General features: G+C 34.5%; 7 protein-coding genes across 7 annotated transcripts in view; 1 reads left to right on the top strand and 6 right to left on the bottom strand.

The window, feature by feature from the left end:
* LOC131596074 (nuclear pore complex protein NUP85-like) overlaps positions 1–7072 on the bottom strand; it is a 9574-nt gene extending 2502 nt beyond the window's left edge. Inside the window, exons 1-16 of the mRNA XM_058868634.1 lie at positions 6643–7072; positions 5947–6049; positions 5728–5838; positions 5537–5620; positions 3980–4051; positions 3836–3892; positions 3524–3643; positions 3226–3426; positions 2971–3081; positions 2787–2824; positions 2380–2536; positions 1929–2030; positions 1766–1822; positions 1495–1641; positions 1300–1370; positions 1123–1210 (exon numbers count right to left, since the gene is read on the bottom strand). Of these exons, the coding sequence (XP_058724617.1) occupies positions 1123–1210; positions 1300–1370; positions 1495–1641; positions 1766–1822; positions 1929–2030; positions 2380–2536; positions 2787–2824; positions 2971–3081; positions 3226–3426; positions 3524–3643; positions 3836–3892; positions 3980–4051; positions 5537–5620; positions 5728–5838; positions 5947–6049; positions 6643–7001 (1878 nt within the window). The 5' untranslated portion in view covers positions 7002–7072. The remainder of the gene's footprint in view (positions 1–1122; positions 1211–1299; positions 1371–1494; positions 1642–1765; positions 1823–1928; positions 2031–2379; positions 2537–2786; positions 2825–2970; positions 3082–3225; positions 3427–3523; positions 3644–3835; positions 3893–3979; positions 4052–5536; positions 5621–5727; positions 5839–5946; positions 6050–6642) is intronic.
* Positions 7073–7685: 613 nt separating this feature from the next.
* Positions 7686–10329, bottom strand: LOC131600388 (ultraviolet-B receptor UVR8-like). The gene is made up of 5 exons (XM_058872554.1): positions 9892–10329; positions 9621–9782; positions 9465–9500; positions 9040–9203; positions 7686–8877 (listed from the first exon to the last, which is right to left on the bottom strand). The coding sequence occupies exons 1-5, from the start codon at positions 9974–9976 to the stop codon at positions 7933–7935; spliced, it is 1392 nt and encodes a 463-aa protein (XP_058728537.1). The 5' UTR covers positions 9977–10329; the 3' UTR covers positions 7686–7932.
* Positions 10330–20884: 10555 nt separating this feature from the next.
* LOC131596073 (LEAF RUST 10 DISEASE-RESISTANCE LOCUS RECEPTOR-LIKE PROTEIN KINASE-like 2.4) lies at positions 20885–31081 on the bottom strand. The gene is made up of 5 exons (XM_058868633.1): positions 30081–31081; positions 29866–30018; positions 29704–29736; positions 24247–24270; positions 20885–22653 (listed from the first exon to the last, which is right to left on the bottom strand). Exons 1-5 carry the CDS (start codon positions 30877–30879, stop codon positions 21404–21406), a joined length of 2259 nt encoding a protein of 752 aa, XP_058724616.1. The 5' UTR covers positions 30880–31081; the 3' UTR covers positions 20885–21403.
* Positions 31082–31378: 297 nt separating this feature from the next.
* Positions 31379–37050, bottom strand: LOC131596072 (rust resistance kinase Lr10-like). The gene is made up of 2 exons (XM_058868632.1): positions 36212–37050; positions 31379–36050 (listed from the first exon to the last, which is right to left on the bottom strand). Exons 1-2 carry the CDS (start codon positions 36927–36929, stop codon positions 34948–34950), a joined length of 1821 nt encoding a protein of 606 aa, XP_058724615.1. The 5' UTR covers positions 36930–37050; the 3' UTR covers positions 31379–34947.
* Positions 37051–40406: 3356 nt separating this feature from the next.
* Positions 40407–46317, bottom strand: LOC131596070 (LEAF RUST 10 DISEASE-RESISTANCE LOCUS RECEPTOR-LIKE PROTEIN KINASE-like 2.3). The gene is made up of 5 exons (XM_058868630.1): positions 45598–46317; positions 45369–45521; positions 45210–45242; positions 42879–42902; positions 40407–42187 (listed from the first exon to the last, which is right to left on the bottom strand). The coding sequence occupies exons 1-5, from the start codon at positions 46226–46228 to the stop codon at positions 40938–40940; spliced, it is 2091 nt and encodes a 696-aa protein (XP_058724613.1). The 5' UTR covers positions 46229–46317; the 3' UTR covers positions 40407–40937.
* A 6731-nt stretch (positions 46318–53048) lies between these two features.
* Positions 53049–55423, bottom strand: LOC131596071 (rust resistance kinase Lr10-like). The gene is made up of 2 exons (XM_058868631.1): positions 54582–55423; positions 53049–54477 (listed from the first exon to the last, which is right to left on the bottom strand). The coding sequence occupies exons 1-2, from the start codon at positions 55270–55272 to the stop codon at positions 53387–53389; spliced, it is 1782 nt and encodes a 593-aa protein (XP_058724614.1). The 5' UTR covers positions 55273–55423; the 3' UTR covers positions 53049–53386.
* A 7520-nt stretch (positions 55424–62943) lies between these two features.
* Positions 62944–63996, top strand: LOC131598369 (uncharacterized). Its single transcript, XM_058870980.1, has one exon. The coding sequence runs from the start codon at positions 62944–62946 to the stop codon at positions 63994–63996; it is 1053 nt and encodes a 350-aa protein (XP_058726963.1).
* Positions 63997–71658: the final 7662 nt, after the last annotated feature.

Here is a 71658-nt window from a genome sequence, read left to right as displayed (position 1 = left end):
ATCGAATGTCCTTCAGTCATTGTTGACCATACAGGTAACTATCTAGTTTGCCTTTCTCAATTTCTCATTCTACTCTTGTAGAGATACTGAATTTTTGGATCTTGATGCATCTGGTCACCTAATTGGTAATGTCTCTCTTTTCTCTAAGTTATCGCAGTCCAAAACTCCCCCGTTTCACTCTATGATATGAATTCAAGCTACAAGCAACTGCTATTGACCAAGCTTCACCACTTTTCTACTACTATAGAATTCAGTTCAAATGGTAACTGTTGCCCCTAAAATCTAAATTCTGTAAGCAAACTGTCTCTCACACATTAAAGTGTGCCCTAACCTTCACTTCTTCTGAAACCTTGGAGCCCCATATCTAAATCATACAGGCATTAATATATTCAGCGATTTACTTCCACCCGGTCTTGTGAATCTCAGTCATTAGTGCATTATAAAGACATTCTGTAATGCTACCAAGTTTCCTGCTCTACAACATCATAATCTAGATCATCCGAGCTTACATACATTGAAGAAAATGATTACATCATCTATCAAAGTTAGAGTCTTCAGAATGTTAGTCAGGCCAGCTTTGGAAACATGCTAGAGTCTCTCAAGCTGTCTCTTTTTGAAGCCATTCATTCTAATGTTCGGGGTCACAAACATGTTCTTTCGAATTTAGAGTATAACTAATAAGTATCATGCTACCCTTACTGACAATTTATATGATTGTATCAATGTAGTTTAGATATTTTCGATGCAAAATCATTTTAATTATTCCAATATCTTTCAAAAGTCCTGCTCAGTAATCACAACTCAATTTGGAAAAATAGCATACATTTTGTACAATGACAGCGGTTAAGAATATCTTTCAGATTGTTTTAATTTGTTCATGACTCTTCAAGCCATTATACACCAATTTAGTTTTCCACATGCACTCCAAAATTGAACAGCCGAAAGAAAACAGATTGTTTGCACTGATTGTGTCTTTGGTTGTACTTGTTCTGTTCATGATTTATTGTTTTATTTAATTCAGTATAGAAGGAACCCAAGCAGGTAACATGACTGGTTTGTACAATCAGCACACTACTCTATTGGGGACAACATAACTGTAGAAGTGTGTATATAAATTAATACCAGTATGAGGGAGCCTACAGCTTGTCGAGCAGCATCAGCTGATTTTCCACTAAATACCATCTGAAGGGATTTTTTGAAATCCCTATATCTGAATGTAATATTTAACAAATGTTAGAGCAAAATAATTAGATAAAGATGTGAAAACAAGGTAAAAATGTCACCGCAGGATGCTCATACTTGTGTAAAAATTCAAGACCCCCAGCAGGCTTAGATTCAGAACCCAATAATTCAATTATGCCTTCCCATTGCTGTAAAAAATTGGATTGTAAAATGAAAGAATTAAATAATTATAAAAGAAATTCATATCCACATAAACCAATAGATAATAAAAAAATTTGCACAGGTGTTTTATTGTAGGAGTATAAGTATTACTTTGAAGCTTTCATCAGAGATTGACTTTCCAACTGAATCAAATAACTGTTGTGCAATCCTATTAAGACAGTTTGTATCTTGGGATTGTTGAAGCCAATATACTCCAGCACCTTTACGACCATGCTTCCAGTGATAGACTCCAGCAACCTATATATTAAACATGCATGTTTAATTGTGCTAAACCACATTACGCAAAGATGAAGATTTTTAATTTCCAAACTTTTTACCCATTGTATTTGCGATAGTTAACCAAATCAAGAATGCATGTTACCTTCATGATATTTGAACTGACATGATCAAGCCCGTACAAACGGCATATCTCAATGTTCTGCATTAATCAGAATAATTTTTCTGTCACTCACAAGCATATTAAAAAAATTAACAAGGATCAGACTTTTGAATTGAAAATGAAAAAATTAAGATGAAACAATTACCTTAAGCAACAAGTTGTTATGTTGAACAGATTGCCTGTACAATAAATTCTCTAGCAAGCCCATTCCTTGCTTCATGCATGATGTTAAATATATTGGAGCTATCTGCAAATATGTGAACATGAGCGCCAAATTATATTACTTATATAAAATATTGTTGTTATGAATTGATAAAACTGCAATCTTCATTATAAAAATAAAAAAATAAAAAGAGTTTCACTTGGCCTTGATTATTTAGGTTTCCTGGAGTTTCTTAATCATATCTATGTAAATTCAGTTTCATCCTTACTCTTTCAAGTTTTCAGATTCATCAACCTCGTGTAAAAAACCAAGACATGTATGTGCAACAGTAAATTTTGGTGTTCATCAATAATAAATATAGTTCATTCAAGATAATTTACTAATCAAGATTAATTTAATAGGATACTTTTTTACTGGATTGTCTTGCACTTACTTGCCAGGTCAATGCATGTGATGATAGAACTTGAGCATATGCAAGCCGATGCAGTTCCATCATACTGATTCCTCCCAAGTTATAACGTTCATCCTGTAGAAGAATCTCTGCTTGCTCACTCCCTGCAGTTAACAATTCCACGGCATGTGCGACCATCCTGTTTTGTTGACATAATGACATGTACAAAAGTCACATTTTTATCAAAACCCAATTAAAGAAGGGAGTAATACAGCACATGATCAGTACTAATCAATCATTTTACTCCAAAAATAAGATTTTCAGTCTAAAACTAAATTTTGAAGTTTGAACATTTTGATTGTGAGCTTCTTGAGAGCAGAATAATCTAGTTCAAACACGTACATAATAACAATCAAAAATAAATTAACAATAGAAGAGAAACAACTCACCAAGGACCAAATTCTCTGGAAATTTCAGCTAAAACAACCTAAAGACATTTCAACACGGTCATTCAAGTTTAAAATGGGAAAGTAAGGGTTGAATAAAAAACAAAATCATTAAACAAGCAGAAGCAAACCCAAAATACTTGAAAAGAATAAACAATGAAGCATGGAAAATAAATTTTATTATTACCTCTGTATTTTCTGAAAGAATTCCAATCATAAGTCCAGTCAACCTATGGGTACCAGTCGGTGGTTTCAATTGGATGCATTTCTGGGCCAAATTATACATGCTTTCTATTCCCTGTTTAGAAAAGGCGGCACCGAAATTGTTTAGAGATTCCATTAATTAACAAAGATATATGAAGAAGATTATTTAAAAACAATATATTATATATGTAAGGAACATTTTTTAAGTTATTATTGCAAAATAATAGATAAAACTTACGGTCGTAAATGGCCTGATGTATAAAAAATGTGAAACATACAACTCAATCCAGTAACATGAAGCTGTGCAGAGACTCTCAGTATTACCCAGCATAACTTGTAGCAAATTTCTTAAGCCCTCACGAGTTTGTTGATTATCACACTGAATCCAGAATGGACTGCAGTCCAGTTTAGTAATTTGTGACCTCCACTTTTCCCAGGCCTATAAAATAGAAATACACGCCATCTTATAACAGGAGAGTAAATTTGTTGAACAGATGTAATAATGCATGTTAAAGTATTGCGGGATTTGGATATACTTTGATAAAGTCGGGTTTGGATTTAAAACAATCTCCTAAATTTCCAGAAGCTGATTCATGACGTAATCGGGGCATTTTGGAAATAAGAACAGCAACTGCCTCCACCAGTCCATTTTCTAACTGTACAACAAAAAGGAGACGGAAAAAAAGATGAGAAAAATATAAATAAATAAATAAATATAATAGTAGCAGTAAGAACAACAACAATTAAGAATGCTGAATTGCTGATTATAACAACAACATCATCATCTCTGTCATTATGTGTGAATTCATTGCGTCGTGAAATAAAACTTTCATGATTTTCATGCCAACCTCACGGTAGCTGAGCTGATCTAATTGGTAAGACCCGTGTAACCGCAGCATTTTCACCTGCAAGTGAAAGCCAACTTAAATGAAATTATTCATTTACAAAGGAACATAAGATGCTGCAGTTAAAATGTAGGATCCTTTACTGACCACTATATCTAGCCAACCAACTGACAATGCAGATGACATCACTTCCCAATATCTAGGATCATCTTCAATCACCTGCATGGACAAAACTTCCTATGTTTATGCCCCCAACCTTGGAGAAATTAATCAAGCATAACTATTATACACATTAGTAACATGTCAAAAAGAACTATGTAGTGAGCAATGCTCTACATACATTTGTAGACTACTTTAGAGACAGTTGTTTGTTTGCATATAACTTGTAGGGTGTAGAACAGAATACTCCTGGTGAACATTGGGCATATATTGTGTGCTTCCTCCTTAATGTGTTCACTAATATCATATGTTTCTAGGAAGTTTTGGCTAGAATAAAGAGGCCGGTGTTTTGTGGCAATAGCAGTAGTAATGTGGGGTTTAAGCAGACAATAGAGTATATAAGATGGTATCCAGAATTGCATTTAAGTTCATATGGGACTAAGCTTTTTAAGAAAGTTATAGATTTTAGCTCCATCATATCAATGAATTCCGGAATAAAATTTAACATTCAGAATTGCCCATTTCAGTTTTGAAGTAAGCTTCAGATTTACTGAATATCTATGAATTCCAGAATAAAATTTAACATTCAGAATTGCCCATTTCAGTTTTGACGTAAGCTTCAGATTTACTGAATATATATGTAAGGAAAAACCACAGTTTATAGATCCCATGTAACAGCTAGTTGCCAAAGCAAAATATAATAGAATAACTTCTCAAATTATAAATCTTGAAAGAAAAGAAAAACAAGGAAAAACCTTGACAAAACATCAAACATATTTGTTAATGAGCAATAGTGACATCATAATTTTCAAAGATTTATATAATAAACAATGAAAACTATAAAAAATTAAAGGGAGAGGCACGAGCTGGTGCAGCCCAGAAATATAGCCTTAGGAAGCTAAGAACCCTCTGTTTAAGTTTAGGATTCATGATTCAAGGCTTCCTATACCTACCTTACAATTGTGAGGACTCTCACTGCAAATAGTTTAAAATTTTACTTGTTTTCACATTCTTTCCACAATTTTTAAGAAAGGTTTGTAAATAAAATTTCCCGCATCCACTTTTTCATTCCCCTTTTTATTTTCTTGATTGTGATTCATTCAACATTTGAGGGGAAAATTCATCTAAAAATAGTTGCGGGAGGCTAGGTAGCTACTCTTACCCTTTCTCTCGTCTTGGTCAAGATGGACATTCATGGATCTTGGAAAATTGGTGGTTCTGTTTAATGCTGAAATGCCACGAATTGGATGCATGTGCACTATTGGGTTGCCTAAAATATGATATTCTCAAACATATGCTGTTGGTTTTTTTCGTTCCTTTATTAAATTCTGCATTTTTGGGGGCATATTTTTGTTTATATATTATATTTTTATAATAGATATACCATATGCTACAACACCATCCGTTACATATGCTGCAAAAATCCTTAATGTAAACTCAAATACACCCAACATCTACAATTCCTAAAAGCCTGATAATAGGTATTGATCATTGTCATATTCATCAGTAGTCATAATCATCAATCACATGCACATGTGGCCAAACCTGTATATTGACAAGATCATTCTGAAAATCCACAAGCTTGCCATGAATTGTTTCCTGTGTACTGGTAAAGAGGCTATCATAGTCCTGTCATAAAATGCCACCATGAACTTAAAATAAGCAAATGTGAACAGTTAAAATAATATACAACCATCTACAAACCTACGAAAAAACAAATAAAAAGAGATTATTACAGCTAACCAATCAACAAGCCTTTCAGGAAGCCATGCTTGAGATTGCTTGTCCACATAAAATATTTCCATCAACTCCCAGGCAGCTTTCAAACATGTTGGCTCCTCATTATTCTACGGCAGGTATTAAAAAGTAAGTGACTAACTTCTCTCTACTATAAGTCCCGCAAAGAAGGTCTCAACACAACTCCACACAGTCACAAAAGGATCTAGAAATAGTACCTGAACAATTTCATTCGGATCTTCAATTATTGGATTAAGGGCCAACTTTGGTTCTGTGAGTAGTGATGTTATATCCTTACTATACTGAAGGACATGCTCCCACCTGATTTGTAAAATAAATAGAAACCTATTGTCAAGAAACGCATTTATATGAAACCGCATATGATTGTCAATCCACAAAAACCGCTTAACTTTAAACAAAAACAAAAACCGAGTCAGTTATAAATGCAATTATTTCAGGAGGCACCCCATGAAATGAAGTGAAGCTAAAGCCAAACTTAGATGAATTATAAAAACTAAAAATCAAAGCTCAAGACAGAACTTCAACATTCAGTTTCGATATTGGATTCCCTTACAGGGAAGCATGAAAATGCCAGCGAGAAAAACATAACACAATTTTAATTATCAAATCTTAGTAATAAAAAATAACCAAAATCAAATTAGCAGGTGAATCCAACAAAAGTAACTGCATATTAAAATTGAAATGCTTACAAGCTATGAAGCACCGACGGACACTGACATGGATACACCAATAATAATTTGAAAAAAAAAAATGAATAAATTAACGTAATCACTCACAAGCGTGTAGGTGTCTGATTTCAGTGGTGTCGGTGGTACAGAGCTTACAAGAAACAAATCAACATTCACCGTAAGATTTTCAAAAACTATAATACAAATCTTACAGAGGTCCATTACCAATCCGAATGATATGCTGAAGGAGACTTCGACAATGCAGAAATTGAGCTCCGGCGACTTTGAAGCAGTGCAAATGGGGCAACAGAGCCGTAGGCAATTCGGCGCCAGTCGGCATCATCAATTTCCGGATCTCCACCGCCGAGCTTAACTTCGACGACTTTTGCGCCATCTCCAGCATCGGGGCTTCCAGAAGGTTCGGCGAAAAGGGAGACGCGGAGGGAGTTTCCGCGGGACCAGGAAATGGCAACGCGAGAAATTGGACGGGAGAGACCATGGTTGAGAGTATACACCGCGAGCGAGTCGTTGGTCTCACCGGAAAACGGGACCAGAGCTCCGTTGCCGGTAGAGTTGGGAGACATTTTTGAATTGGGAGTGTGTTTTAGGGTTTTGGGGTTTTAGAGAAATAATTTTTGAATAAATTTCCTTTAATATGAAATCAGCAACAAAAAAAAAAGAACACGATGATTTTTATATAAATTTAAAATTTATTAATATTCTTATTAAAAGTACCTCCGATTAACTTAGATCATTGTATTATTTTTACACTCTTAGCATATTTTCATTAAAAAAAACTGTTCAAAGATTTTTATTAATGTTTAGATTACATGATTTGACTAATACATTATACATGTATATAAAAAATATTTTATATTGTAAATATAAAAATTAAATTTTCAAAAATTTAGCATTTACTTTTATTTTTATAAAATTATATTATAAGTTATATTGAATTTTGCTTGTCTCAGGAATGCGGAAGACTAACAATGCTCAGATATCTATATTCTAAGTCACGTTTAGGATATTGTAGAATGGTTGGACTGGACATTTTTTATTTTAGAATGTTGTTGGACTGCCGATCCGGTCTTTCTATGTTAAAAAAAATGTTGAGAGAAGAGAATTCTTGTATCTTGTAAAAGATTTAGTCATAGTTAAACAATCTCCAAAAGATATTAGCCATTAAACAATTGTTAATCAAAAAATAAAGGAGCAAGTGATTAAACAACCAAAGGATGAACACAGCAGCATAATATATCAAACCAGAATTTACATAATAGCAGCATAATATATCAAACCAGAATTTACATAATACTATTTGTTAACAAGTTGTATTCAATATTTGTGCATAACTCAATCACCTAAAAGAACTCAATCACCCAGTAGAGACTAGATACAACAAATAATTAGGCCATAATCAGCTTATTTGTCTTCAATGTGCTATACTTTGATAGCAATGGTGTTACTTTTACTTTTATATACACTATTGATATGTAATTGTTCATATGTTTTCTGTTACTCCTTTTCTTGCTTGCGCGAACTCGATGGTTCCTCTTGTTTAAAATTAAAATCTTCCACTAATGGAGGCCATAGCACTAAGGTAGAAGTGTAACAATCCATTACCTTACCATTTCCAAGAACTCCACTTCTTCCTCTTCCCAAAGACCAAACTTTATACCCCTCTTGTGCAACAATAACAGTATGAGCTGCACCACACGCAACTTGAACCGGTTCTACAAATTTATCCTCACAAGGATTTTGTACAGCAAGCGGAGAAAGAGCGTCACTTGAATATTCACCTACAACTCGCGCATCAGGGTATAATCCAAGCCCCTTCTCCATTCCCCACGACCAAACATCCCCGCCCGACGAAACAACACAAGTATGAAACAAACCACAGTCAACAGAAACAAGGTTCACAAATTGTGGCAATTCTTGAACAGGTTCAGGAATTGATGTACTTTGTATTGTTCCATGACCAAGTTGTCCATTATCACCAAGACCACATGTCCAACACACACTTTCTAATTCTAACGCGTCATTCGGCCTTTTTTTTCTACGAGTTAACAAAGCAGTGTGAAAAGCACCACATGCTATTTCATAAATTGACCAATGAGAATTTTGATCAAATGTTTTCACCATTTCAGGATTTGGTCTATTCTCTTCATCACCCAAGCCTAATTGACCATGATTGTTGTTACCCCAAGAGTAACAAATGAGATCATCTTGTTCACCATTGTATGATTCTCCAACACTAACCAGTGCTATAATGTGTTCATTTCCACATGCAACTTTTACTACTATGTGACCATGGAAATCCCAAACCGGCGTTGGAGTGAAATTGCTTACTATTGAGAATATACCTTCTTTACTTTGATTAGGACAGTTTCCCCACATCCATAGGGCACCAAGATTATCAATAGATAGTGACATCATTCCTCCTGCTTTGACCGAAATTATCTAGCGCGGAGAAGAGTGAAAAGATGAGAACACATTAGTCAGATACATAATGTTGCACAGTTACATATCTCGATCGTTCGATCTAAATTGATATCATGTTGTCGTACTCTAACCTAAACACTAAACAAAAACAAAATTTGCTTTAAACATAGTATAGTATACCTTTAGTGGTGGTTTCGCTTCTGCTTCTTCTAACACTAAGGTTGAAGAATCTGGGGGATGCAACTCAAGAAACTTGTTCAACAAGCAAGGAACAACAGAATAATATCCATCTGTGTATTTTGGATTGTGGGAATCCTCTTCATTGATGATACCAAGTTGACCATCCATACAATAGTCAAGGATGTAGATAAACAAAACACATAGTTGAGAAAACTTTTTTTTTGTTAGTTGACTAAGTGATAAATAATCATTAAAAACTCACACACAACCGTGAGTACCAGGGTTTGAAATCTGGTGATAACGTCCAACCTAACAATATCGACTTCTGTCAGTTGAGCTAGATGAGAAAACTTTTAAAAACTAAGAACAAGAGATTTTTGTAATATAATTCAACCTAGAGATTTAAGCATACTAATTAAGGATACATAAATTGTAACCCCAGCACCAAACAGATCCATCATCTGTTAACACAAAAATAGTACTATGAACAATTAGATTGTGAGGAACCTTCAAATTTCAATTAGAAAACTCAACTACTTAAAATTCATATTTATATGATATAAGAGAAAAGTGTATGGAACCTGCAAGAGCTAGACTATGATATGCACCAGCAGCAATTCCAACAATTCTAACCGAGTTTTTTGATCCAAACGCAATTTGAGCTGGAAATAGTTGGTCTTGTTCTGAACCCAAACCGAGTCTTCCAAATGTTCCTCTTCCCCATGAATATACACGCCCATCCTCTACACTCATAAACACACACACACACACAAGATAGAAAGCTGGTTAAAATAAAGTGGCATGAAGAAGGAAACTAAGAGCCATCACCAAAATCGAAAGCTGGTTAGTTACCAGTGAGAAGGAGAGTATGTGCTTCCCCTGCAGCGATGGCAGATACTCTAAAAGGTGAGTTGCCGGAGCTGGTCACATCTTCCATTATCGTTGAGGTTGAAACGAAAAAATGGATAAAGGAGATAAACCAGTTGTTCTATAGGATTTTGTAGAATGGTAAAGAACTAAGAATAGCTAAGATTTGAACATATACAACTTCATGCAAAATATCCACTACTTGACCAATACCATGCCATTTTCTATTTAAAAAGTTTCATTCTCTCTTAATTTGGCATGTTGGTCAACTTCAGTTATTCCCTTTGCGCTGTATTATTGTAATACAATGGATAATATACAAGAAATTTAATAACATCCACCTGTGCCTTGTTTGAAAATTATAGATGCCACATTGCAATTTTAATTCATTTTTCAAAAGAATCCGTGTTAGTAATAGGTATAATGGTCCTCTCACTTATAAAATATTCAACCACCTCTTTAATTTATAAGCAATGTGAGACTTACACAACTCACACTTATTTTTCAACAATCTCTCAAGTGTGAGTTCATCCACTATAAATATAAAAATGGAACGATAAAAATAATGTAACATGGAAAATATCGGTTATGTACATATCTTGAAAGCAATTGACAGCTTATATTTTTAATTAAGTTTCGTTTTCAATCAAAACACCTGTTGTCACAAGACTCTAGTATAATGTTTGATTGCTGACTATCACTCTTCTGTCTCCATCTCCAATATGGTCATAGTATTATTCAGATGTATATGGTTGAACAACTAACTTCTTTTATCAAAGACTATTTTACGTACAATTATCAAATTAAGAACCATTTGTTTTGGTAGGTAATTACAAAATGTAATTCAACAAATATATTGGTGAGTTCTTTGATGTAATTATGGGAAAGGAACGTCATAGAAATTTTAAATTTAGAGCTTTTAAATGAATGAGATGCTATAATGATGTGTTGATGTGAAATATTTCCTACATTAGCCTAATGTTCTGGAAATATGATTTAGATAAGACCCTAAAATTATAATGTTGCTGGCTGCCTACGTATTCTAAATTGATTTTTTCAAAGAACTACATTTTACGTCTCTATTTTTTAAATCTGTTGTTTTTGTAATGCATCGTCTTGAATTAAAATTCATCCAATGATTGAGACTAGATTACCACCAATATAACAAACGGGAAAATTAATCAAATCAATATTACACTGGTTTGAAGGGAACTGCATTTTGATTTCTTAAGAAATGTCTTGAGATTATTAATCAATATATTTTAATGTAGATAAACATAAATGTAAGGGTGGCAACAATTTACGCCCGTCCCGCAAAAGCCCGTGAAAAAATGAGACGGGGCGGACATATTTGAGAGTGCAGGTCTAAAACCTTACTCCACCCCGCCCTTGCGGACAGTGAAAGTCCGCGGGCATGGAACATTTTAGGCCTAAAAATAGTAAAATTATATAAAAAACCTTATGACCACAAAAGCCCGCAAAAAAACAGGGGGGGCGGGTGGGCACATTAAAGGGAGCGGGCCTAAAACTTTGCCCCGTCCTGCAAAACGGGCTTTTCTCCGCGGGTCGGGCCCGTTTTGCCACCTCTACATAAATGGTCTTAAAAATATGTAAAGTGGATTGGATGGGCATAATAATTCAAACGCATTGTATAAGCTTCTGGATGCAAATTGGTGTGAACAGCTTATCAAATAAGCACTTTTAGAAGCTAGAAATTGGTTTTATCGAGGCCGTAACCGGTTACAAGAAATAGCATAACTGGTACAGCAGGTGTTTTCAACTTCTAAATTTCTGTTTGAGTAGGCGTAACCGGTAACAACATTTGCGTTAACCGGTTACGAGCCCGAGTTTGAGTTGTTTAGCTTTTTTTAAAGTTGTTTTGTATTCTACTTGTTTTAGATAGCCTGTATAAATATCTTTCAATTAAAACATTTATCGTTAATGTCAACCTCATCTCTCTCTCTCTCTCTCTCTCTCTCTCTCTCTCTCTCTCTCTCTCTCTCTCTCTCTCTCTCTCTCTCTCTCTCTCTCTCTCTCTCTCTCTCTCTCTCTCTCTCTCTCTCTCTTATTTTCTCACATCTTCTGTAGTTACTATTTTTTTCCTCCATTGATTCACCTAAATACTTTGTCTAAGTTCTAACAAAGTGGAGTTGATTGAAAAAGCGAGTTAGTTTGAATTTTTTATTGATTAGAAAAAGTGGTTTTTGATTATATTTGATTTAGTTCCAAAATGGATTGGACTTTTATAGTTTTGGGCTTTTGGCTTAAAGAGCAAGTTAACCTATGTCATACCCCAAAATTTGCCCATCACATTTTTATACTCAAGCTCATTTGAATATCAAAGGCTCGAGACTTGACTGAATGCGCACTCTCCTAAACAACAACTCTCAAACTAGGGTTTTGATCTTTTTAAAGTAAGATCAACTTTTGATGCCTCAAATGGACTATGTGGCCTCTCATATGATTCAAAGAATCCTCACCTCAAGTTTCAAGCTCTGAATCCTAAGATTGCTCAATCAACAGCTCAAATGGTCAACAGTCGACTAGGTTGACCTAAAAGTCAACTGTGGCCAAAGTACAGTCAAAATTCCTGATTTTTGGTCAACGTCCTCATTGTGAAGTATCATTCATCATTTGATCAAGGATTGATCATGATTCATCAAGGAAAGTTCAGAAATCAACATAACTCAAAGTTTTTAAATTAGGGTGTTTTGACCTAAAAGTCAACCCAACTTTGACCAGCCATAACTTTCACATGGAATATCAGAAATTTCCCATCCAAAGCTCATTTTTAAGGAAATTGAATTATCTACAAATTTATCTCTCACAAGACAAGGCTAAAAATGCTTGATTTGAGATATGTGCACTACAACAAATTTGTCCTTTAGCAGCGCATCTATGAAAGCGCTTTTGGGAAAAGCGCTGCTATAGGTTGCGCAAAAAACAAAAATAAAAAACAAGGGAAAAAAGCGCTGGCAAGGGGGGGGGGGTACGAGAGCGCTTTCTAAAAAGCGCTGGTAAAGGGGGGGGGCTACGAGAGCGCTTTATAGAAAGCGCTGGTAAAGGGGGGGGGGGGGGTACCAGAGCGCTTTCTAAAAAGCGCTGGTAAAGGATGGATACGAGAGCGCTTTCCAAAAGCGCTGGTATAGGGAAAATTAGGTATATGGTACGAAAGCGCTTTTAGAGAAAAAGCGCCGGTATAGGTATACCTATGAAAGCGCTTTTGAAAAGCGCTCTAGTAGCTCATTTTAAAATTAAATTATTTAAAACAAATTAAAACAAACGCGCGTTCTGTATTTCATTCTTCATTGTTTCTTCATTGTTTCTTCACTGTTTCTCTTCACAAACCCAGTACCGTCGCCGCCAACCTCCACACAGCCGTCATCGTTCTTCTTGCCAACCGCCGCCGCCGTCGCCGTTCGTTCTTCTGCTTCGTTCACAGCCGGCATCGTTCTTCTGATTCGTTCACAGCCGTTCGTTCTCAACATCTCCTCTCAGCAACAACAACTCTGAATTCGTTTGCAGGTAAATCTTCTATCATCTTTCACTTTGTGAAGGTTAGCGAAATTCACTGTTGTAGTTTTAGGGTCTGTAGTAGTTTTAGGGTTTTGTGTTAGGTTTTAATGAATGGGTTTGCTGCCATAGGTCCGGTGATAATCTGATCTGAAACTCTGAAACTCTGAAAATCTGTGTGATTTAGGTTTTAATTTGCTCATAGGTCCGGTGATAATTTGCTCTTAAAGATCTGAAAATCTGAAACTCTGAAAATCTGTGTGATTTAGGTTTTAATTTATAGTTAATATTATTGGGGCTTTTTTAATTTATCAGTGATTTAGGTTTTATCAGTGTGATTTAGAGTATTGAAGACAAAGTTTGTTAGGTTTTTATCAGTGATTTAGAGTATCGAAGACATGTATCAAGTAAGTATAAGATGTTATTGATAATGAGACCTACAAGGGATTATATTTATTAGTGTGATTTAGAGTATTGAAGACAAAGTTTGTTAGGTTTTTATGCAGGAAAAAAAAACTCAAGTAATTTGTTTTTGGAATAAAAGTTTCATTAGATCCGTGAAGTTAGTATTTACATCTATAGATGTATTATCTATAGTTTTATACACTTTTTAATTTAGTATGAATTGATTTAAAGGGCCTCCAGGATTGATCGCTTTTTACATGATCTTTTCTGGACATAAAGCATAGGACTTTTTGTTTTATTAGCCACTATTACGAGTTCCAATGTGGAACGTGTTGAGAACATTCATTTCTAGGGAACTTTTGAACTCTTTTAGCTTTCACATTCTAATTTTTTTTCAATATAATGTATCTGGAAATTAACATGATTCAAGAGTTTCTATATGTAGTTAGTAATAATCACGTTTTTCTATTGTAGGTTGAGCTTCAAACAGTGGATGAACTGGTAAAAGATAGAACACAATGTGCCCCTGCCGATTATGTTCCACAGAATATGAATCAAGTATTGTACCCCGAAGTCTTCTGTGGCAGGATCCTTCGGGGTACAGTTATTTGATTCATATTCTGTGACACAATACAACTTGGATAGAAATGAGGCGATGCAGGTTAAGTCCAACAAAACCTTCAAATTTCTAGTCCAACAACCCCTTCTCATTATTGCAACATTTATTGATTGAGTAAACATACACCCCTAGCTTACACCAACACCGTAATTTTCTACATACAAGGTATACAATTCATTTTTTATTAATTTATTCTATCTTAATTTCTGTGCACAAGTATCTATCTGTGTTAATATACAAGTGTAGGAAAATAAGTGTAGATATAGCATAGCTCAAAGATGAAGGAAAACGCTGAAGGGTAAGTAGTAGTAACTAGTTGTCATGTATTATTTGTCATAGAAATTAATATTCAACTATTATTTGTGTCTAATTTTTCCTGTCAATTGGTTGTGAACTTTACATTAATTGTTGTTGCAGAGAAACTTCTTATATTGCTAAGAGATAGTAGAAAGCTCACAAGGATACTGGGCTCTTTTGATCAATTTGGTAACAACTTCTCAAATTCTGTAATTGTTTGACATGCTGTTGGTTGAGTTTCTAATAGTGTTCCTATCAAGAGTGAAGAGTGAAGACATATATGTGTTTCTAATATTTAATTGTTCCTATCTGTTGATGATTTAATTATATATGTATCTGTTAGTAAACATGTGATTATGCAGAGGACACGAATTTCGGGCTTATATTAATTGTGTATATCTTTTATTTTGGTATATAATGGTATTTTATCCATGGTATATATATATATATATATTTTATTTTGGTATATAATGGTAAAAAAAAAGCATAAAAAATAAAAAAAATGCCTAAGATAAAAAAAAACATAAAAAATAAAAAAAATGCCTAAGATAAAAAAAAACATTAAAAAAAAAAAAAAAAGCATAAAAAATAAAAAAAAATGCGCTGCCTAAAAAAAAGCATAAAAAAAAAATGCGCAACCTACGAGAGCGCTTCTTGAAAAAGCGCTGCTATAGGGGGGGGGGGGGGTACAAGAGCGTTTTCTGAAAAAAGCGCTGCTATAGGGGGGAATACGAGAGCGCTTTTCTGGATAAAAGCGCTGCTATAGGAGGGGCTACGAGAGCGCTTTCAAAAGCGCTGTCGTTACCTACGGCAGCGCTGGCTTTGGCAGCGCTTTTAAGCGCTTTAGTAGCCCAAAAAAAGCGCTGTAGTAGCCCTTGGCCGTTGTAGTGGTGACCCAATACATTACAGGTCCTTCTAGAAGCTCGCAAAAAGCAATTTTTAATCAAGAGCCATATCTTTAAGATAAAATCCTCAAATGCAAAAAAGCTTCCAATGTGGCTTGTAGAGGACATTTTGGGCTTTCCAAAAAGTTCTAGAACACTCTCATATCTTTAAAATTGAGTGAGACATGCCCTGTCAAAGTTGGACAATTTTGGGTGAAGAATGTGAAGCAAATAAGTTTCAAAATGAATTTTTTGCAAATGGGACCAAGTTTTTATGATCCAATCTTGTTTCTAAAGTCATGTAGAAGCTCCATGACCAAAGCCACGATTATTTGATTTTTATTATATTTTTATTGAATTTTTATTCATTAAAAGATAGTTTAAAAATCAAAATAATTAGAGGAAATACAAAAGATTTGATTTGGCTTTGATTTCCAATCATTCCCAATCATCCAAGGGCTGAATATTTGATACAAATTCGTGCTAAGTGAGATTAATGAGGGAAGATTAAGATTGAGACAAAATTGGAAGGTTTTCATAACATATTTCAATCAATTTTCCAATCATTGATTGAAAGGGATTTGGTCTGAGTTTGTTGCCCTAATCCACTCATATATAAATACACAAACCTACTAGATGACAAGAGGACGAAATTAGGGGAGGAGGAGAGCAAGAACTAGGGTTCCAAAACTACAAAAAATCAAAAGAAAGTGAGAAATCCTTATTCCTTGGTGCAACCATTTTCGAAGGCCAACAACCTTTCCATTCGTTTCCTCAGATGATTTAGAGCGAGTTTGAAGCAAATTATGATGGCCATAGCCCCTCAAACGTCCACGCACCATCTCACATATTTGCACATAACTTTAATTTTCCATAATTTATGTTTTATTGAGTTTCAATATAAACTAACGGTATGAATAAGTTCCTGACACCATTTAGAAGAAGATTGAACCATTGATACGGAGTTTTGACGTCCCTAATAAGAGATGCCATTGTTAGGGTATGCAAGCTCCTTGTTTTTGTTTTCATGCTTATAGGTGTTCCCAGGCCAAACGAACACCACCATCATGCTCAAAAGGACTTTTTCAATCGATTCATGCCCTTGGTTATCGTTCATTCATCGTTATTTTTATTTTTGAAAATCGCAGGTTTTTGCTACTAATTATTTCGTGGTTAATTTCCGGATTTTTGTGGCTTTTTCTGTAGCTACGTGTGTGGGTCTCGATGCGCAGGTTTGTAGCGGAACCAAAGATGTTTCGTAGCTAATGCAGGGCTAGGATGGAGAAGAAAGTCATACATGGAATGGCATCAATGACTGGTCAACAAGGGCTCTCTCTCTCCGCCTCTGATTCGCTAGTCAGCACCACCTGGGCCCTACTTTGACCGCTGGTTTGAATTTTTCATTAATCCCTTTGTTGCATATTTATCTTATTCAAGGTATCTCCTATACAATATGGCGCGCGCAGCTGGATGGCAGTGAGGTTATGTTGGACACCCCCAAGTCCTAGGTTCGACCCAGGCAGCTTGTAACATTTTTATCAATTGTTTAACTCTCTGATCCAGTGTAGCCAGCCAGTGAACACCCATGATGGACCTTCACGCCAGAGCTATTGGATCTTCTTAAGCTCGAGATCCTACGTCCCAGGGAAGATTCCCCACCGTAGACCCCCAGCGAAGAGCAACACCAGATCCAGCGCCCATGTTTTATTATTATTTATTTTTATAAAACTTGTTTATTCCTTGCTTTTTTGTTTCTTTTAAAACCCAATTATTTATAAATATTTTTTCTTTTAAAAATAAAACTTTGAGTTAGAATTAATTTAATTTAATTTTTAATAAAATTAGAATTAGTATTTAATTATTATTTTAGTTTAATTAATGTAATTTAAGATTTAATATTAGAGTTTTCTAACTAAATAATTTATTCAGAATTAATTAGTTGATTATTTAATTAATTTAATTAGGTTAGTTTAATAATTAGGTTATTTTGATAATTAAGTTTAGGTTAAATAATTTTTAGAATAATTTTATTTAAACAACTTAGGATTAATTTTAGGTTTTTTGTTTAGCCTTTAATCAAAACCATGTGACTATCAGTAATGTAAGAGTTGTCTATCAAACTGTGGATTAAACTGTAGGTTTAGGTTTTTACCCTCTTTTTAGCCATAAGGTTTTTTAACCTGATTTTCCTAAACTGCATTTTTGTTCGCGAATTCTCTTCTCATCTCTCACTTCAGTGTATGTCGCATGTCTTTAATTATTTATTTGATTTTTGCCTTTATTTTAATGTTTGCCTTTATTTCAATTCTTGTCTTTATTTTAATGTTTGCCTTTATTTTCAAATTTTGCCTTTATTTTAATGTTTGCCTTTATTTCAATGTTTGCCTTTATTTTAATTTGTGCCTTTAATTTTGATTATCTATTTCATTTGAATTATTCGCATTATTATTGCTTGCTATTATTATGTACAAAGAGTTTTCTACCTTTCTTTCTGCCTTTTATTTTCTGTTACCCTTCAAGGGTTTTATTGTAGTAGTAATTAGGTTTATTTTTCTGCCTTTAATTTTCCCGCATCAACAGGTGTTTATTGTAATAGCGTAGGACTATTAAACTGTTTTACTTTTCTGTTGTGGTTAGTAAATAGGGAGTGCAAGATAAGTTATTAAAAGTAGCTCACTAATTCAAGATAAATATCTGAATCTAACACGTGATTGTTACACACACCCACCTTTAGGGTAATCTCTCTTACTGTTGTCTTTCGATCAGAATAGTCAAGTCCCTTCGAGCATAGGGACTCCTTAGCCTGTTGCCTTCGATAAAATCATCATAGTCCCTCGATATAAAGATCATAGTCCCTTCAAGTTGCCTACGATAAATATGATCTCGTCCCTCGACGTTGCCTCGATAAATGATGATCGTCCCTTCGAATACTAAGGAGTCTTTACATGTTGCCTAAATGACTATTATATCCTTCCCTTAGACTACCTGCCCTCTTTATGGTAGGGACAGTCTTATGGCGAACGATACTCTCGATAACCCTTTAACATACAATAAAAGGACTTCCTACCCTCCTATGGTATGGATAGCCCTGAAAAGCTAAAATAACATTTTTTTTATAATTTAAGGGTAGTTGCTATTAATTGCTTGGTCTTCTTCAAATTCAAATTCAAAACTCTTTTCCCACTCTTTTTTCAAATCAAATTCTAAAAGACTACGCTTATTTACAAGATAAAGTTCTTCTTCAAATCTTTTTCTATTCATACATTACATTTCAAACATTTTGAAAACAAAGTGAGCTAAGCAATTAAGAGCCCATGGATAACCATGGATACAAATGGTGTTTTAAACCTTCCCTTTATCATCCTTGAAAGTCCTAACTGAAGCATGGTTAGTTTGAAAGCATACTGTCACCAAAAAGGTATCCTGACTCCTTAAGATTTACCAAAAATGCTAAGTTGATATTTCGTTTTTACAAACATCACGTTTTTACAAATATCACGCTTTTACATCTCCTGTTTTAATGTTTTTCAAAAACTCAAGACAGACATATGCATTGCATCTCATGATTTTAATGTTTTAATGCTTTTTCATCATTTATAGTTATATATTTTTGCTTTTTTAGTAAGTATTGATAATTTTATTTAAGTTTAAGCATAACTATCATTTTAGATAGATAACGTTTTGAATGATAAAAGTTTTATTAGAATGTTATGTAATAGTTTTTAAAATTGAATAAACAAGTATTAAAAATAATAATATTTTAATTGACGGTTTAAAAAAATTGAAAAATAAAAACATTACATTACTTAAAGAGAATAATATTTATACATTGTTAGTGTAAAGTTATTTTACACATTCAACCAATAAAAAATCAACAAAATGTCATGTCATTAAAAGTTTTTTAAAAATAAAAGTGGAGTGTAATTAGATGTATGGTTGTGATTGGTTGACAGTGTAAAATTATTTTACACTGTCAGTGCATCACTTCTTTTCTCTTAATTAAAGTTAAAACAATTACCAATCAAAAATAAAAGATTAAAAAAATAGAAATGGCGACAGTTTGGACTGTCACAACTTCACATTTGAGTCAATTAAAAGAAGTTGCAATGAATCTTCCAAAACAAAATGTTAAATAAAATTGATGATGATTACAACTGTTGGAATAATCTTTTTGAAGGCATTTTAGAACCGTCACAATATATAATGGTGTTATAGTGACAGTTTTACAAACGGTCGCACAAAGAGGTTCTTGACAGAAGATTTTACAACATTTGATAAGTGGTTGCAACCTACAATTTGCTACGGTTAGAACAACCGTAACATACGAAAGAAACTGTCACATATTCAATTTTTTTTCTTGTAGAGTTATTAATTGATAATTTAATGGTAATTAAATGTAATAAGTAATTAGAGAGGCTAAAAAACTTTGGGAAGAACAAAATAGTTTAGGAATGTTTAGAGACTAAAAATTAATAGTGTCTCGTCGAGAGAAGAGTGAAAAATGTTTCTCAAAGCGATAGAATTACTGTTTATTCATAGATTATGGTCAAGTCAATTTCATCGAATGGATCTCCAATGTCCAAAATCATTCAATCAGAATGTGTAACGTGTCTTCAATGACACATAAGCACCTTAAAGTGCAAACCTAGTACGTCTAGACCATATGCCAGGGTCACGAGATCCACTAATATTCTAAACAATTCAAATGATTCAATTAAAATTTATTCATTTTTAAATTCTTTTGTTTGAATGGAGTATTAAAATAATTCATTATTAATTTTTTGGGGTCATTTTCATAAATTTTAAAATTTTTGGGCCAAATTTTAAATATGAAAAGTAGACACCAATTTGCAATTTTTGAAAATTTGAAGGGAATAGTTTATATCATTTGAAAATTATTAAGGACTTATTTGCATTAATTTTTGAAAACTTTAGGGATGAATTTGAAATTTGCATAAAATATGAAGTTCATCTTGCAAAATTTAAAAAATTAATAATTAATAATAAATAATTTAACAATCGCATTATTATAGTGAAGGAGCAATTTCAAATTTTCTACGAAAAATTTTAAATTGAACTCAAATAAAACATTTTACAAATTTACATTATTTTAATAATTCTCTATATTTTTTTAATCCAAACCATAAATTTTGTCAAATTATTTTAAATTTTCTCAAGAAATTATTTTCACTCATTAAAATATTTATTCAAACACACTTTTAGAGAATTTATCTAATCAAAATTTAATTTTCTTTTCTTACATTGCATGCAAGTCTTTATAGCCCTTCAAGACACTTAATTTCTTTCTATCCAATACAAAAACACCCTCAATTCACACATAAATTTAACATAAGACCTATTCCAAACATTAGCATGTAAGAGGTGAAAATTGGAGGTTATAGGCTCTACATTATATTTAACATAAATTATGTTATCTAATCCATCCATCTTTTTAAAGATGAAACAATTCCGGTTATTTTCTCTTTGTTTCCATTAAAAACATATACTATAATTATTAAGATATTAACATTTAAAGAGCTCTAAATAAAAAATTGGATCTAGTGACAAATCTACATATTAGACAAATGATTAGGTTATATATCATGGTGGAAAATATAAGTATTGATTATATACATATGCAATAATTATTTTTTAGTAACTAAAATCACAGATTCATATTTTATATTTAAAAAAACAAACAAAAATACATTGATTTATATATAGGCAATAAGACAACAAAACAACACAAATGCTAGACATATTTAATTACTTTGAATTATCATGCAGAAAACTTCAACAAAGGAGTGGTTGTGATTTCCTCAACATAACTAGTAGAACTAGTATATGATTCAGTTTCTTTTGAAGTGGTATCAAGACTTTCACGAATTGTTTCATGTGGATATAGTACAGGCTTTGGAGGCATTTCAATATTTTCAAGAACATTTTCAAGCATTTCTACTACTTTGTTCATTGAAGGACGATCAATAGGTTTCAATTGTATACACCAAAGTGCAACGATGAACATTTTCTTCAAAACATCGTTGAATTCCTCCATGATAAAGTCTTTAATTTCACTTTCTCTTTTTTGAACCAATTGATCATAAATCCAAAAGGGAAAGTAAAGTTCACTTGATTTCTCGGCATGTGAATTCAAATTTTTTCTTCTACTAGTTATTTCAATCAAAAGCATTCCAAAGCTATACACGTCGGCCTTATATGATATTCCCCCAATATTTTGATAGAACAATTCTGGAGCCATGTAGCCGATTGTTCCTCTTGCTGCTGTCAAAGTGGCTATACTATTGTCAATAGGATAGAGCTTTGCAAGACCAAAGTCTGAAACTTTTGGGATGAAATTTGCATCAAGAAGAATGTTATGAGGCTTAATATCAAAATGCAAAATTTGCATGTCACAACCTTGATGGAGATAAGAAATTCCACGTGCTACTCCGAGAGATATTTCATATACTTGGTTGTAAGTTAAAGATGTAGCTTCCTCTTTGTTGAAAATATATTTATCAAGAGAGCCATTGGGCATGTACTCATAGACAAGAGCACGTTTTGATCCTTCAACGCAAAATCCAATGAGACTTACAACATTTGAATGGTATATTCTTCCTAATGTTGCAACTTCAATTATGAAGTCTTGCCCATTAGTTTTTGATTTTATCTTCAACATCTTAATGGCTACAAATGGACCACTTATTAGGTTTCCTCTATAAACATCTCCATAACCTCCTTCACCCAATTTTACCTTGAAATTTTTTGTCATTTGTTTTATCTCTTTGTATGAATACCTTATTGGCACGAGAGTATTACCTTGTAGAAAATCTTCGATGTTCTCATATATTGATTCATGTCTTCTTCGATATGTATAGATCAACAATACAAAGAAAATTATGAAGCCCAATATAAATCTAGATCCAAGGTATGGCAAAATATACTTTCCTGTAACTATTCCTGCTCTATATAGCTTAATACTTGGCTTATAAATATTTAACTTTTTCAAGCCCGTCAACTCCCGAAGTCCTACAATACATATAATAGAATTGATATTTTGTAAAATTAAAGAATAGAAAATTATTATTAATAATAGTGACACAATATACATTATTTTATAATTTTCTTATGAAATTTAAATTGTGTTCCTTAAACCTTATTTGGATTGATAAAATGCATTGATATGTAAAGATATGAGATGTAATAAAATAAGGGAAAAACTAACATGTGTCATAAGGGCACAAGTTAACGAGATATTTATAGAAATATTTTCTTGAAATGCGTGTATTTAATAAATCGAAACTTTAAATATGATTTTATTGCATTTAATTACATTTAAACTTTTCTAATTATAGTATTCTTAACATGTGCCCTAAGGGCACATGTTAGCCTGACCCATAAAATAAATCTCTACACTCGCTACTATTTATTTCCCTCCAATTTAAGCGGTAAGAAAAAACCGGTTCTACTCCTTCATTAAATATTCAATTAATCTCTTATGCTACATTCATTCTTAAAATATCTAAACATAACTTTAAAATTACAATGTCAACCTCTTAATACCAAATTGACATTTTTTTAACTATATTAGAATTAATTAGTTTTTTTTTACATAAACACTACATTTTTACCTTCCAACAATTTTGACCTCTTTTCTATAAAAAAAAAACAATTTTGATCTCTTTTATTTTCTTTTGAACATATGTTTTTCTAATTCTCAAGTTTTTCAATTCAACCTATAGTATATATCAGTACTTTAAAATGTAGCAAATGTTGTCCCTACCACCAATTTTCAACCTAAACCTTTTAACTCTCATTTTCAGGAAAAATATTAATTAATATATTAGTTGTACACATTTGGCATGCGGTTTGGGGATGAATTTAGGAATATGAGTGAAAATGAAATTATAGGTTCAGCTCATCCATTAACAAAATAATAACAAGCTTTTGTCATTTAAAAAAAAATGGTATTATTTATGGCCTCTATATGGGGTGAAAATAGACTGTGCCGAGCTAGGCTTTGCCAAACCTAAGCCTGATCTGTCAAAAAAACTAAAGCTTAAGTCTGGTCTGTAGCCTGTCGTAGGCTTATTTTTTAGGCCTGAGTCTGGCCTTTTTGAAGGTCTGGTTAGCCTACATAAAAGCCTATTTGTTTTAGACATATGTAAATAAGCAATTAAAATAATGTTTAAATAAACTAACTAACTAAAAGAACTTATGAAAATGTTGTTCATCAGGTGTTTTCATCTTATTTTCACTAGTTCTTCAAGATAACCAAGTTTTATTAATGTATTTTAATTCAAAGTACAAAACATAACATAATGAAAATAAAAAAGTATTCATATTTATTTAAATAGGCCGGCCTGATAGGCTTAAAAGGCTTTTTTTAGGGTCTGAGACCTAGCCTTTTTAACTAAATAGGCTTATAAAAAAGCCTAAGCCTTTTCTTTCTAAAAATAATTTGTGGTCTGGCCTGAGCCTATATAGACTGGCCTGTAAGTCTCTGTTATCGGCCTGACCTATTTCCACTCCTACCTAGCCAGAAGAAAAAGAATAAAAACAATAATCACAATGTAAATTATAGCATTATCCAACAATAAAGGGATGTAATAGAAACCATACCTTCGTCGATGCCTGTAACGTAAGCTGCAAAAAGGAAAAAATAGAATGATGTTTTAGTTTCAAGATTATGGTGCAGTTGATTAAGTGGAAATAAATTCAAAATGCTAACAAATACACATTCATTGAAATGGGTGAGTAGAAATATTCACCCAAAATCATTTAGATGAAATGGTAATGAATCTTTTCTAACTTAATTGAATGTCATGGTTCGAATTCATATGTAAACATGTAACAATGTTAAATAGTTTGAAAAATATATCTATTTAAGATAAAATAAATAGAGATTCCTGCCACTTTTTTATTGAAATATGTATCTTTATTAGCATTGTTTGGATCGTCTAGAGGAAATGTAATTAGTTCCCTATTCACATGCCAAATTAGAAGGAGACAAACATTTAAATTTTGACGAGGGAAAACCGAGTCATGACTTTCTCAATTATAATTAAGATATAAGTTTCTATGTAGGGAGAACATGGAATTGAATTGGGTTTTCCTTTTATAGACCACTGTGGTTTTTTTTTGTTAAAAACATTGACTGTGTTGTTTGCCAATGTTTGTTCATGAAGGAGAAGTGTGGGGTTTGCTGCCAGAATTGAAGTGGGGTATTGAGAAGAATAAATTATAATAAAAGTTGATTTTTAGCTAGAAATGTGTAATAACATGCTTGCAACTTATGAGTTCAAGTGTTTAATAAACTATAATTATTTACTAGTAACTATGTCCACTAAGAAGAGAAAAGTGATATCTGCTATGAATTTATTTAAATCTCACCTTGCATGGCTGTTGCGGGTGAAATTTGTTGGGTTTAGTTGAAAACATATATGTTGAAAAAGTCTCACATCGTTTATTTTTCTTTACAAGATGCAGTGCAGCAGTCAAAAACACTTTAAGTTTGCATTTGACTTTCTTTGTTCTCTTATGCTCTTGTATTAGAGTGTTGTGAGATGTAGTTAAATATTTGTTTTGGAGGATGTGAGTGTACTGGGGGCCTAGGTTATTTGAGGGTACATTATGTGTAGTAATAATTTTCACATAGTCTTATTCTCTAGTTGTCTATTGACAACGATTGTGGTTTTTCTACGATTTTGCAGTTTTCACGTTAATTTTCTTATGTTGTTATTTTGTTCCTGTTTTTCTCTATGTTCGTTATTTTCCCCATAAAATTGCAGTCACGTTCTCGTATGATATAATTTTTTTAATGTTTTTATCATTGTAATTCTCTCACATTTGAGTTGTATTATGTTCACTTCATCTATTTAGTATTGTACTATTAAAACCTCTCATTATTCAATAATTATAATGTTGGTCCATGATCCTTTTTCTTATCCCAGCAAGTTGATTTTTGTCGTTTCATCAAGTGTTGCTTGAATCACAAGTTAGAACACTTAGATCAAGATTTTTAGTTGTTTGATTCGAATCATGTGTATTGTATGACTCGAAACACACAAGTTGTAAAAATTAGATTTTGCCTCAGTGTGATTTGACTGGAATCACCTGTTGAACTAGACTCGAATCACAAGGCAATGTGACTCGAATCATGGTTTATACTTGATTTGAATCACAACTTCAAAAATTCAATTTTCCACCTTAAATTTAGATAGTTGTTTCTTTGATCCAACACATGAGTAATGAGATATGAGTCATGAAGAAGTATCTCCAATAGCGATTCTTTTTCATGATGAAAATTTTGGTGAAACCCTAAGAAAAATATGTCAACTTGTCTTTTCTTCTCTAGTGTGTATATTCCTAGAACCTAGTTTCTTTCACTTGTTTAAAGAACAACTTCTTGAGTGTTAATCCATGTCAGATTGCATCTCTTTTTGTTACAGCTAGTGTATGTAAATTGTTATTTGACAAAAACCAGAGAAAGAGAGTTGATCAATCTATGTTTGAGAGAGACTAGTGGTCACTACTAGAAAAACCACTTTTTATAACAGCGATTTCACCTCACATATCAAAAAACAGAGGTAAAATTCCTGGATGCGCAATTTTTTCTTAAAAAAATATTTAATCTATTTCGTCTGTCATTGGTGAAAACCGAGGGGTAAACTAATTCAGTGTACATGCTTTAAATTCCAACAGTTTCAGTTGACATTTTTATTTCATTAAAAGTCGCTTCTTCCTGAATATTTTTTTAATATAAAAATAAGCCACTTTTCACCTCGACTTTGTTTTCGAACTAAAGGGTTATTTGTTTCTATGATATATATATATATATGAGAAATGCTAGCAACACTCTCTTTTGAACACTTTCTCAAACACTCACTTTCTTATTGGTTGAAACATGTGTGGGTCCTACTGCTTTATGTGGGACCTATTTTCAAAATGAGGGGCCCACACATGTTTCAACCAATAAGAAAGTGAGTGCTTGAGAGAGTGTTCAAAAGAGAGAGTTGCTAGCACTCCTCATATATATATATATATATATATATCTTAGCTTGTAGCGTTTAGTTTCACTTGTCTAAAACAACAGAATCAAAACCCCAATGAAGATCCCTAAACAAGATAGCCCCAAACAACGAGAGCCATAAACACATATCATTCTCAATAGAAAGATGATATGTGTTTAGGGCTCTCGTTTCTTCTTCAGATATCCAAAACAGTTTCCTTCACTTATTCTTCAGAGATCTGCTACGCCAGACATTACTACTCATGATGTTATTGCTCTGATTTGAACATATTTATATAATAGGTTTATTGATGTTGTTGTTGTTGAGACTTGTTATTGAGACCCTGAGTCCTATATGTTTAATCTTGTTCTTGTTATTGCTGTTTAAACAAAATTATATAATAGGTTCATTGATGTTGTTGTTGAGACCCTAAATCCTAGAAGTATAATCTTGTCGCCGTTTAAACAAATTTATACTATAGGTTTATTGATGGTGTTGTTGTACTTTAGTTGAGAGATTGTTTTTTTTTGTTTAGTTGTTCTACTTCCCAAAGTTATTAAAATATATATGTTGTAGTTTATTTGTTGTTTTTGAGTTTGAGATTGATATTAATATTAATATTGAGATTATGTTTTTTGTGATTCTTTATGCAACTCTCATCTTGTTCCTTCGAGTTGAGTTTATTATATCTAATGTCGATTGTTTGTTTTACTAGCCCCTCTTTAAACATATAACTTATTAAATTGATTTTTGAAATAATCATATGAAAAAATCATGTTGTATTTGAAACTTATCTTACCCTGATTAATGATTTTCTAGCATTCTGCAACTCATCATTTATCTCATGCTCTTTTATAGATAAAATCTCTCTAACACTTCTAGTTTTCATTCAACCTTCTTCTATATTTGTTGATTTTTCAAATCATTAAATTTCATGATTTCATGAATGAATTAGTAGAAAAGAAAGTGTTGAATAAAGAATTTGAAATATTGAAGAGATTTTAACAATTAAAGAGCATGAGATGAATGATGAGTTACATGATGCTCGAAAATCACTGATTAGTGTAAGTTATTCTTCAAATAAAACACAATTGTTCATATAATTATTTTCCTAACCAATTTTGAAAAGTTATAAGTTCAGTTAGGATTTAGTGAAATAAACAATTCATATTAGATTTAATAAACTCAATCGTGTTTTACCTGTTAGTTGAATATCCAAACCGAGTTGAAAGGTGTTATACCCGTCGGTTGAATATAAAAATTGAGGGAAAAGGTGTTATACGAAGACTTGAAGCAGATTATTGTGGATAGCAATGCTATTGGATCAAGATCGTTGATGATCTTCTGTTTGTTAGCAGTTTAAGTATCTACATAAACGGAGAAAATTATCATGTGATAGTTTATTATATTCAAAATGCTTGTATCAAACTTATTAAATAGTGAAAGATCGTGACTATTTCCGGGTGGTTTTAACACAATTGAAGAGTGTAGTAGGCAAAGCGATGACGAACGCCGAACCATTATATATCTTTGTGTATCTTTTCGTTCTTCCCTTATCTCCTTTAATTTTCTACATTCATTACTATAGATAATGCATTATTTCATTATTGCATTATTGAATCATTTGTATGTCATTTAGATTATATCTTGCTTATTGTGATTTAATGTGTAAGCTTAGATATGTGATACATCAAACATATTTAATCATCATAAATCCAATAATGTCTTGAATGAATTTGTATGTTAAGTGTTTTTAAATCGCTTTGTTTAAAGAAGCTTTGGTTATCTAGTAATTGACTTGCATTAGAAAGAATCATGTCTTTAGTGGTATCTTGTAATGTTTTTGTTGGATCAATTCATTGAGATACTTCAAAGTTCTCTTAGTGTTATGTTTTGCATTTGCATATTTTAAAATCTCTAATTTTTTTATGGGACCTAAAATGTTTTTGAAATTGTCTACTTGGAGATAAGTCTATTCACCCCTTCTAGACTTATTTGTGTCCTTTTCTCACTCAAAAATGGACAACTATCAACGATCATGTGACCTACTCTAGTCATTCATCCATCCTCCCTCATCTCCTCTTCCAACTTGTAAGGTTGCGAAATGTGTTTTCAATGATTATTCAGAAGATGAGAACAATTATAAATTATGGAAAATTGGGTCTGGGGAATCAAAGTTCATCATACGTTGGTGTATTACTTGTAGTGAGATACATAAAGGGAGGAAGAGTAAAGACATTGAAATGAAGGTATAAAATATTATGGTGTATAATATTCAATTTGAGGTGAAAGTTTATACTAAGGGGATTAAGGATGAGGAGGAAGTAAAGACTCCTAATCCTATTACAAGTGAGAGAAATTTTATGGTGGTCTCTGATTGTCATTTGACTTGTGATAAGGTAAGGATAATAATAAGGATATATTTATGATGTTATTGGTTGTTATGATTTGAATATGGATGAAGGATTGAAGATGGTTGAACAACCATACATACATGTGGGCTTGCTAGACTACCTAAGTAGGAAAATGAGGTTGAATGCAAGTGGAATGTAAATGGCAAGATCAAGGTTTAAGTGTGGCTTGATCTTGATTAGGATTGTTGAATAATGATTCAACTTTGGAGAAAGCATCAAGATGGTTGAGGAGTAAATTGAAAACACCATCAATTTTGAGGCAAGGTTGAGATTTGTGTAAGTATGCTTAAAAGCTAAAGTGATAATGGGGAGAACTTGTTCCAACACAATGGTCTTTTGGTCAAAAGTCAACAAAAGTTAATAATTGATAAAGTCAATGTTGGTTGACTCTATCAACTGTTGATTTGGTCAACAATCACTAGTTGACTTAGTCATTGCTAAATGAGTTGACTAGTCAACTATTCAATTGACATATAAGTGTTTTGAGTTAAATTACAAATTGAATTAAAATATCTCACCATTAAATTTTAGAATATTATAAATACGAGTTTCGTCAGTAAAGAAGACAAATGAAAAAGTTGGTTATATCTTAAAGAACTTTACTTAAATTAAACAAGAGTCTTATTGTATAAAAAAAGACAAAAGAACATTACCTAACATTTGGCGGACCTTGTCTGCCCAATATCCTGAAAATTACAATTGAAGAATAACTTAAAATTAAAAATAAGATAAAACAAAAAAGCATGCAATAAATACGAAAGAAAATAATATATTTCAAAAGTAGTACATATGTAACCTATTTGAATTTGCCTTACCGCAAGAGTCAAAACTACAAATAGTTTCGCTGCATTGAACCTCGTTGATGGTGTCATTGAGTAAGCATTCGTTACAAGGACAAGAGGCTTTCATCCATGAAATTTCAAATCCATATCTCAGTGCCTCGTGGATATCACTATACAAAATGTTACCTGTAAATGCAGTGGTATTAAGACACGAAATAGAAAATCATATAATTAATACTTTCTTTTACCTATAATCTTGCTGTAGTCCCCGTACAGAACTGAACTTCCCCAGAAGGATGTGAGGGTAACAAGATTAACACGACATTCAGGATCCAAAATTTCAAAGGGTGGGTCCCCAATAATAGCGTATGTGTCTTGACCCAAGCATGAAGTGGCATCAACATAGTACTTATCAACAACCTTACTAGATGGACTTTTACATTTCATGTAAATTACTGGCATAGATAAATCATATTCATTGTAGTGGCCTATATACGTTGACTTAGAAAAATCATATTCAACCATATTTTCCAGTACCGTAGAACTCGATCGATTTATACTGTATTGATATGAACTACTTTCTTTGGAAATAAACTGGCCGTATGATCCTTGATAAGAGAAATTGTAGCGGTATAAGAAGAAGCGAGGAAGAGAGGAGCAATTGGTGGGTTGAATGTTTGGGTCAACAACTCGGATTGTGTAATTGTTGTAATTTATTGATTCTACCAAATAGTAACCACCATACAAACTCAATATTGTAACGTTGTTCACACAATCCAACTCGTACTTATTGTTCCCACAGTGTTCTGGGTCTTGTTTTAGTCTGAATGGATGAGTTATGTTTGTGATTTTTCCACAGGAAGAAGAAAAACAAGGCAGGGAGTTGGAATATGTTAGCTGTGGAAGAAGAAAAAACAAGAAGAAAAACATGGCTGAAAGTTTGGAATATGTTAGCTGTGGAAGAAGAAAAAACAAGAAGAAAAACATGGCTGGAACTGGAAGTTTGGAATATGTTAGTTGGAATGTTGGAGTATTTCTTAATACCATTCTCCCGGGTTGTAGGGACCCCTTATTTTCTGACTCATTGATCTAACGCGTATTGAATTATCAACCAAGAAAATTTGAACAGTCTAGTCTCAATTAACGACCAGATTCTCTATTATAACATGTAAACGGTATGAACTCATACTGCATGACATTAAGATAAGACTACGAATATATCAAGCTGACTAAAAGAGACAGATAGCTAAACCTACATAAAGTTTAGTTCAAAGCTTTTTTTTTTTTTATTAAAAAAGACTTAGATATTTTGTATACCTATTTAACTAAAAAAACGTAGGCCACATACCACTAAACAATTTTAAGTTTATCAGATAGGGTTACATATATAAATATGAATCATATTTTTTTATTACTATTTTTATTATGTTATATTTTGTATTTTAAGTAAAGTTATAAATGTATTAATCTCTATTACTTTCTTTTATTCGTATATAAACATATTGTTAATAACTAGAATTTAAATATCATATTTTATATAATCGGATTCTTAAAAAATATCATGTTAAATAATAAAATTAAGTTTTGTTATTTTAGAAAATTTATAAAAGTAAGATGAAAATAAGTTATGAACAATGATATAAGTTATTTTCATCGGTTTTTTCAAATAACTAGTCTCTCAAAACTTATGTCATAAAATAAGTATACTTATGCGACTGTGTAGACTTTTGGTGCAATGTAGCGGGAGTGTGCTTACAAGATTAACGTTCCAACGCTCAAGTCAATGAAGTCAGAGATGAGAAAATTTTGCATAAGTGAATGAAATTGTACCTGTTACGAAGTTTATATATGGTGGAAGGTTAAAACTGCTTCTTGTTGGCGCGACGTGAAGTGTGGAAAAACGTTGGATTGGGTCCAATTTTCTCGAGTTAACACCTTCTTTTTCCATCCTTTCAGATTTTTCTATTTATTTCTAGTCATGTCCAACATAGAAAACCCAAACAATGCTTTCACAGAATTGTCTAGTAAGGATGATATAAGCGATGCTTCTTCGTGAATTAGAATGGTAAATCCAGATATATTGGAAGTATCTCCTTTAGATTTGAGATATCCTTCAGTATATTTTATATAGATTAGTGATTGTTCTAACGATGTGGGTAACTCCGGAAGGATGTTGAAGGGTCAGAAAGGTGCCAAAGATTAGGCAGACATTGAAATGGATGTGGAGGAAGATGAGGGAGCTAACCTGTTTAGGATTGAAGTCAGGGAAGTTGGTCGTGGCTTTGCTTTCCCCGAAATCTCCATAACAAACTCTGACATGGTAAAGGAGTACTAGAATGAATAGAAAGACTGTGTTTATATTAAGGCCTTTAGGTGTCAATAAGGTAGGGATTCAAGTGATTATAAGGTTAGGTAATTGATTGGGTTCGACCCTGTTCCGAAACTCACGATTGTAATTTTTTGCTTGTTGACAATGATGAGGAGATGGTACGGAGGGGACAAGGTGATCTCAAGATTTTTGCTAACGTAGACTAGAACCCATGGATGGAACAAGACGTCTTGCGTACCACATCTATCTTCAATGAGACATGCAAGATTGATAATGCCCATCAAGATGTAGGCATGTCTTCTGATTGGATGATCTCCAATGTAGTGTTGGATAAAAGGTTATGCAACCACTTTGGCTGGTGTACGTTGCCCCTCCATGAGTGCTTGTTTTCCATAATGCGATCCAAGTTTCCTTTCAATGAATTCAAAGTTAGGGTTATAAACCATTTGAAAATCATGCTCTCGCAACTGCACCCGGTGATTTGGGCTCATGTAAAGGTATTTTAGTACCAGTATGAATATAATAATAACACTCCTACCTTAAAACTTGTGTTCCGTCTCTTTAATATACAACGTACCTAATATTGACATGGAGGATCGGGAGCAAGGGTTGCTTTCCTTCGAGCAAGAAAAATGATGTTTGAAGCCTACATGGACAACATCAAATAGTTTAAGGATCGATACCACTTGGTTGTGAGACTCATGAGAGCTTGTGTGTATAACAAGAGGGTTATTCTTCATAAGTATTGGAATGACTGCTACTTTGTAGGCTTCGAACACGTATGTCTTCAAGTTTTCATATCTGTCTCAGAAAGAAAAGGGTTTGAAGACTGAGTTTATTGTCTTTTATGATTTAGATTTTATGGTTTTGTAGATGGTGTTGGCCCTTCTTATGATTAGGAAGCCCAATTGCTGGTAGAGGAAGCCACCATAGAAGAGAAAAAAAAGGATATTTGGCGAGGATAGGAAATTTGACTTTATGTATGACTTTCAATGCTTGTTCATTTTATCATGTTTATTCATTAATTAGAAGAATCTTACCGAAGCAAAAGGGTTTTTGGCATATTCGCAAAAGGAGACTAAAGAGAACAAACCCCCTTTTGTTCTTGCTACAAAGGTAAAACATTTGGTCTTGGAAGGGCTCATGGAGAAAAATGAAATGACTATAGGCGAGGTCTAGACATCGTTATTAAGCGTTAGAGATACTCTGAATAAGACTAAGGATTCTCTTAAGACTATAAACAAAATGGTGGATGACATCGAGTTTTCTTTGATGAGTGGGAAGAAGTCTCATGAGGAAGAGGTTAAAACTCTAACTGAGCATCTAAAAATGTTAAAGAAGGAATATGACAATATCGTCTTTGTTTCCATCCAGGTGATGTATGTCTACTTTATTAATGCTGTGAACAAGGTGGAATTGTTGTGTCTTGGAGTAAAAATCCCCCGAGATCAGCTCAACACAGAGCATGAGGTAGTGGAAGGAAAGCCGACCACTCTTGGTGAAACTCTATCTTCTTGGTCATTGCTTTTCATTGCCCTTTTTTATGCAACCATTTTTGTTTTTAGTAGCAACATAAGGGCTCACGAATATGAATTCAACTCAATTGGCGACTTACACGGGTCAAAACCAATGAGAGTATGAAATTTCAAATCTGATACCATTCTCTTTTGAAGTGGGAATGAGAATGAGAATGAGCTATGGTGTTTTCAAACAATTGTGAGAAGCTTTGAACTAGTATTAGGACTAAGAATTAACTTCTTCAAAAGCAAAATGTACATAATAAACAAAGAGGATATCTTTCTCCAAGTGGCGACATCATTTCTTCTAGTATACAACAGAGAGCTTTTACCATTCAACTTCTTGGGACTGCCAATAAGATAAACCCAATAAGGTGAGTTACATGGCAACCGGTTATTGAAAATATGAGAAGGCTATCTCTTTGAAAAGTCAAATATTTTTCCATCGAAGGAAGAGATACTCTTACCAACTCAACCCTAAGTAGCATTCAGCTGTATTTCTTATCCTTCTACAAGGCCCCAAAGGAAATTCTCCACTCCCTCGTTAGCATTCAACATTAGTACTTTGGGGCGGATCCTCCAACATTTGTAAAATTTGTTGGGTTTGTAGGAGGAAGCACTAAGTAGGGATCAGTGTGAAGAATTTAGAAGCGTTCAATATGACTTTTCTAAACAAATGGAAACGGCATTGCTTGCTGATTCTATAGCCAATTGGAAGGAGATAATAGAATTCAGGTATGGGCCACTCAACTCTAAAATCACAAATAAATCTGAAGTCAATATCAGGTGCAAAGACTTTAGTGTACCTTAATTTCTTTACCCCTTCATACCATTAAGAAATCCAGAGTGCAGGTGATACCAGGAAGTTATTCAGATTGTAACAATTGATTTAGGATTAGACGCACGAAAAATTCTGTTAACTACATGTTTAAGTGTATCATCAAATCATTTAGTCTGTAAATACTAATATGAAGGAAATTTGCATTGTACTATATTGGTGGTGTGTTATTGTATAGTCTAGCTTGCGAGCACATGATCGAGGGAGTATTCGGTAATCCTTCATAAAAAGTTGGTAGTTTCCCGTTACCATGGTGTTGTGATCAGATTGTATAATTTATAACAGAGTAGAGTTTCCCTTATACACCCTTCAATATTATTTCTCTTCTTAAAAAACTATTGAAATACATCAAGATTAATACAACACATACATGACATATAAAAAGTTAGTCTTGATCCACTTCATATGTTCTTTCATGCGAGTAATATATATCATTCATGTATAGATTCCAACTCTAAGGTCGAGTATTTTGTCGGGATTTCAGCAACTTTGAAAGTATTTGAGCTAATAGGATTTGGCGGCACAACCAAGTCTTCTTCTTCTAAAGCCTCTAACATTCGAAGCACAACTTTTATTGACGGGCGGTTTATTGCGTGCCACTGAATGCACCATAGTCCTACAATTGCAAGCTTCTTTAATATTATATCATTTTCTACTCCCTCAATTTTCACTTGCATATCTTTCCCTTCAAAGAGATTGTGAATCCATTCTGGATATAGAACTTGAGAATTTTCCTCTGACAACTGACTTATATTCTTTCTTCCTCCAACCATTTCTAGTAGTAACATCCCATAACTATATATGTCAGCTTTATACGTTATATTCCCAAAGTTTCTCGAAAATACTTCAGGCGCAATGTAACCCAAAGTCCCTCTTGCAGCAGTTACTGAAACAGCACTTTGATCTTTAGAACACAATTTAGCCAAACCAAAATCTGTTATTTTGGGAAGTAACTTGTCGTCTAATAACACATTGTGAGGATTAATATCAAAGTGAAGAATTTGTTGATCACAACTCATATGAAGATACTCAATACCCTTTGCTATGCCGATAGCAATCTGATGTAATTTCTCCCAACCCAGAAAGCGGTCCTTATCATCAGGTCGGGTTATAAAATTTTGTAATGAACCGTTTGAAAAGAAATTGTAAACAAGAGCACGATAGCATCCATCAGCACAAAATCCAAGCAAACGAACCACATTAATGTGATGAACTTTTCCCATAGCTTTCACTTCATTGATGAATTCTTTTCCATCACCCTCTGTGTTATTAAGCATCTTCACAGCCACGAAAATTTCATTAGATAATTTACCTTTGAAAACTGCTCCGTGAGCTCCTTCACCCAACTTTTCTCTAAAATTATTCGTAACTCTCTTTATATCGGCATACGAGAATCTTGCAGGATTTAGCGCCCTGTATTCCTCTAAGAATTTTTCAATTCTAGTCTCATCTTCACCTTTCATTTTAAAATAGTTATAGACACGCAAACATGTTGTAAGAATCAATGTCACCAGAATCAAACCAACGAACGGAACTGCACAAAACAACAATACTTGAGAAAGGAATGATTGTTATTGGAAGTGTTGTGATGATAACCAAGTGTTTTAAAGACTTTTTATAGATATTAAAACCGAATAAATGATATATACATACTTTCATAATCCCTAAGAAAAAAAGTGAAGAAATATCTCTTACCTGTGACATATAGAATTATTTTCTTAGTAGGTTTGTGATGACGATCAAAACATTCTGTCTCATCTTCTGTTCCGTTGATTTTCAGTTTACACATCTTGCCTTCTATTTCACACTTGAAACAATTGGGTTGTGACCAAGCCAAATACAAATTGTCCTGTTGATATATTGGCGGGTACACTGATGAAGAAGTAATATCTAAAGTCTTGGTGCAAAGTATTGGATCCACACCCGAATCAAGCAGTGTATCAGAAGACTCAACAACATGAACCGGGCAGGATAATGAGCTACAATGGAGGAAAGTGAAGTTATAAGTGACATTGGGGGGATTACCATCTAATTGAAAGGGAGAAGTTTGTGATTGAAGAGAAGTTTGTGATTGAAAGAGCTTTAAAAACTGTCCTGGAATGCAATTTTCCGGGTCAGATACTGTTAGAAATTGGCTTAGATAATTTATGCTTATGACTTGGAGGATAAGTGGACCAGAATGTAAAGGAAGCTCAATAAGTGTTTTGTGTTTATCTGAACAAGTAAGATCAAAGCCGGTATAGCTGCACCCATGTTCAGTTTTACTGTCTTTAAGTCGGAAGGGAAATCGGATTGGCGGGCCGTCACGTCCGCATCTGGAGTCCCTTCCACTACAACCATTAACTTGCCATATAACTCTGCTGCAAATCACTGTGAGAATTATGACCATCATCATATTTGAACAGGTTGCCATTTTAGGAGTTATTGATACTTGAGTTGAACCTGCTAATAGAAATCATATAAATAAATATAGTTATTATTGAATACTCTGTTAGAAGCGTCAGAAAACTAGACCACATAATAGTATGAGAGGTGGATTTATTTTTTGATGTGGAAACTCATTGATTGCATTCCAGTTGAAAAGTCCACCGAAGAAAATTGAGCTATTCAATTCAAACGCGTAATTAAACTATTTTCAATGTTATTCAATTTTTCTACAAAGTACTTGACAATTGACACCAAATAAAACATTTATTAAATTAAATATTCAAAGTTGGACGTTTTTATGTCGTTCAATAGAAACTAGTGATTGATGCACGTTGCAAATGGTTAAGTAGAGAGCGATATATGCGGCAAATTTTGATTAGATTTTTCACGTTGAATCGACGAAGGAGACATGTGATATTTTTGTAAAGTATTACGAAAGAGGTGAGAAGGTTAAAATTGTCAATTTTCAGACATTACGAAGGTAGTATAAATTACTGCAGATGGAAGAAGAAGAAAAGATTGCGGGCTATCTCTTGAAGGTGGAAAATCTTGTTCATCTAATGAAAAGTTATGGTGAAACCCTTACTAACAAGATGATATTTGGGAAGGTAAAGCGTACATTGACCTCTAACTTTGACCACTTTATCGTAGCTATTCAAGAATTCAACAATCTTGGTACCGTGAAATAAGAATATTTGGTTGGTTCATTGGAGGCGCATGAGTTACAGATTGTTGAAAGGTAATGAGTTTAAGATTCGATACAAGCACTATACGCTTAGACAAGGAAGAAGCATGGTGGTACCAACAAGTTTAAAGGCAAAGGGGACATGACTCAGAGCAAGAAGTCTTGGTCGAACCCTCAAAAGCATAAGGTCGATGATAGGGCTTCTGAATCCTTAGAAAAAGGAGAAGGAAACTCCTATCAAAAATACAAAAAAGATAAAAAAACAAAAAGTGTGCAGTGCTGTGAAAAGTGTGGTAATTTGGTCAAGAATTATTGGTACAAGAAAGACAACAGAGCGACAAAAGGCAAGGACAAAGGAGTGAATCTTGCACGCTAAGATTCAGATGATTTTGAAGATATGGTGGTTATGGATGCAGTTGTAGATGACCATGTAAACTCCAAGGTCTGGTTCCTCGACACAGGTGCTCAAATCACATGAATGGAAGAAAAGTGTGGTTGACAGATTTCGACGAGTCGAAGAAGAGTGATAAGTGCCAAAATGTCGATATTTTGAGTATATATTTGTGGCACTTATCGATTCTATTCTTATGATTTTTGTAATAAAATCCTAACTTTTGTGTAAATATGTGCATACTTGTGTTTTTGATTCATTTTTATACCAATTAATAGTTTTCCATTCATTTTATAGGTATTCATGCATCTTTGGAGCATTGAGTAATAAAGACCAAAGGCTAAGCTTCAAGAATGCAAATTCTACCAATTCATCAAAGAATAAGGCTCAAAATAAGGATGATAAAAATTATCATTTTGGTTTCCGTTCATTCATTATTGGATAGAGCATTGAATAAGCTTTCCAACGCTTTGAACCGGGCGCAATTCGGAGTTACGGTTCTCAACTTATGGCAAAAACAAGATTTCACTTTTGCTGTTAGTCCGCTGAGCGGAGCTCCAGCGGAGCAAATCAGAGTCTGGATGCAATTTTGAGTTCGCTGAGCGGAGGGGGTCCGCTAAGCGGACCTGCTAAGACAGCAGCTCGTTAAAACGGGCAAAAATCACATTTTTAGGTTATGGGTTGGGTATTTTTGAGTCCCAACTCCATCATTTTCATTCTTAGATCAAAATTAGCTTAGAAAACAACTTCGGAGGTTGCATAAGGATGATCGGGGGTGGATTGAGCGTCTAACGGAGCTGACAAATCAGGAGATTTTCGGTTCAGTTCTCTTCTTCTTTGACTATTTCTCTTTGGTTGAGTTTTGTTTGTATATTTACTTGAATCTTATGTATATTTACCGATTATAATGTTATATTTAACTTGCTTTATAAATCTGTGTTGATGTTATCCTGGATTTTTGCTCTATGCTGGGAATTTGGGGTGCTTTCGAGATAAACTTCTTGAATCCTTATCTAGGATGATTATCTGTTAGTTTCTGAACTCTAGAGATAGATTTAGAGCTAGCATTCACTGTGGGTATCTGTACTTAATGCTTTCGTGTTTGAGCGGCACGCGAGAGATCGCCGACGCGAGAATACGGATGTTCTCGCGACTTCGCGTTAGAGATAACCTTAGTTGTGAGATGATCTCATTTGTGCTCCAAAGATGGACGCTTATGTGAGAGATACGTGATGACATAGATGAGTATCGTAGGTTGAGTATAACGGGTTGGTAAGTGTATGTTTGTGAATAGTGAATATATTTACATTCCTGATAAGTTATTTCTCTTCTAAGAATGTGTTTATTCTTTTACTGTCTATATCTTTGTTTACTTTTTGCTCATTCAATCCCAAGCTCGAAACCGTAGAAACTATTGAATGGCATATCTCCATCTTTATGGACGATAATTCCCGGATCAATATTTCCAATTTTTTTTTGTTGCTTGCCCTATACTGCATTCAACAAAGAGCAAGGTCAAACTTGCAAATAATACCTAGTTGGAAGAAGAAGGTACTGGGAACATAGTTATTCAAAGGAGAAATTGAGCAAAAGATATGATCAAAGATGTACTATATGTACTTGGAATAAAGTGCAATATGCTAAGTGTTGGAAAACTAGTCAAAAAAGGTTTCTTAATGGTTATGAAAGATGTTAAATCATTCAATCAGAATGTGCCACGTGTCTTAAATGACACATAAGCAACTCAAGGTGCAATACCTAGTACGTGTAGACCATATGCTAAGGTTACGGGATCCACTAATATCTCTAAATTCATTTATAATATGTTTGGATGACGTAATTGAGAATTTTTAAGGAATTCAAAATTTTAAACAATTCAAATTATTCAATTGAAATCCATTCATTTTTAAATTATGTTGTTTGGATAAAGTATTAAAATGATTCATTATTAATTTTTTAAGGTCACTTTCATAAATTTTAAAATTTTTGAACCAAATTTTGAACATGAAAAATAGAGACCAATTTGCAATTTTTTGTAAATGTGAAGGGATCAATTTGTAACATTTGAATTATTAAAGACTTATTTATGATTTTTTGAAAACTTTAGGGATGGATTTAAAATATTCATAAAGTATGAAGTTCATCTTGCAAAATTTAAAAAATTAATAATAAATAATTTAACATTCGCATTATATATAGTAGATAGGCAATTACTTTTTGCTCTCATTTGAAATTTCTTAAATTGAACTCGAATAAAATACTCTATAAATTTACATAATTTTAACAATTCTCTAATTTTTAAAATCTAAACAATAGATTTTGGTCAAATGATTTAAAATTTTCTAAATTTTTTTTTCTCACTTAAATTATTCATTCAAACGCACATCTAGAGAATTTGTCTAATCAAAATTTAATTTTCTTTTATTACATTGCATGTAATTCTTTATATTCCTTAAAGACACTTAATTTCTTTCTATCCAATACAAAAACACCTCCGATTCACACACAAATATAACATAAGGCCTAGTGCAAACATTAGCATGTAAGAGGTGAAAATTGGACGTTACATGCTCTACATTATATTTAACATCAATTATGCCATCTAAACCTTCCATCTTTTAAAGATGAAACAATGATGGTTCTTTTCTCTCTGTTTCCATTAAAAACAACATATTAGAATTATTAAGATATTAACTTTTAAACAGCTCTAACTAAAAAAAGGAAACTAAATGACAAATATACATGTTAGACAAATGATTAGGTCATATATCATTGTGGAAAATATAAGTATTGATTATAAACATTATACATGCAATAATTACATTTTTTAAGTAACTAAAATCACAAATTCATATTTCATATTTTAAAAACACAAACTAACAACACAAATGTTATACATATTTAATCAATTTGAATTATCAAGCCGAAAACATCAATAGAGGAGTGGTTGTAATTTCCTCAACATAACTGGTAGAACCAGTATCTGATTCAGTTTCATTTGAAGTGGTATCAAGATTCTCATGAATTGTTTCATGTGGATATAGGACAGGCTTTGGAGGCATTTCAATATTTTCAAGAACATTTTCAAGCATTTCCACTACTTTGTCCATTGAAGGGCGATCAATGGGTTTCAACTGTATACACCAAAGTGCAATGAGGAACATTTTTTTCAAAACATCGTTAAATTCCTCCATGATGAAATCTTCCATTTCTCTTTCCCCTTTTTTGACCAATTGATCATAAATCCAAAATGGAAAGTAGAGTTGACTTGAATTCTCCGCATGTGAATTCAAATTTCTTCTCCTACTAGCCATTTCAATCAAAAGCATTCCAAAGCTATACACGTCGGCCTTATATGATATTCCCCCAATGTTTTGATAGAACAATTCTGGAGCCATGTACCCGATTGTTCCTCTTGCTGCTGTCAAAGTGGCAATACTATTGTTGATAGGATAGAGCTTTGCAAGACCAAAGTCTGAAATTTTTGGGATGAAATTTGCATCAAGAAGAATGTTATGAGGCTTAATATCAAAATGCAAAATTTGCATATCACAACCTTGATGGAGATAAGAAATTCCACGTGCTACTCCTAGAGATATATCATATACTTGGTCGTGAGTTAAAGATATAACTCCGTCTTTGTTGAAAATATATTTATCAAGAGAGCCATTGGGCATGTACTCATATACAAGAGCACGTTTTGATCCTTCAACGCAAAATCCAACAAGTCGTACCACATTTGAATGGTATATTCTTCCTAAAGTAGTAACTTCACTCATGAATTCTTGCCCATTAGTTTTTGATTTTATCTTCAACATCTTAATGGCTACAAATGGACCACTTATTAGGTTTCCTCTATACACATCTCCATAACCTCCTTCGCCCAATTTTACCTTGAAATTTTTTGTCATTTGTTTTATCTCTTTGTATGAATACCTTATTGGCATGAGAGTATTACTTTGTAGAAAATCTTCAATATTTTCATATATTGATTCATGTCTTCTTCGATATGTATAGATCAAAAACACGGAGAAAATTATGATGCCCAATATAGTTCTAGGTGCAAGGTATGGCAAAATATACCTTCCTGTAACTATTCCCGCTCTATATACATTAATACTGGACTTATATATGATTATCTTATCCATGCCTGTGAGCTCCCGAAGTCCTACATTACATATAATAGAATTGATATTTTTTAAAACTAGAGAATAGAACATTATTAATAGTAGCAATGACACAATGCACATTATTTTACGATTTCCCTAGATGAAATTTGATCTAGGTTCCTAATACATAGATTGGATTGATAGAATACATGAAATGTAAAGGTATGAGATGTAATAGAATAAATTTCTACAATTTGAATTCTTAAAAGTTGAGGTGAGTGAAACAAAATGAAAGGGTGTCTATTTCATTACTTACTAGTATTTATTTTCTACCAATTTAAGTGGTAAGGCAAAATCGATTCTACTGCATCAAATATTCAAGAAATAGTCTAAAACCTCTAATACATGTTTTTCTAGTTTCAAGTATTTTCAATTCAACATAGTATATATATCAGTATTTCAAGATGTAGCAAATTTGTCCCTACCATTAATTTTTAGCCTAAACCTCTTAATTCTCATTTTTACGAAAATATCACGTTTAGCATGCGGTTTAGGGATGAATATAGGGGTTTGAGTGATAGTGAAATCATAGGTTTAGCTCTTCCATTAGCAAAACAATAACAAACTTTTGTCACTTAAAAAAATAGATTATTTATGGGTTCTATACTTGTACTAGAAGAAGAAGAAAAAGTAATCACAATGCAGATTGTAGCATTATCCAACAATAATTGCATTTAATTTAAACCATACCTTCGTAGATGCCAGCAACGTAATCTGTAGAAAAAAAAATCCAATGAATTTAAAACGAATTTAAAAAGCTAAAAAATACTCTTATTATAGGCTCTGTTTGGTAAGACATATTTTCGAGCTTATAGTTTATGTCTTATGTCTTATAAGCTCATATGATAATTTAGACCCGTTTAGTAATGGTCTTTTCATCACGAGCTTATAGCTTATTTTACTAGCTTATAGCTTATTTTACAGACGCTATTTCAAATAGCGTTTTAGCTTATGTCTTATAGCTTATTATTTTTTCTTCCTTTTTTATCCTTATTATTTTAATTAAAATCTATTTTTAACCCTTATAATTTATTTTAATTTAAAATAAAATAATTATATATTAAATATCTTTTATGTCATTTTACATTTATAAGTTAATTAAACCGCTAATTTTACCAAACACTTCAATTAGCTTATAAGCTATCAGTCTCAACCATCCGCTATAAGCTATAAGTCATTTGACATCATCCATCAGTTATAAGCTATAAGCTATCAGCTAGTTTATCAGTCAACCGCTATTTTTATCAAACAGACCCTATCTTAAAATAAGTGTTTTTTTAGCCTACAAAATTTGTTCTAAAAGAAGTATCATATCACCTTTTCAATACAACATTAATTCATTTTTACCAATTTTATCCTTAATTAACATTATCCGCACTCAAGACATTAAATTTCATTATGGACAATGTATTTGTAACCAATAATAATTAAGGACATTCATTGGAATGCGTGAGTAAAAATATTCACCACAAAAAATATTTAGATGAGATGATAATAAATCTTTTTTAATTTAATCGGATGGCATGGTTCGAATTCAGCTCTAAGCATGTAGCAATGCAATGTTAAGTTTTTTTGAGAAATTTTCTATTTAGGATTCAATAGAGAGATTCGAGTCATTTTTAATTGAAATGGGTATCTATATTAGCATGGTTTGGTTCGTCTAGAGAAAATATAATTATTTTCCGTTCACATGTCATATTATGAGTTGTTAAATAAACTATACAATTTGGTTAAAGGGGATCAAGGTTGACCATATAGAGAATTTGGGGGGTCGCTGGAACAAGAAAGGGACAAATATTCAAATATTATATATGTAGGGAGAATATGAAATTTGTATTGGGTTTTGCTTTAGAGACCACTGTGATTTCTTTTTGTTCAAGCAAAAATTAGATATCACTAAGAAGAGAAAAGTGACTATTGACCTAATCAACTGTCATGTGACCTACCTTGGTCGTTCATCCGTCCTTCTTCGACTTGATTTAGCGTATCACAAATCAAGGCAGTCCATCTTAATAGTAAGGTTGTGAAGTGTGTCTTTAATGATTATTCAGAAGATGAACATGATTTTAAGTTGTGAAAATGGAGTCTCGGGGATCAAAGTTCATCATAAGCAGATGTATAACATTCAATGAGGTGCGTGCAGGGAGGAAGAGTAAAGACATTGAAATAAAGGTATCAAAAACTACGGCGGAGAAGACTCAATTTAAGATGGAGGTTTATGTTAGAGAGACTATGAATGATGAGGAAGTAAAGGCTCATAATCCTAGTTCTAGTGAGAGATATTTTATAGTGGTCTATGATTGTCATTTGACTTATAATAAGGTATGGAGGGAGATTGCACTATCTCAGGAATGTGTTTATGATGTTATGCTTTGAATGTGGCTGAAAGATTGAAGATAGTTAAAAAATTATACTTGTGGGCTTGCTAGACTACCTAAGAAGAAAATATGGTTAGTGCAAGTGGATGCAAGTGACAATATCAAGGTTCAATAGTGATTTTGTCTTGAACATGATTGTTAAATAGTGATTCAAATTTAGAGAAAGAAACAAGGTGGCTAATTGATAAATTGACATCACCACCCACTGTGAGTCAAGATGGAGATTTGTGTGAGTATGTCTTACGAACTCAAGTGATCAAAGGAGGAATTTATTCCAGCGCAATTGATTTTTTGGTGAAAAGTCAACAAAAATTAACGATTTGTTGGTCAACGGTCAATGATCAATGATTAACTCTCTCAATACTCAATGAATGACTCGGTCATGAACCGATGGTTGACTAGGTCAATGATGAATTAGTTGACTAGTCAACTGTTCAATTGGCCAATAAATAACTTCATTTGAGTTGAATTGCATATGAAACTTGGATTTTTGGTATATTTAAACTTTAGGATAATATAAATACGAGTCTCTATCATTTATGTTCATTAAAAAAAACAAATAGAAGAGGTGGTTATACTTGGAGACCTTTACTCAAATTAAACAAGAGAATCTTATTGCATAAAAAGAACAAGAGATTCTTACCATACATTAGGCGGACCTTGTCTGCCCAAGCTCCTGAAAATTACAATTGAAGAATAACTTTAAATTGAAAATAAGATAATACAAAAAAGCATGGGATAAATGGGAAAGAAAATAAATTTCAAAAGTAGTAATTATGTAATCTGTTTAAGTTTGCCTTACCGCAAGAGTCAAATGGACAACTGCCTTCGAAACATTGAATCTTGTTGATGGTATCATTGAGCAAGCATTCATCACAAGGACAAGAGGCTTTCATCCATGAAATTTCAAATCCATATTGTAGCCCTTTGTGAATATCAATATATGAAATGTTTTCTGTAAAAGTATAATATTTAGACAGAAAAAGTTGACACCAAGTAATAAAACATATAATATAGCTCCCAATTTTTACCTAACATGTTTTCATCGTAAGTATATAAATCACCCCAGAACCAGAAGGATGTGAGGGTAACAAACTTAACACGGCATTGGGGCTCCAAAACTTTAAAGGGTGGGTCCCCAACAATGGCGTATGTGTGTTGATCCAAGCATGAAGTTGTATCGGCATAGTATTTTTCCACAACCTTACTAGGTGGACTTGTACACTTCATGTAAATTACTGGCCTAGATAATTTAAATTCATAGTAATCATTTCGATTTAAGAAGTACTGATATGAATTATTTTCTTTGGGAAGGTAACTTTGCACTGAATCATTGTAATAAGTAAAGTTGTTTTGGGATAAGAAGAAGCGAGGGAGAGAGGAGCAATTGGTGGGTTGAATGTTTGGGTCAACAACTCGGATTGTGTAATTGTTGTAATTTATCGATTCTACAAAATAGTAACCATCATATAAACTCAATACAGTAACGTTGTTCACACAATCCAACTCGTACCTATTGTTCCCACAGTGTTCTGGGTCTTGTTTTAGTCTGAAGGGATAGGTTATGTTGGTAATTTTTCCACAGGAGGAAGAAAAGCAAGGCTGGGAATTGGAATAAGTATTATGTGGAGCAAGAAACAAGAAGAAGAGAAACATAATCATTTTTACTCACGGCGCTAGTTTTGTTATGGTAGATGAATAGAGTTTTAAAGGAAAATGTATTCTTGAATGATGATGTATTTCTTAATACCATTCTTTCGGGAGGTAGGGACCCCTTATATTTGACTCCATGATCTAACGCGTATTGAATTTAAATTCTTCTAAATTTAAAATGATATTGTATATGATCGGAGTAGTTGAAATTATTAAAAATTAATTTATCAACTAAGAAAGTTTGAACAGTCTTATCTCAATTAACGACTAGAATCTAGAATATCTACAACATGTAAACAGTATGAATATGCATCATGCATGCATCTCAATGCCCTTTGGAATCCTTAATTTCATCCCTTTGTATTAACCATGGGTGAGTACCCCTTGTACTCGTTTTCGTAATAGTATCCCATTGCTTATAAAAAAAAAAAGATAAGAGAGAGAATATATCATACCGACTAAAAGACCCTATAATTTAACTTACATAAGTTCATGCTAGACCAAAGACTTAGGCCTTTTTTTTTTTTTTGACCAAGGCTTTTTCTTTTTAAAAGCTTATTTAACTAGAAACCTTATGCTACATACGACTAATTTTTTTTAAAGTTAATCAGGCCGGATTACATAAATAAATAAATAAGTAATATTTTTTTATATTTTTTATTTTGAGTAAAATTATAAATTTGTTAGTCTTTTTTATATTTAAACATATTATTATTAATTAGAATTGAAATAACATATTTCATATAATCTGATTATATACAAATCATGTTAAAAAAATAAAATAAAGTTCGTTTATCTAGAAAATTTTATAAAAATAAGATGAAAACAAATTATGAATAATGATATATATTATATTTATAAGATTTCTCAAATAAATAAACTTACAAATTTTTTGTTGCTTAATAAGTATTCATATGCAAAAACAAAAGAATGATGATGTGGCGATGAAAAAATTTCATGTGGCGATGTAGATTTTTGGTGCGGAGGAGTGGGGTTGTGTCTATAAAATTAGCACTCAAATACCAAAGTTAGTGAAGTAAGAGAGGTGAAACTTTGCAAACATGAATGAAATTGTACTTATTGTAGCGCGTGGACGAGTTTATATATGGTAAAGATTTAAACGGCTCCTGGTTAGTGTGTCGTGGACTGTGGAAGAACATTGGATTGGGTCCAATTGTTGAGGATGAGCAAACAACTTGGATATGGTGTGCAACCCTATAACAATAGTCCATTTATCCACCCGTCTTGAATGAGGATGTTTTGGATTGAGTCTCTGGTGTTAGGCCAGTTTGCAGGGCCGTTTGACTGGCCAGAAACATGGCCTTCAAGTCCTAGTTGCAGGGTATAGATATAGGGTTGTAACAAAAACATTGAGACCGACCTCCAGGCTGTTATTCTCGGCTTCCTCAAAGTTCTCGGGTTAGTCCCACTTTAGAGACGGGGTTGGAGATGTGTTGAGTGGAAGTAGGTGACCTCATGAATACGTGTATTAAATACTTGTCTTGTAATTGAAATGTTTCGCAATGTAACTTCTTCACGGGCTCCTAAGTTCCTAGGGTAGGGGAATGGTGACTTCGTTATAACACTCGACAACATTCAAATTTCGTTATGCTTTAATATCGATGAATTTATCGTGGCGCAAAAAATACCTGCGCGTAACGAACGCTCAAAATAATAACAGAGTGGCTAACAAAGTTAATTTATTCCAAATGGAAACGGAAAATAATGATAAAACCTTTAAAAGAAAAAGAAAATGGTCGTCGAAACTAGATTAGGGTTCAGGAGTTAGTTATGCAAGGGGAAGTATTATTACCTCTTGGATCCGCTGAACTCAACTGGGACCATTTAGTTAGTTTGCGAGAGAATGTTAGCGTGAATGTTACTTAGTTTCTTCTAACTATTATGTATTATTTAAATGGGCTAAAATAAGTTTTTTAATTAGGATGCTTATTGAGACGTTGAATCTCGCTCCTACGTAGGGGTGGGAATAGGCTAGGCTAGGCTAGGCTTTATAAGGCCTGGGCCTGGCCTACGATAAACTTATAAGGCCTGAGCCTGGCCTATGGCCTACTATAGGCTCGTTTTTTCAGCCTGGCCTGGCCTTTTTAAAAGTCTGGCCTGGCCTGAAAGCCTATTTAAAAGCCTCTTTCTTATTAATGTTTTCAATTAATTCATATTACTTAAAAAGCCTTATAGGTCGCATATATAAGAACATTTAGACCAACCTATTTAACATTTTTTCTAATATATATGCATATATAGACCAATCTATTTAACGCTTTTTCTAATATATATGCATATATAGGCCAACCTATTTAGACTAATTTTAATATATATATATATATATATATATATAGGCCGGCCTACAAGGCTTTATAGGCTCTTTTAATAGCATAGGCCTGGCCTATTTTATTAAATAGGCTTTTAAAAAAGCCCAAGCCTAGCCTTTTTATTAAATAGGCCTAGCCTGGCCTGGCCTTAAGTAGGCTAGGCTATAGGCCCCTGTAGGCCGGCCTGGCCTATTCCCACCCCTACTCCTACGTATCACCAAGTACGATGGGGAACTCAAAGGTACATAGTTCCTAGTAGAAAAGAACTGTTTGTTGGTTGTTTTTAAAGAGTAACACTTAGATTCACGTTGAGCGGTTCAACATTGTTTGTTGCTCGCGCTTGGAGGATGAGGAATTTGTTTGTTTCATGTCAAATATATAATGCATACTCGTTTGCAAAAGGTTTTCGCAGTCGCACTAAGGCGGAAAAAGGATGGTTAGATTGGTTGGATTGTTTTTAAGTGGATGACGAGTATTCGAATAGTAAGCTCTACAGCTAGTAACAAAATACTCGGGGAAAAAAGAGGCCTACGCCCAATTTATCCTTTTTACCCGATTCATTGTGAAAAGATGAGGCGAATTAAGTCATGGTTCCTTGAAGGAAGACGAGTATTCAAACAGTAAGCTCTACAGCTAGTATCCAAATACTCGAGGAAAAAGGCTTATATTTATCCCTTTTCTTCCAAGGGGGAACGAGCTAAAATCAGTTAACAATTGTGTTTTAGTTTAGACGACGGGTACTTGAATTGTAAGCTCTATAGCCAGTATCCAAGTACTCAGCGAAGGAAGAGGCCTAAGCCCAATCAATCTTTTTTCTTCCTATTTATTATGAAAAGATTTGGAATTACTTTTGATTACATGGGAAAAAGAACTTGGTGTTGACCAAGGATTTTATTTGCGCTTGTATGAAAAATGATTTGATTGAGTTAAAAAACAACTTGATGTTGGTCAAGTGTTTGGATCATATTTTTTTGAGATTAAATGGAAAAGTTTTAGAATTGATTATGAGAGGAATGACTTTATTGAATGAGAGTGAGTGGAGGTTGAAGATTGATTTTATCTTACAAATAATTTATTCTTTTCGAAAAAGGTACTTGATGTTAATCAAATTTCGCATTTAGTTTTTTTAAGAAAGATTGATTTTAAAATGTCACATTTTTAAATATTTAGGTTTAATTAACTAAATAAAAAAAGCAAAAAGGATAGGGAGTACATGCAAACAATATGAGATAAAATTAAAACTAATGGGCTTAAAGCCCACCAAACCTAACAAAAAAAATAAAACAAAAAAAGGAACACAAAGCATACAAAAATAAGATAAATTTTTTGTACACCTATATGAATTGAAAACCCTATTAAAATCCCCAAAATACCCTTCAGAGATGTATCTCTAAAGGCATCAATTTTATAATTTCTTAGATTTCGGAGATGCATCTCCAAAATCATCCCATTTTTTTTTTGAATATTTCGGAAATGCCTATCCGAAAACACCAGGGGACCAATTTCAGTTATGCATATCTGAACTATGCTCTGAGTGTTTTTTTTTCTTTTCAAAACAATGATAAATCCCATATTTTACATTATTCGACAAAATTGCAAAACTGAATCAGATAACACGTAAACTAGAATAAATACGAATATATTAATCAATGGTAGTTGTTCAGATAAATCAAAAATGTAAAAATATTACAACCCAACTAAATGTCATGAATAAAACATAAATAGGCAACTACTACTGAGTATGTCTAATCCTAACTCTCTAGGACCTCCTCTGCCTCCTATATGCCGACGCAACGGCCGCGTCACTGACCATCCTCTGCACAATGGCAACTGCCTATGAACCAACACCGTAAAGCGCAGGCTCGGTGGTACTCAACAAATAAATTGTCCCCTCCTCCTCATTCTCAGCTTCCACCACCAAATGGTTCTCGTACAACTCTCTCAGGCTGGAGAACAGGATATGTGCCCCATGCGTTACACTGCACTCCCTCTCGGCCATAAATGGGTCCATGCCCAAAAAATCCACCATCCACTCGATGGCATTAACCCGTTGTATACGAGAATGGTTCAGCAGTCTCCCTCTGATCGGCAGGTGGAGCAGACAGGCGACATCATAGGGGGTGATCGTCAACTCCCCAACAGGAAAGTGGAAAGACGATGTCTCCTTGTGCCACCTTTCGGCAAATTCCCCCTGCATGCCGTGGCTAATGGTGGTATATCCGGTCATGTATAATTCGCCAAGACTGGAGGCAGCTACAACGTCGTTAAACCACTGAGCCTGCGGAATAAAGAGATCAAATATTTTCTGCGAATGGTTCACGGATTTTATGGTTGGCATTTTCTGTCACAACAAAAAAACAACAATGTTAGTTAATGTTTTCAACTATTTGTAATTAAAATGGTTAAGTTAGAAAGTGTAATAATAAAACTACCTCTCCTTCCCAAACACGTCGATCGACGTGCTCATGGTAGTATAACAACAGAGATGTGTCCGAAGGCCCTCCCGTATAGCCCCCATCCTCATCGTCCTGAGCCTCCACCCCGGGTACCCTTTCCTCCTCAGGAGCCTCCACCTCCTCTTGATGTTCCTCCACCACATCCTCTTCAACCTCACGGGAGGAAGACGCCCAAGCAAGCCTACTCCTCGATTTAGATGAGGAACTTGCAGGCGCCTCATCCATTTGGACGGGTACTCGACCCCGTCCCCGTGTCACTACTAGCTGTGCATCCCGCTCGCGTCGAGCCGATGCCGTTTGGGTCTCCCTACCCTATCTAAGTCGTGTCGGATTTTCTGACATTTTCCTGAAAAATTGCAATCGGTAAGACTTTGAAACAATTTAGGAAATAAAAAATCAGTTTAGACTACATTTCGGAAGTGCATTTCCGAAACTAGTCAGAGGTGATTTCGGAAATGCACTTCCGAAAACCCGTGCAATTCTCCATTTTTGCAGTCACCCATTTCTTGCCTTAACCCATTCAAAATCTAATTTTTACCAACTAAATACTACCATTGACCCATAATAACTTCAACCTACTACAGTTTGCTAATTTCTAATAGCCCTAATAAGATTATCAATGCTAGAGTTCAAAGTTTGAAAACTTACAAATTTTATGAAGCTTTGAGTTGCCTTTGAATGAGCCTTTGAATCCTTTGATGTTGTAGAGCAAGTGTAGTTTGTGTAGAAGTTGGAAGAAATTGGTGTAGTGTGGAAAATTTTATGTTTTAGGTAGAATGAAAAAGGGGTGGCTGTTTTTAGTAAACAGAAAAACGCAGCATATTTCGGAGATGCATCTCCGAAAACACCTTTTTGTAAAAAAATTGATTTCGGAGATGTAATTTCAAAATCACCCTTTTTGATGTCTTCGGAGATGCATCTCCGAATTATAGGGGCATTTATGGAATTTTGCCACGGGTTAGTAAGAAGCTATAGGGGTCTATACAAAAATTGTAAAATATAACGGGGTGTGGAAATTAATGGGCGAAGGCCCAAGTTGAAAAAATCCCAAGAACTGAGTCAAAGCACTGACTCAACTAGATCCGTTGGATCTGAATACAATGCAAATCTTTAGGAGATCTAAGGTTGAAACTGATGCGCATGCTAACAACGGCGGGGACTCTTGTACAGAAGTCATAGGATCCATACAATGATCAAACAATCAGAAGGCACCAGATGTGCCACTTGGCAAGATTAGAGGCGCTCATGGAGACACTATAAAAGGAGGAGTCAACAAGAAAATCTTCATTTTCACTCCTCGCTTCTCTCTCTTATGTCAGACCTATCTCTCAATTTTCTCTCCCTCTCAGCCTTACCTCCGCCCTAGTTACCCAGGATGTCGTCGTGAACCACTTCCTAGGTTCATCATGTTCATGATAAATATGATGAACTTCAATCTTAAATTTCCAGAATCGATAAAAAATAACCCAAATTAAAACACTCAAACACGAACCATGATTAAACAACAATGTGGTGTCTCTCTCACTTGTGTGTTGCTCTTGATCCAATATAGATGCTCTTTATGATGATCCAACAAACACGACCTAACATTTTTGTGAAACAACACTGCTACAAATAATGTATTTTTTTTTACAAACTTACATCTCAATCAACAAAAAATTAATGTATAAATTCTGGGTGGACAACGTTTTAATTTTTTTATTAAAAAAAATTACTTAGAAAAAACTAACTAAGGGACACAATTCAAATCATAACAATTACATTTTATGATTTTATTTCTTTTACAATGGTGTCATTCTTTTTATTTTATTTTTTACTTAAATATTAAGTAAACTATAAGTCCATTATGATTAATAGTTGAGTCATTACTCTTAAGAAGGATCTAGATAGTTAATAATTGGTTGATGTTAATGTTATAAATAAGTGATTGGTGAATGTAATTATCACGAAGGAAATAATAAATGAAAATCTTAATTTTAGAGTTAGCATTTTTCAGTGTAATTTATATCATGCAATAGCAAAAGCATGTTCATAACACTAATCAAATATGTTCCATTCAACCATGATCAATTCAATGCTAACTAGTTAGTAATACAATATTGGGAACTTTACATGAACACTTCACATGACATATTTTCATTTTTTCACCATTTCTTTCCCTAATGTGAATACCAAACATGCTGATTATTTTCATCTTGCTAATACAGTTATTCAATGTTTGTTGATGATGAAGATGTCATAAAAAAAACATTAAAGACTACATCTACTCCAATGAGGTAGTGTTATTTAAATGCCTCAAGATTAACGCTGCAACTAAAAAATATATAAAATGTTAATCTTGTCGCACCTGATATTTTCTAATGTGACAACCATATCTTATCTCATTCATGTATAGACTCTAACTCTAAAGTTGAATACTTTTTCGAGATTTCACCATTTTTCAAAATTGTAGAGTTGAAAGGGTTTGGAGGCACAATCAAATTTCCATCTTCTTGAGCTTCTAACATTTGTAGCACACCTTTTATGGATGGACGATTTATCGGATTCCACTGAATACACCACAATCCTACCTTTAAAATTACATCATCTCCTGCTTTCTCAATCTTCAATTGCATATCGCGCCCTTCAAGAAAATTCTGAACCCATTCTAGATACAAAACTTTAAAATTTTCCTCTGAAAACTGACTTATACTCTTTCTTTCTCCAACCATTTCAAGCAGTAACATCCCATAACTATATATGTCAGCTTTATATGATACATTTCCAAAGTTCCTCGAAAATACTTCAGGCGCAATGTAACCCAGAGTCCCTCTCGCAGCAGTTACTGAAACTATGCTTTCAGTTTTAGAACACAATTTAGCCAAACCAAAATCTGTAATCTTTGGAACAAAGTTGTCGTCTAATAACACGTTGTGGGGATTAATATCAAAGTGAAGAATTCGTTGATCACAACTCGTGTGAAGGTACTCAATACCTTTAGCTATGCCAAGAGCTATTTGTTCTAGCATTTTCCAACCTAAAAAATTATCAATGTTTTTAGGTTGGGTTATGAAGTTTTGTAACGAGCCGTTTGAAAAGAAATTATAAACAAGAGCACGATAAGATCTATCCGCGCAGAATCCAACCAAACGAACTATATTAATGTGATGGATTTTTCCCATAGCTTTCACTTCATTGATAAACTCTTTTCCATCCCCCACTGTGTTTTTTAGCATCTTCACAGCCACCAGAATTTCATTCGATAATTTACCTTTGAATACAGCGCCATGAGCCCCTTCACCTAACTCTTCTCTAAAGTTATTTGTAATCCGCCTTATATCCGCAAAAGAGAATCTCGTGGGATTGAGCGCCCGATAATCCTCTAAAAACTTTTCAATTCTAGTCTCGTCTTCACTCTTTGTTTTGAAATAGTTATAGAGACGCAAACATGTCCTAAGAATCAACATCGTCATAACTGCACCAACTAACGCAACTACACAAAAATAAAACTAAATAGTTTAGTTATTTAAAATCTCAATATGATGTGTATGTAAATGTTATAAAAAATAAAAAAAAATGTAAAGAAGTATATCTAACCTGTGATATATAGAAGTATCTTCTTAATTGGTTTGTGATGACGGTCAAGACATTCTATCTCGTCTCCAGTTCCGTTATTTTTGGGTTTACAAATCTTGCCTTGTATTTCACACATGCTACAATTGGGTTTCGACCATGTCAAACCCAAGCAATCATTCTGATCCTCCTCTACCGGCACGTACGGTGAAGAAATAATATCTGGAGTTGTGGTGCAGAGTATTGGATCAAAACCCGAACGAAGGAAATTGCTGCTAGACTGAACAACATAAACCTGGCAGGGTAATGAGGTACAATTGAGGAAACGGTATTTATTATAAGTGTCTTCAGGTTCCTTATAGAACTGAAAAGTAGACATTTGTGATCGGTAGAGTTTAAGAAGCTTTCCAGCAAAGCAATTTTCAGGGTCACATGCGATTAGATATTGGTCTTGATAATTTATACTTTTGACTTGGAGTATAATTGGACCAGATTGTGAAGGAAGCTCAATCAGAGTTTTGTGTTCGTTTGAACAAGTAAGACCAAAGCCTTTATAACCACATCCATGTTCTGTTTCACTATTTTTAAAATAGAATGGAAATCGGATATGCGGGCCGTGGTGACCGCATCTGGAATCCTTCCCGCTACAACCATTAACTCTGCTGCAAACCACTGTTAGCATCATGACTACCATCATATTTGAACAGCTTCCCATTTTAGAACGTATTACAACACTAGAGGAGATAATATTGTTGGAACATACAAATCAAATTAAGGTTTCTTTAATGGGGAAAATGATCAATTGAAGAAGATGAAGATTAAAGAAAGAAGAGAAATAATAGAGAGAGAGAGTAATTGAGCGTGAGATAGTGAATTGGCATTAACCACAACATAGGAGTAGTGAGCTCCTTATATAGTACAAGTTACAAAATGATTGGAATGATTTAAAGCACCCTAAAACAAACAGAAAAACAGTTGGGCTTCAGTGTAACCGGTTACGGCAAACAGCGTAACCGGTTACGCAAACGCAACATCTACAGTAAATCTGTTTTACGGGTTCGTAACCGGTTACGGTAACAGGCGTAACCGGTTACGCCAACTGAAGTGCTAAAAACAGCAGTTTCAACACACCACCTCACTTCAGTTGGTCCAAGTCCACCATGCTCAGCTTCCTTCTCAGCCTCTTGAACACCTCATTGGTCACACCCTTGGTCAATAAGTCAGCTACTTGATCTTCGCTTCGACAATACCCCAATCGTAACTTTCCATCGCTCACTAACTCCCTCAAGTAATGAAACCGCATCTCTATGTGCTTGCTTCTTCCATGTGCAATTGGATTCTTCGCAAGGTTGATCGCGGAGACATTGTCGACAAGGAGAGTAATAGCCTCACCCTCACTACTATTAAGCTCCTTCAATAGATTCATAAGCCACATGGCTTGGCAAGCACACAACGATGCCGCAATATACTCGGCCTCACAAGATGAGAGTGCTACCACCGGTTCCTTTTTCGAACACCAAGAGATTGGAGTTCTACCTAGCATAAAGATGTATCCAGCTGTTGACTTTCTATCATCCTTATCACCACACCAATTGGAATCGGTGAAACCAAGTAAATCACACTTTCGGCTCGTATCCGATGCCGGAAAGAGAATTCCACAACCAAGAGTCCCTTTAATATATCTAAGGATCCTCTTGACAGCTGCCATATGAGATACCTTTGGTCTCTCCATGAATCTACTCGCAATACCGACACTAAATGCCAAGTCCGGTCGCGTATTGCACAAATACCGCAATGATCCAATCAATCTTCGATATTGAGTTGGATCAACATCTTGCTCATCCTCACTTTTGGACAGCTGTAGCCTTGCTTCACATGGTGTAATGGCAACATTGCAATGTTCCATTTCACACCTCTTCAAGATCTCAAGTGCATACCTCCTTTGGTGCATGAGCAGTCCCGTTTTTGACCTTTGGAACTCTATGCCAAGGAAGTATTTCATGATTCCAAGGTCCGTCATCTCAAACTCGCTCATGAGTTCCTTCTTGAACCTTGAAATACTCTCCTCACAGCTGCCGGTAATCAAGAGATCGTCCACATATAAGCAAAGGATTATCACTCCATCCTTAGCATTTGATCTCACATATACACCATGTTCGGACACACACCGCTTGAAGTCAATGTCAACAAGGAAGCCATCTATGCGTTTGTTCCAAGCTCTTGGAGCTTGTTTCAAACCATACAAGGCTTTATGCAACTTGTAGTATCTCATCTCTTGATTCTTTACTTCAAAACCAGGGGGCTGTCCAACATAAACTTCCTCATCAAGTGGACCGTTCAAAAACGCAGATTTGACGTCCATTTGATAAACGCTCCAATTGTTGTTGTTTGCAATACCAACAACCAATCGGATGGTCTCAAGCCTAGCCACAGGAGCAAACACCTCCTCAAAGTCTATTCCTTCACGTTGCAAAAACCCTTTCGCTACTAATCGAGCCTTATACTTGATTATCTCGCCCTTCGGATTTGCTTTCACTTTAAAGACCCAACGGACACCAATTGGCTTCTTACCATGAGGTAGATCAACTAACTCCCAAGTACCGTTTTTCTCGATTGATTCCAGCTCCTCTTTCATTGCACAAATCCATTTTGGATCCCTTAGAGCCTCCTCCGTATTCACCGGTTCGGATTCGGCCATAAGCGCAAAATGAACGAAATCACCTTCATTATTAACTTCGTTATCTTGGAATCTCTCACATTCTTGGAGTCTAGAAGGCAACACTCTTTGCCTTGTTGATCTTCTACGGTGTCCTTCAGTTTGAACATCATTCGGAGGCTGCGGAACTGTTTCGGGACTGACTGGATCATCAAAAAATACAGCAGTTGGGATTCTGTTCTGCTCGTAACCGGTTACGCCTGTATGTACTGCCTGGCCGTAATCGGTTACGCTGTTCCCTGCAGAATTCTGACTCTGTTTTTCCTGTCCGTAACCGGTTACGCCAGTTTGTACTGGCTGGCCGTAACCGGTTACGCTGAGACTGCTGCTGTTATTTTCTTCAAAAATAACATCTCGACTAATTTGAATCTTCCGATTTCTCGCATCGAACAGTTTGTAACCGCCTGTAGAGTGATATCCAACGAATATCATCTCTTCTCCTTTATCGTCCAACTTCTTTCTCAATTGTCCCGGCACATGTTTATAAGCCACCGAACCGAATACACGCAAATGACTTAGATTCGGTTTGAATCCACACCAAGCCTCTTCCGGTGTAAGCTTTTCAAGCTTCTTTGTAGGACAACGATTCAATAAGTATGTGGCTGTAGAGACCGCTTCTCCCCATAGTTCCTTCGGTAGACTTTTACCGCTTAACATGCTTCGAACCATGTTCATAATTGAACGATTTTTCCTCTCGGCAATACCATTTTGCTGCGGCGTATAGGGTGGCACAACCTCACGCACTATACCCTCATCATCACAATACTTCCCAAACGCAACCGAGGTATACTCACCTCCACCGTCCGTTTTGAGAACTTTCAACTTGCGACCGCATTGCCTCTCCGCCATGGACTTAAACCTTTTGAATACATCAAACACCTCATCCTTTCTCTTGATGACGTAAGTCCACAACTTTCTACTAAAATCGTCAATGAACGTGACAAAATATCGATTGCCACCAAATGTGTCCACTTGCATAGGTCCACAAACATCGGAATACACCACCTCAAGGTGTGCATTGGTCCTGTGACCCGCATCCTTGCTAAAACTTCCTTTGTGTTGTTTTCCTTTCACACATTCCTCACACAACTCAGCTGGAACGTTAATGTGTGGCAGCCCGGTAACCATACCCTCTTGTTGCAACGCTTTGAGATCACGAAAATTCAAGTGACCGAGACGATAATGCCATAACCACTCCTCTCTACTTGCAGTTGTAGCTAAGCACCTATGCTCCAATACTTTCAGCTCCACTTTGAAAGTCCTATTGGTAGCCATGGGAGCCTTTAGGATCAACACTCCACTTGCATCAACAACTCGCAAGATCTTATCTTCCAACCGTATATTGTAACCTTTTTCAAGCAATTGACCAATACTCAAAAGATTACACTTAATACCTGGAATATATAGCACATCCTTGATCATAGAATGTCCACCATCCTTTTTCTCGATCAACACATCACCGACACCTTCGGCCATGAGAGTGGAATCGTCCGCAAACTTCACTTTGTTTTTCGCCACTTGATTGATTTGCACAAACCAATCTCTTCTTCCAGTCATATGCGTTGAACATCCGGAGTCTAAGTACCACTCCTCTTTGCCTTGAGTTCCATCACGAACCGAAATCATCACATTTTGTTCCGAACTCAAAACTGTCGCTTTTTCTGCACTGCTGCAGCTGCTGTCCCGTGACTTGCAGCTGCTGTCCAGCACCTCTGTCATGCCTTCGCACTCATCGGTAATCATCATTAAGAGTGTGGCTTCATCATCCACCTCTTGCCTAGCAACCTTGGCTTCATCCCCTTTAGTTTCAAGCTGTTTAGCACCACACTTTGCTTGAAAATGCCCAAGTTTCCTGCATTTCCAGCATTGTACCTTGCTCATGTCTCTTGGTTTTCCACCTCTCGCGTTGCTTCGATCACCATAACCGTTTGAGCTGCTGCTCTCACCCTTTTGTCCCTTCGAATGTTTAGGTTCACCATCGCCTTGCTTCCCTTTCGAAGGCCATTTCCCTTTCGAACCTTTACTCCTTTCATTGAAACGAGCTTGCAAAGCTAATTCCGCCTTTGCTTTATCGCTTCCTCTCTCGTCCATTCTTTGTTCATGTGCTTCTAGGGAACTTTGAAGCTCATCCTTGCTCAGCGACGTAAGGTCCTTCGACTCTTCAATAGCAACCACAATGTTGTCGAATCTTGACGTCAACGAACGTAAGATTTTTGACACAACATTCTGCTCTAAGATCGTTTCCCCACACGACTTGATTTGATTCACTAAGCGCGTAATGCGCGTCACATAATCGTTGATCGTTTCCTTCTCTTCCATTTGCGTTAACTCGAATTGCCTCTTGTGAGTTTGTAACCTCACAATCTTCGCCTTCGCAGCCCCAGCATATGCTTTCTCAAGAATTAACCAAGCTTGCCTCGCGGACTCGCAATCACCGACCTTTTCGAAGTTATCACCATCGACGCAAGAGTGTATCAAGAAGAGAGCTTTGTAATCTTTCTTCTTCTCTTCCCTGAAAGTGGCTTGATGTGCAGCTGTAGGTTCAGCCCCAAGAGGTGTGACTCCATTGTTGACGATATCGAGAACTTCTTGATATCCAAACAAGACCTTCATTTGCTTAGACCACTTGTCGTAATTCTTCGAATCAAGAATCGGTAAATTGGATGGGATTCGATCATTGGTACTCATTGTTGCAGCGGAATCTGATCAGAACCAGAGCTCTTGATGCCAAATGTTGGAACATACAAATCAAATTAAGGTTTCTTTAATGGGGAAAATGATCAATTGAAGAAGATGAAGACTAAAGAAAGAAGAGAAATAATAGAGAGAGAGAGAGTAATTGAGGGTGAGATAGTGAATTGGCATTAACCACAACATAGGAGTAGTGAGCTCCTTATATAGTACAAGTTACAAAATGATTGGAATGATTTAAAGCACCCTAAAACAAACAGAAAAACAGTTGGGCTTCAGTGTAACCGGTTACGGCAAACAGCGTAACCGGTTACGCAAACGCAACATCTACAGTAAATCTGTTTTACGGGTTCGTAACCGGTTACGGTAACAGGCGTAACCAGTTACGCCAACTGAAGTGCTAAAAACAGCAGTTTCAACAAATATATGCTTTAAGGAGAATTTATGAAAACCTGGTTAGTTTTTTTGGTTGAAAAGTATAAGTTATCTCATTTATTGAATTATTTGTTCATGACGTCAAACATACGGTTGAAAACTCCACCGATTCATACGCTGAAGGCGAAAATCATATAAATGTAGTTAATATATTTTAGCCTTTAATTAAGAAGAAGTTGATGTCACTATAACCTTTAATAAGATGAATTGACATCCAACTGTCATGACACAAAATCCTTCACGTTTATTATTATTAAAGATTAAGATATATTCACATCAAAATTAACATGATTTTTTAAAGAAAATTTATTTTAGTCATTATATTAATAATAAAAAAGGGAGAATACGAACATAAATCATTAGTGTTAGAAACAACTAATAAGAAAAGAGAAAATTTTTAAATTTATTTAAAATTTAACTTCTTTTTTAATTGGATTCATGGGGTGGTTGCGATTGAGTAGGAGAGAGAAAAAATATTTTTGTTTTTTAATTAATAAAAATTTGTGATTGTTTGTTTGTAAAGCCACTTGTTATGTTTGTGTTCATACAAGTATTTTTCTAAGGGATTCAAAAATTACACAAAAAGGAAGAGAAAATGAATCCTCTGCTAGGGTTCATTGATCCCTTAGCTGATGGTTCAGGAAGTGGCACGATTGGAAGTCCGGGGAAGAGTAAGGCGGAGGTCGATCTACAGGAGAGAAGTACGAAGAAGGTAAAAGAATCGTTTGGAGGAAGAGAATTTTCTTTCAAAGAAATCATGATGGGCAGGAATGTGGATGGGATGGAGGAGATTCAGGGTGGCAGTGGGATGAGCATGATACCATAGAAGTGACGTATGGGGAGATCAAAGTAGAAGAAGAATTGGTGGGAGGATACGAGTGCCCTAATTTCATCTTTTCGGAAGAGGAAAAGAAAAGAATTCAAAGGCCATGGAGGAGAGGAGTCATAGTGAAGCTGTTAGGCAGGAGAATCAGGTATAAAGCTCTTGAAGGTAGGTTGAACCAGATGTGGGTTAGAAGAGGAGTTATCAGCATCATAGATTTGAGTAATGATTACTATCTAGTGGCATTCTCGCATGACGATGACAAAAAGGCGGCCTTGGCTAATGGTCAGTGGTTCATATATGATCACTACTTGACAGTCAAGGATTGGCGTCCTAATTTCCAGCCGGAAAGTGATACCATTGATGAAGTGGCGGTGTGGGTTCGCATCTCTGGTCTCCCCATCGAGTACTATGATCCGCGCGCGCTCTCTGAGTTTGGCAATAAAATTGGCAGAACTATCAAAGTTGACAAAACTACCATCAAGCAGGAGAGAGGGAAGTATGCTCGTGTTTGTGTGGCGGTTAACTTGTCTAAACCCTTGCTGGCAATGTTCAGGATTGAAGGTAGTTGTTACAAGGTTGAATATGAAGGACTACATCTTCTTTGTCTTGCTTGTGGTAGATATGGGCATTATAAGGAAGGATGATGACGTAGTGGGTGGGGAGAGGATTAGCAACTGTGCTGAAGCTGGGATTGAAGGTACAAGTTTCATGGGTGCTGATAAAGAGAGCGTATGGAAGATTGTTCAGAAACCAAGAAGAAACAAGAAGGTGGTGGAGGGTCGGAAAAACATTACTCCGGCCAAAATTAATGCTAACACCATTAATGGTGGATCCAGATTTCTTGTTTTGGAAAATGAGGATACTGCATTTATTGGTAGTAAAGAAGTTGCTATTGATACAGTTACGATGGAAGATGGGAGTTGTAGTTTAGAAATGGAAATAACAACCACTAAGGAAGGCACAGCTGGCACTCAACATGGGGTGGATCACGATTTGAATTGTGGGAAGAATGGTGGCCGACAAGGTATTAATGAGTCTATGGTTACTGCTGGGAATGAGATCCCTAGGGTAGCGCAACAAGGAGTTATTGGCAATGATGAGGTAATAAATTCTTTGGTCAATCTTGGAATTAATGGGGGACAGAAAGAAGGTAATCAGAGGAGTAATCAAAAGCGTTTAATGGCTGGGGGTAGTGGGAAACATAAAAAAGAAGCAAAAAATAAGAGGGAGATGTTTACTACACGTGGAGGTATCCAAGTGAAGGAGAAAAGTAGTAGTATTAGTATGTCTGGTATGAAGGGTATTTTTGACAAAGTTAATCCAAGGGAGATGCAAGTGGCAGTTAAAACTGAATTATTTAATATTAAAAAGAGGAAGAATTCCACGGGGGCTATCAAAAAAAATGACTTGGGTGGTAAGAGCAAAGCAGGTGGCACAGTGGGATTGGTGCATGCCCATGCACGTTTAAAAGATAAAATAGAAGTTGATATCCCACCGGATATACATTCTCCAGCAAATATGCTTCAGCCAAATATTTCTAGTGAGATGTTGATTGCTGAGACAAGTCAAACCTTGGATATGGATGCCGAGGAGATGAGTAAGGATAGGGGTGATCTTGAGAAGAAGAACTCCATGGAAAATGCTTAGGAGTTTCCTTGCAATTGTTGGGTGTGGTCCTACTCAAAACAGTAATTATGATTAAGTCCAATTTTAGAATTATGGTTTGGAATTGTAGAGGTGCAACAAGCAGTGCTTTTTTCAGATATTGCAAGCAATATATTGATAATTATAAGCCTGGTGTTTTGGTCATTGTAGAAACTAGATGTAATCCGTCTATCCCTATTAAAGCTTTGAGGAGGCTGGGTTATGATAGTATGGAAAGTATAGATAATACTGGTTATGCTGGGGGGATAGTGGTTGCTTGGAAGTCAAGTGATATTGGTCTTAGCCTGCATATGAAGACGACACAATTTATCCATTTCAAAGTTGAGCTTGAGAAGGAAGAGTGGTACTTTACAGCTGTCTATGCGAGCCCTAATGATATTCAAAAGCAGCTTTTGTGGCATGAGCTGCAGTACTTAGCTAGCAATATGAGTAAAGCTTGGATGATAGCCGGCGATTTCAATGATATTGCTTGTAGTTTGGAGAAAAAAGGGGGTCTGCCAGCTCCTCTTAGTAGATGCAAGAAATTTAGAGATAGAATTATTGTGTGTAGTTTGAATGATGTAGAGTCGCGTGGACCTAGGTTTACGTGGCGGGGGCCAATCTATCATGGTGGTCAACGTATTTATGAAAAGCTGGATAGAGCCTTAAGTAATGATGCCTGGCGTTTTCAATTTCTGGAAGCTTTTGTGAAGGTGTTGGTTCGTGTGGAATTTTCGGATCATCATCCTATTCTCATTAATCTGAAAGAGGAGAAGTATGAGTGCATGCAAAAGCCGTTCAGATTCGAGAACGCTTGGCTTCTGAATGATTCTTATCATGACATGATGCAGGACTCTTGGAGAGAAGATATTCCCTTTAATGTTAACCTTAATAATGTTGTGGAAGGTATTGAAAGATGGAAGTTTGATACCTTTGATAAAATCAAAAGAAGAAAGAAGGAGATCACTAGAAGACTTGAGGGTACGCAGAGGAAGCTTCAGCTGCAGGATAATTACGGTGGTATGAGAAGACTGGAAGTCAAGCTTCAAGAGGAGTTGAGTGGCATCAAAGATCAAGGACTATGTGGGGTGTTGATGGTGACCGCAACACGAAATACTATCATATGAAAACGATGGCTAGAAGAAAAAGAAATAAATTTCTGATGCTGAAGGATGCTGATGGCGAGTGGATAGAAGATCAAACAGGTTTACAGGAACATGTTTCCTCTTTCTATGAAAACCTGTTTGATAGTAAGAGTGCTGTGTATAGTTGGAAGAAATCTTATGTGGAATTCTCTAAGCTTAGCAATGTTAGACTGGAAGAGTTGAAGGCTAATATTAGTGATACGAAAGTTAAAAGGGCTGTGTTCTCTATGAAGCCTTGGAAAGCGCCTGGCCCGGATGGATTCCCCGCGGGATTTTGTCAAAAGTCTTGGGATGTTGTTGGCTTGAATGTGTGTCTGTTTGTTAGAGATGTGTGGAAATGCCCTAGCATGATTAGCGAGGTGAATAAGACTGATATTTGTCTTATTCCTAAGGTGGACCAACCCCAGACTATTATTCAATTTAGGCCTATTTCTTTGTGCAACACGATATACAAAATTATCAGTAAGGTGGTGGTGAGTAGGTTGAAAGCTTCTATGGATCACCTTATATTACCGTATCAAACCGGTTTTGTCCCTGGTCGCTCTATCCATGAAAATATTATTATTGCTAATGAAGTTATGCACTGCATGAACACTAAGAAAGGGAAGAAAGGCTTTTTTGCCATCAAAATTGATTTGTCCAAGGCTTATGATAAGCTCAATTGGGATTACATTTGGAGAATTATAAGTGAGGTTGGTCTTCCAGAAGATATGATCAACATCATCATGCATGGTGTTACTAGTGTGGAGACGAATGTTAATTGGAATGGTAACCGGAGTGAGTTCTTTAGGCCTCGTCGGGGTATTCGTCAAGGAGACCCAATGTCTCCTTATCTTTTTGTTCTCTGCATTGATAAATTATCACATTTAATAGAGTATGAGGTTACTCAAAAGAGATGGAAGGCGTTTCAAATTGGTAGAAAACGTGTGCACATTTCGCATTTAATGTTTGCAGATGATTTATTGTTATTTGGAGAAGCCTCGGAGGCTCAAATGAACTGTGTAAAGCAAACGCTGGACAGTTTTTGTAAGATGTCAGGCCAAGAAATCAGCAATGAAAAGTCCAGTATTGTCTTCTCTAAGAATGTGGCTCGAGGTATGAGAGCAAAATTAGTTAGGGCTTCTGGTTTTAGGGAGGCTAGTGGGCTGGGCAAATACCTCGGGGTTCCCATCACTGGTAAAGGCCTGCGCAAGAATGACTGTGATTATGTTACGTAGCAAATCATGCTAAAGCTGAATAGTTGGAAGGCCCGGAATCTTTCTTTTGCTGGGAGAGTGACTCTCGCGAAGAGTGTTATGGAAGCCATACCAGTTTATCCTATGATGACAAACATGTTGCCGACTGCAAAAATTAACCAGATCCAAAAATTGCAGCGGAATTTTATATGGGGAGACACGATAGAGAAAAGGAAGTATCATGCGGTAAGTTGGGATGTTGTTACTACGTCTAAAGATGTTGGTGGGCTAGGTTTACGTAACATGCATATCATGAATGAGGTGTGCATTATGAAACTTGGCTGCCAGATGATGAATGGTGATAATGATTTGTGGTGTAATATTATGAGAGGAAAGTACACGATTGATGATAGGGGCACTCAGCTCATAGCCAAAAGGTCTGACTCAGCTCTTTAGAAAGCTATTGTTAAGTCTTCTTCGAATCTTCGTGAGCTTGGTGTTTGGAGGATAGGAGATGGCACTGATGTTAATGCCTGGTATGATTGTTGGGTGGAAGCTGGTGAATGCATTATGGATAGAATGGAGAATATTCCTCCGGATATTAACAGTGCTATGGTGCGTGATCTTGTAGGGGAGGATGGGGATTGGAATTGGAGTAGCATGGATTGGATTCCTCCTGATATCAAGCTTAGGATTGCTGCTATCTGCCCTCCTATAGCGGATGATATGAGGGATAGATTCCATGTTTCAAATATGGATGATGGTTCCTTTTCGATCGGAGAGATGTATAAGTTGTTACAGCATCCTAGTACTGGTTTAGTGAGTAAGAGTTGGACTGCTATTTGGAAGCTCCATGTACCGGAGAGAGTAAGGAGTTTTATTTGGTTAATTTATCATGATAGATTACTCACAAATGCGAGGCTGAATGGATTTGGTTATGGCAGTGCAAGCTGTAGCCTGCGTGGGAGTGTTTGTGAATCAACTCTTCATGTTCTTAGGGACTGCAAGTTTGCGAGGAGGATTTGGGAGAATGTTCTTCCGTCCAGGCTGGCTCAGGATTTCAACACTGGTTGTCTCGGTGATTCGATTGAGGCAAACTTGGCTGGGAACAATGATGTGACTACGGTGTGGAGTAGCTATTGGGCTGTTGGTTGTCATTCTTTATGGTTGTGGAGAAATAAAGAGTTGCATGATCAAGGATACAGTAGGCCAATGTTAGAGCAAAAATTCATCTTTGATAGAGTTAGTGATTATCAGGAGATTCTCAAGATGCGGAGGAGCGTCATGGATAGAAGGGTGGAGGTGAAGAGTTGTCTGTGGATTTGGCCGGAGGTTGGTTTTGTCAAGCTTAATGTTGATGGTGCGTCTGAAGCTAATGGCAAGTCCGGCTGCGATGGCATTTTGCGTGATTCGAAAGGGCTTTGGCTTGGGAGTTTTTCCAAGAGTGTTGGCATTTTCTCTGCTCTTATGGCAGAGTACTGGGGGATTCATGAAGGTGTTGCGCTAGCTCTTCGTTATGGCCACAGGAAAGTGGTCGTGCACTCGGATTCCAAAGTTGTTGTGGATTCTATTCTTTCTTATAACCATTGTTCTAATGGGGTGGTTAGTCTTGTAAATCGTATCAGGATCCTTATAGGAGAGTTTGAAGATTTCAAGCTTGTGCATGAGTATAGAGAGACTAATAAGTGTGCTCATTTGTTAGCTATTGAAGGAGGGAAGATGAGTGGGGGTGTTATTTTCCATCAAAGCATTCCTTCTTTTTTGTGTAAGGCCTTAGATGCTGATATTAGAGGAATTTCTTCTTCTAGGCTGTTAGAGGTGTAGTTTGTTTTTTTTTCCTTGGGCTTAAGCCCTCCTTGACAGCAAAAAAAAAAAAGTATTTTTCTAAAAAAAGAATAGAATTTAGTGTCGATGTTAATTTTATGTCATGACACTTTGATGTCAATTGATCTTAACCATTTCGTTTCAATTTTCAATTATTTCTATTAATTATTAGGTTAAATATTTATATTCTTTTAATTTTTCAGACATTATTTTAACAATTTTACAGGATTGTTTTCTCCTTCGATTAACATTGTTATTTTGTTTGTATCTTCATCTTTCTAACTCTAATTCAGGCGGAATCAACGTCAAAACGATAGAGTGAACATATCTGATATTCTCCTTAACTTTAATTTATATATATTTCTTGTTGCCTATTTGTTTGAAATATTAAAATATATTGCAATTTTAGTTAATTAGTTATTTTGATGGTTGATAGTATCATTTTTACTGTTGTTGAAGAGAAGAAAAAAAATTATCTACTAAAATTTGAAATATTAAACTCATATTTTCTCTAATAGTATTTGGTGTCTATGTTATTAGTGGAAAAAGAACCATCTTTCTAGTATATTATAAGTTATGAAATTATTTACTTGACTTTGGTGTTTTTTTTATAAAGTCATTGATTTTGATGTTTAATATATGAATGAATAAACATTGTGAAAATTATATATTTGATATTTGTAATATAAGAATCATGAATGCTGGTATGATTCCTCTGTATAAAATTTATCTCATTAATGTCATCTTTATATATTTGTGTTTATTAGTAGTTCATGTATGCTAAAAAATGTTTCCATTTTAACACTTTTTATTAAGAGTAATGCTATTCTTTGATCCATATTATACACCAATACTTACACCAAATATTGTATTTATATGATGAACAGTGTTTTTAAAAATAAAATAATAATTTATATAAAAAATATTTTTAAAATTACCGTATGTACGGACAACACTATTCATGTACGGACGACTACTATTTATGTACGGACAGAACTGTTCACATTACTATTCATGAACTGTACTTTACATTAGCCACCAAATTTGGTTAATACAGTGTTAAAACTAAGTTAATGCAGTAATGAAGTTGGTTAATAATATATCCAAATATTAAAAATAATTTTTAACAATCACCAAACATGGTTAATGCAGTGTAAAAATTGGTTAATGCACTAATAAAGTTGGTTAATGCAACATTCAAATATTAAAAATAATTTTTAACAGTCATCTCACCATGAACCTATTCAATTAAAAATAATTTTTAATACATGGACGTGCATTAACCAACTTCATTACTGCATTAATCAAGTTTTTCCACTGCATTAACCAAGTTTAATGACGGCTAAAAATTATTTTTAATATCTGAATGTTGCATTAACCAACTTTATTACTGCATTAACCAAGTTTTTACACTGCATTAACCAAGTTTGGTGACTGCTAAAAATTATTTTTAATATCTGGATGTTGCATTAACCAACTTCACTACTGCATTAACCAAATTTGATGACTACTGTAAAGTATTGTTCATGAATAGTAACGTAAGCAGTTTCGTCCGTACATGAATAGTTGTCACCCGTACATACGGTAATTTTAAAAATAAAAAATATTTTTTATAAATATTATTATTTTATTTAAAAAAACACTGTTGCTCGTATAAATACGGTGAACAATGTTTGGTGTAAGTATTGGTGTATAATATAAGTGTAAGAATAACATTAAATAGGATAGTGCTTTAAAACACTATAAAAGCTTCTGTTATTATAGATTGGATACATATAATAGCATTGTAAAAACGTTATTAAAATGAGATTTTTTTAATAGCATTTCATAATAAGCGCTATCATAGACGTGTTCTGCGCTACCATACACCTTATTTAGAAAATGATTTAACTATCATCTCTATATAAGATAGCGCTTTTGGTAAAGCGCTGTTATATTAATGCGGTAAGATTTTAAACTTCGCAAATTCCAATCTTGTTAGCATGCAAAAGTTATGTTTTTATTTCTCTCTATTTAAGATAACACTTTTCTTAAAGCGCTAATAAAAGCCCAAATTATTTATCTAAAAAGAATTTTAAATCCATAATAGTGCTTTATTATAAAGCGCTATTATAGATCCAGACAAATTTTTAAACTATTATAACTCATATGAGAGTGCCCGTGAGAAAACACTATTATAGGCTATATATAGTCCCTATTAAATATATTAGTAGTACGTTATAGCCTATAATAGTGTTTTCTCACGGACTTGGATCCTCTCCTTCACTAATTTCTCTCCAACTTTCTTCTTCACTAATTTCTTTCTATCTCTCTTATATTTCATCTCTCTTCTTTAATTTATGATTTTTTATTCATTTTCTCTTTCTTCTCACACTTGTTTTGTTTGAAGGAGAAGGGAGGAGAAAAGGAGAGGATCCAAAGTGATTTAATAGTGTTGCATATGAGTGTTATTAAATATGTACTATTATAGATCATTTATGTAATAGTATCCGTTGCATCTTCTTTAACTCTCATTATTTTTAATTTCAAAATAAAATAGTGGCACCCTATGATTCTCCATCTCTACATTTAGTCTTCCAGTGTGAAGTTCTCTTCAACCTCAACCTCTAAACATGAGATTTCAAGATTAAAAAAAATTAACAATGGTATTTTATTTCAAATATATATCAATTGATTATTATTAAATGTACACTCGATAAATTTAATTTATAGTTGAAAAGTATTTGGATGAGACTTGCTTACTATCAAGAAGACTTTTCAAAACACTGATTTGTGGACTAGATATATAGCTACTTCACCATCACGTTACAACCAATTTTATCTTCTTATTAGTCACCATCATGACTGGTAGCCAATGGAAGTGAGTGCATATAGTCTATTGAATTTTTTCTACTATGAAAGAGAAAGATTAATTACAAATAAATTTTGTGATGAAAAATAGGACAAACTATCTTCCAATAATATTCATATATTTATATAGAAAATAATGGTTATGGATGGACAGTTGAAATGTGGATGGGCACTAATAAATATTAATTCCATTCTTTTTTCTTCTATGAAAATCGAGTTACATGCCAAGGGTTGACTTTAACAGAACGTCACCGTGCATTATACATGCCGACTTAGAACGATCTTTTGGCTTTCTGTCAAAATCATTTAGACCTTTTTCTACGGTTCTTTCCGTAGGTAAAACTTGGAAAATAGAATAAATATATTTATCTTCTTAGTTTTAATTTTTTACAAATGTAACATTTTTTTTTATTGGGTTAAACATATCCATTTTATTAGTGACTTGACTAGTTGAATTTTTTTTAAGTTTTTAAATTATTTTTAAAATTCAGGTGGATTATTTTTAATTTATTATTTTCGTTTTGTTTTAATTTATTATTTTCGTTTTGTTTTTAAATTAAAATATTATTTATTTATAATTTTCGTTTTAATTTTACATTAAGATTTTATTTAAATAAAAATTTATTGTCAAATCTATTGGGCTTTTACCCGTTTATTCTCATTTTATTTTCAATTTAAATGCACATATAAGTGATTGATTTATAAACACTAATATTTTTGTACTATCAACTGATGTGAGACTCCTTTAAAGATGAAACAACTTGCTCAAATGCTTTTCCAATCAAACTACCACTATAGCTTGCAAGTTCATGTGCACGGTTGGATATATATATTTTTCTTCACTATTTCCGATCAAAATATATCTTCAGCGTTTCAGAACAACTATAGCATGCAACAACAACAACTATTGCATGCTAATGTATAATAATCAACTAGTTAAGGCATGCAACAACAATAAATATAATAAATATAGCATGCAACAAGTATATCATACATCAACTAATTAAGAATAGCTACCAAAACCACAAAAACTAGCATCTTTGAATAACAAAATTATCCTTAAATATATAGATGTGAAAACTAAGTTCCTGAAAAAGTGTTATTAGTGTGAAAACAAAGTATGAATATGATACTCAAACAAACAAAATTAGAACTGCAAAATAACCAATACTATTTATACCAAAAATTTGTGATATTATGTGGGAACAAAAGAACAATTAATGAGAAAATCTCAATCCATTCCTTGAATCTCTCAGTTACTTGGCAAAATTTCAATTATGTCCTCTGTTTTCGTAGATGCACGTTTGGAAGTACTTTTTTTTAAATTATTTCTTTGCGTAGATACATCTACGAAACGCGTAAAAAAAGAGTGTTCAGTAGATGTACCTATGGAACAGTCTGCTATATTTTCAATCACATACATTTCACTCAAAAACTCAATTTTTATAACAAAAATAGAAAATTAAATTATAGTAACACAATCATCGACCCAAGGCTTTAACATCACCAATCTTGTTGAAAACTAAGAGGAGAAGAGAATCAAGGATGCGATCAAAGTGATCCATTTGGGGGAAAGAGGGTTCTGGGTAGATCCAGTTGGGATTGGAAGGTTGATCTGAGCGAAGTGAGCACATGGTGAAACAGATCGAGAGATTGGATTGGAAATTGGGTTGATTTGGGGTAGATCTGGTTTTGGTTTTAGGGTGGAAGCGTGACTGGGAATGGATTGCAAGCTAATGTATAATAATCAACTAGTTAAGGCATGCAACAACAATAAATATAGCATGCAACAAGT

The sequence above is a fragment of the Vicia villosa genome, linkage group LG4 (assembly GCF_029867415.1).
Source record: "Vicia villosa cultivar HV-30 ecotype Madison, WI linkage group LG4, Vvil1.0, whole genome shotgun sequence".
NCBI lineage: Eukaryota > Viridiplantae > Streptophyta > Magnoliopsida > Fabales > Fabaceae > Vicia > Vicia villosa.
Note: the sequence above shows the minus strand (reverse complement) of the source record. Positions and strands in the feature narration are given on the sequence as shown.

Bases quoted from the DNA above. Each gene is read 5' to 3' on its own strand.
- LOC131600388 (XM_058872554.1), bottom strand. From the start codon at position 9,976: ATGGAAGATGTGACCAGCTCCGGCAACTCACCTTTTAGAGTATCTGCC. The intron at 9,501-9,620 runs GTTCCATACACT...TTGTGTTAACAG, and splicing joins TCATAGTCTAGCTCTTGCAG to ATGATGGATCTGTTTGGTGC. The intron at 9,204-9,464 runs GTATCCTTAATT...ACTATTGTATGG, and splicing joins GTGCTGGGGTTACAATTTAT to ATGGTCAACTTGGTATCATC.
- LOC131596073 (XM_058868633.1), bottom strand. From the start codon at position 30,879: ATGGTATTAAGAAATACTCCAACATTCCAACTAACATATTCCAAACTT. The intron at 30,019-30,080 runs GTAAAAGAAAGT...CTGCATTTACAG, and splicing joins GGACTACAGCAAGATTATAG to GTAACATTTTGTATAGTGAT. The intron at 22,654-24,246 runs GTATGGTTTCTA...TATGTATTGTAG, and splicing joins CGTTACAGGCATCGACGAAG to GACTTCGGGAGTTGACGGGC.
- LOC131596072 (XM_058868632.1), bottom strand. From the start codon at position 36,929: ATGGCAACCTGTTCAAATATGATGATGGTCATAATTCTCACAGTGATT. The intron at 36,051-36,211 runs GTAAGAGATATT...TGTTTTGTGCAG, and splicing joins AATAATTCTATATGTCACAG to TTCCGTTCGTTGGTTTGATT.
- LOC131596070 (XM_058868630.1), bottom strand. From the start codon at position 46,228: ATGATTATGTTTCTCTTCTTCTTGTTTCTTGCTCCACATAATACTTAT. The intron at 45,522-45,597 runs GTAAAAATTGGG...ATACTTTTACAG, and splicing joins TTACGATGAAAACATGTTAG to AAAACATTTCATATATTGAT. The intron at 42,188-42,878 runs GTATGGTTTAAA...TATGTAATGTAG, and splicing joins CGTTGCTGGCATCTACGAAG to GACTTCGGGAGCTCACAGGC.
- LOC131596071 (XM_058868631.1), bottom strand. From the start codon at position 55,272: ATGGGAAGCTGTTCAAATATGATGGTAGTCATGATGCTAACAGTGGTT. The intron at 54,478-54,581 runs GTTAGATATACT...ATTTTTGTGTAG, and splicing joins GATACTTCTATATATCACAG to TTGCGTTAGTTGGTGCAGTT.
- LOC131598369 (XM_058870980.1), top strand. From the start codon at position 62,944: ATGGTTTGGAATTGTAGAGGTGCAACAAGCAGTGCTTTTTTCAGATAT.